Source organism: Micropterus salmoides, unplaced genomic scaffold, assembly GCF_014851395.1.
Source record: "Micropterus salmoides isolate LMB-PRFRI ecotype aquatic unplaced genomic scaffold, ASM1485139v1 Ms_hic_scaffold_7, whole genome shotgun sequence".
NCBI lineage: Eukaryota > Metazoa > Chordata > Actinopteri > Centrarchiformes > Centrarchidae > Micropterus > Micropterus salmoides.
This window is the reverse complement of record NW_024044459.1, coordinates 25975639-26047250: the sequence shown is the minus strand read 5'-3', so window position 1 is coordinate 26047250 and position 71612 is coordinate 25975639. Positions and strand designations below refer to the sequence as shown.

At 40.0% G+C, this 71612-nt stretch overlaps 4 protein-coding genes across 5 annotated transcripts; 2 read left to right on the top strand and 2 right to left on the bottom strand.

Annotated features, from left to right (window-relative positions):
* Positions 1–18915: 18915 nt before the first annotated feature.
* LOC119891907 (urea transporter 2-like) lies at positions 18916–23878 on the top strand. Its single transcript, XM_038703892.1, has 10 exons — positions 18916–19033; positions 19502–19573; positions 19685–19862; positions 20494–20683; positions 21029–21157; positions 21520–21712; positions 21995–22142; positions 22419–22553; positions 22731–22780; positions 22872–23878. The coding sequence occupies exons 1-10, from the start codon at positions 18983–18985 to the stop codon at positions 23256–23258; spliced, it is 1533 nt and encodes a 510-aa protein (XP_038559820.1). The 5' UTR covers positions 18916–18982; the 3' UTR covers positions 23259–23878.
* A 711-nt stretch (positions 23879–24589) lies between these two features.
* Positions 24590–28024, top strand: LOC119891909 (urea transporter 2-like). Its single transcript, XM_038703893.1, has 7 exons — positions 24590–25178; positions 25524–25652; positions 26015–26207; positions 26490–26637; positions 26914–27048; positions 27226–27275; positions 27367–28024. Exons 1-7 carry the CDS (start codon positions 25045–25047, stop codon positions 27751–27753), a joined length of 1176 nt encoding a protein of 391 aa, XP_038559821.1. The 5' UTR covers positions 24590–25044; the 3' UTR covers positions 27754–28024.
* A 15487-nt stretch (positions 28025–43511) lies between these two features.
* LOC119892233 (leucyl/cystinyl aminopeptidase) lies at positions 43512–61913 on the bottom strand. 2 transcript variants are annotated; one of them, XM_038704403.1, is made up of 22 exons: positions 61465–61911; positions 59001–59095; positions 57991–58193; positions 56909–57020; positions 56491–56748; positions 56138–56328; positions 55765–55903; positions 54043–54177; positions 53823–53943; positions 53569–53720; positions 53364–53477; positions 53125–53256; positions 51561–51695; positions 49617–49777; positions 49448–49536; positions 49158–49341; positions 48893–49049; positions 47665–47849; positions 47319–47480; positions 46357–46497; positions 46160–46241; positions 43512–46003 (listed from the first exon to the last, which is right to left on the bottom strand). In XM_038704403.1, the coding sequence occupies exons 1-22, from the start codon at positions 61490–61492 to the stop codon at positions 45872–45874; spliced, it is 3108 nt and encodes a 1035-aa protein (XP_038560331.1). In that variant the 5' UTR covers positions 61493–61911; the 3' UTR covers positions 43512–45871. The 2 variants fall into 2 exon arrangements, with proteins under 2 accessions (XP_038560331.1, XP_038560330.1); XM_038704402.1 differs by having other exon boundaries at positions 53569–53943; positions 61465–61913.
* A 366-nt stretch (positions 61914–62279) lies between these two features.
* erap2 (endoplasmic reticulum aminopeptidase 2) lies at positions 62280–70787 on the bottom strand. Its single transcript, XM_038704404.1, has 22 exons — positions 70755–70787; positions 70019–70122; positions 69731–69924; positions 69438–69624; positions 68662–68831; positions 68389–68527; positions 68173–68307; positions 67955–68075; positions 67674–67828; positions 67390–67503; positions 67149–67280; positions 66697–66828; positions 65817–65885; positions 65499–65674; positions 65233–65312; positions 64946–65129; positions 64632–64788; positions 64345–64529; positions 64032–64193; positions 63694–63834; positions 63256–63337; positions 62280–62760 (listed from the first exon to the last, which is right to left on the bottom strand). Exons 3-22 carry the CDS (start codon positions 69898–69900, stop codon positions 62614–62616), a joined length of 2838 nt encoding a protein of 945 aa, XP_038560332.1. The 5' UTR covers positions 69901–69924; positions 70019–70122; positions 70755–70787; the 3' UTR covers positions 62280–62613.
* Between the last annotated feature and the right edge of the window lie 825 nt (positions 70788–71612).

The following is a 71612-nucleotide window of genomic DNA, read 5'->3' as shown; positions in this document are numbered from 1 at the left end:
ATACATCATAAAAAAGAAAGTTATATTTACTGACTTCTGTTCTAGTATGTTTGTCAAGTTTTAGAAGTCTTTTGTAGGAGCATCTGTGGCAGTGAATTTGCATCTTGAAAATGTTCAACAAACGTAAAAGAAAAAAACTGTAAATGCCTAAATCTGTTCCTGAAGGGATCTGCTCACAACTATGATGTTTGGATTCATAATATATGCGATGATTTAATATTAATTTATTTTATTTGGCAGCCCATCTATCTGTCTGCCTGACTGTTAATTTAATACATGTCATAATGTTTTTGTGCTTGTGTTTATTGACATAATCAGGCAAAATTTCTGTTGTGTCATTTTAAAATACCACATACAAGTATTTCTGTGTTTTTGCCATTATCGTAATTCATTTGACTGTTGATTTGTTGACAATGTCTAAGTTATAAAATTGTTTACATGGCTGTTAATCTGTCTTTCTCTCCTGCTACACAGCCCTGGTTTGTCCTAGAGTTATGTATCATGTTTCCACTATTAAATGTTTATGATAGCTTGTGTGATGACTATGTGGTTATGATGTGTTGTGCTCTGTATGAGTGTGTGTGTGTTTGTGTGTGTGTAAGCAATTTGTTGTGAGTGACACTCCCCAGTGTCACTTCCCTCGCAGGGAAACTTGCTAATTTACTATCTCTCAAACAGATGCCACATTTTGCATCCAACATTCACATAAACACAAACACATCACCACCAAACCCGTTCGCATCTGCCCATATGTGCTTAAATCAGTTGTCAGTGAATCTTTGTCTCCAAGAGTCGACATCTCCAACTGAGTTTCAACTCCACTGCTCACAGTAGAATCTCAATAAAAGCATTTAACACGCTTTAAGTTGTTTATCAGGTCATATAGGAAATGTTTTCTATTTATATACATGTTCTAAACTGAGATCCTACTGTTATTACTGAATAGTCATTTACTTTGTAAGGCAGCCTGTCAGTGTGGTCCCCTGTCTTCTGCACTCTAGTGGTAGCTGCTGTAATACCTTAAAGGGCTCTGCTGCAGAGGTACATAAAAAATATGGATAGACACACATTTATATTTAAGTTATACATTTTCTGTCACTAGAGCTCGGAGAAATCATTGGAAGTAACAGGTCATTATTTCAATCACAAAATGGATTTTTTTACGTTTTTTTCCATAAGCTAACATACATTGTCAGAAACTACCAAGATCTCATGTTTATGGTGCACTACTGACTTGAAGTCAATTTGTGTGTGTGTGTGTGTGTGTGTGTGTGTGTGTCATGAAGAGTTGGTTTGGCTGAGTGCCATGCAGCTGGAAGCCATCATAGAAGCAATTACTTTCTGTCTTTTGCTCTCCTTTGCTTTCCTTCTTTCTTCCCTTCTCTCTCTCTGTCGTTCTCATCCTCTCTCTCTTCTGCTTTTTTTTCTCTGCCTGTCTGATTTTAATTCTGCAGGCCTGTCTCTTGTGAGCCAAGAGTTAGCTTTAACCCCTTAATTTTTCCTTCACTCACATCTTCCTTGCACCAATTGATCACTCATCACCACCAAACATACTTCCACGACCTTTCCCTGATCATCTCCAATCCCTTCTTTCATCCGAGCTACTTCACCCTCCTCATCGTTTTCTTTTTCACATAGTGACTTCTCCTCATCTTGCTTAGCAACCCGGGTTATTGATTCAGATGTGAAATGTTTGTAAGCCTGCATGTCCTGCCAACACTGCGTATGGACCAATTTACAGTAACATGTTTGAGCTGCAACTCATTTCATGAATGAAGGGCGGCATGAGTGTAAACACTGATTACAGATCGTGTACTAAATGAATGTGTCACCAGAAAGAGAGAGAGAGGGAGATGCAGTGAAGGGTAGAGGAAGTGGGAGAGTTAACAGTGTAAACAAATGAGGAGTGTAATGAGGATAAAGCACCGCTGTGAACAAGTGAGTCTTTGTCTTCACACATACCTACTCTCTCTTGCCTCTTTTGCTGTCTCACACACACACACACACACACACACACGTGCACAAATGGCTGTATCATGTTTGGGTTTCTCAAAAGTGCAGTTTATTGAATGTTAAAGAAGTGAAACAGAATCTAGCACTTCATTCAGACTGAGTGAGTGAAACACTTAATGAATTTTTTCAAGTGGCAATGCCAAATGTGAGTTTTTTTTTAATATTCTCTTCCTGGCCATCACTTTCGCAAAATGAAAAGGAGAAAAAAAGTGGTCTGTGTAGAGCAGAATAGCTGGTGAAAAGACAAAATCTTTTAAAATTTTATCCCATCACCTCATGTCTAAAAGCGAATTAATGCAACCACGCAATTTCTTATCAGTACAGAAGTACACATTGCTTAAAAGCCTGCTTTTAATGCAATGAAACCATTAACTACTGGACAGATAAATCCTTGAACAGTTTGATGGCTAAATGTTTAATCTTCCGCTTTTCTGTGTAATTTAGAAGTGACATATTAAGTAGCTGTGTAGATTGTGAGTGACTTACTAACTGGTAGTTATCTTGATGACTTCTGACATACTGTATTATAATAATTAAAGATAAATAATGGTTTATATGTTGATGATTGGGGTTTACTTCAGACATGTTAGAATTGTCCCTGCCACATGTTTGTTGAATTATCTTGAAATATTTAATTTGGTGATACAGGTATTTTACAGCATAACAGCTACAGTCTAACTGTTTGTTCTATTGAAAAAGAAATAAGGTGTAACAAAGTGCAGCAGACATCTATCCTCTACATTGTGTTTTAAGAAATTGGGTACACGACAAATTCTGATGAGGAAAAGGAGTCCATATATTTGAATTTTTTTGGCCTTTTATGTCTACTTTCACAAAGTGCAGAAATGCATAGAACATGTAGATGTCTTTACACACTCCCAGAACATGAAGTTAAAGAGTAACCTACCAGGTTGAAAAGCAGTACTTCTCTTCCGTCTCTGGTTGAAAGTTTCAAATCTGTTGGTGAGTAACAGCACTTATCAGTGTGAGGTTATTTAAATCCTCATAAATTTTTGTTTATACAAATTAAAAATGTGTTAAACAAACATTAAGAGGCTGATCATTCTTTTTTGTTTCAATCAAAACACCCCTGTAATGGCTCAGAGCCTTTTTAATACAGAAAGTCGCAAATGAAAGTGACAGCACATTAACAGAAGACAAAGAAAACAAATCAGACAGCCATCATACAAAGAACTGTGCTGAAAGAGGCCACTATTTCTGAAAAAGGGGCAAATAATAACAATACACACACACACACAGATGGAGATGTGGCTGGGCGTTGGGCCAGATGCTCCAAGAGAAGGAAACTCACATTCTTGTGATGGGGAGTCATCAAGTATCAGGTTCCATAGACTCTGGCAGAGGCTGGAGAGCTGCCTCACCACCCACTACCATACACACACACACACACACACACACTGAAACAAACACATGCATACGGGCATGCTTTGTAGCTCCATACTTTTTGTGTGTGTGAATGAGGGGGGGTAGTCTGCATGAAAACACTGCATTGCTGACTCTTCTAATCTTGTCTGACCTGTTTCTGTAGAAGTTAGGTCAGAAGTGTCTGATCCTGCGTCCAGCTTGGTCAGATCAGTTTTATTTTGCGAGAGTTTGCATATCATGTATGAGAAAGAAAAAAAAAAGTATACTGCCTTAAGATGAATGGATCTAGATGGTTTGATCCAACCTGATGTCTACAGCTCAAATGATCATGCAGGAGAGGAGGGAAGTAAAGATACAGTTGATATGTAATTTCTTATAGTTACACTAGAGGTCCCTGTCAACCTACTCTTCTCATGCCCTCTGACGCTAAAGTAGATAGATGTTAACCAGATTAATGCTCTGATTTTCTAGAATGTCTTTGTAGCCTTTTTTTTTATTTTAGGTTTAATTTGTAATAAAGTATCTGTAATCAAAATGTTTGCATAAAATTACTAGTTGTATACAAGCAGTGACATGATTACGTAACAATGACAGGACTCAAGCAACTACAACAACATCACTTCATCACAGTAGCTTGACAGGGTGTAAATCAGTTATTAACTGGTCAGCCAAGCAGGAACAGAAAGACTGGTGCAATGAAGCAGTAAAACCTGAAGGTTTAAATGCTTTGTAAAAAGTAGAACCATTCAGTGAAATCATTGCTGGTGGAAAACGTGATGAACATAGACATGCCATGAGCTAAGCTGTTGCAAGAGCACTTTAGCCTCCATCTAATTTTTAAGACACCTTTAGAGAAAACTGAAAGAGCTGACTGTTTAAAGAGCATTAACACCTAGCCACATTTGCATGAAGTGACAGAAGTAGCACTTGTGTGGTTGGTGTTTGCATGTTCAAAAATGCAAACACATACAAACACACAACACAAGACAGATCTGTTTAAAAGAAGTGCATGTCCATCTACATACAGATGGGTGACAAAAGCAACATGAAGTGTCTAAAGCTGATGATACATGGGACAACATTTTGAGCAATGTTGCTCGGCAATGTTCCTAGTGGCAAGTCCGACTATGTTTTAAACGGATAGCTGCGGTGCGGGGTGGGTGGCGGAGTAGTGGGGGAAGGGGATTACGGTAGTAATCTTTACTCATTACCACTGATGGCAACATTGCTCTGCAGGATTGCTCTAAAAGTTGCTCTGTGTATCATCAGCTTTAATATGGAGTCAGGCCACCACAAGTCTCCAGAACAGCTTGAGTGCTCCTGGCTGTGGAACTCTATTGGAGAGATAAACACCATTCCTCCACAAGATATCCCCTCTTGTATATACAGAACAGCAACTGCTTATTAGTCAGGTCATCTCACTGAGATCAAGACATCTTTTGCAGGAGAGACCTGAGTATAGCTGAAAAAAGTAAGAAAAACAAACACAGCCACACATAACTAAAGGACAAACAGCATCAGAGATGCGTCCAGAACAGCTTGAGTGATTTGGTCTTATGGAGATGGTAGTGAAGTGCATTGTCCCACAACAAAATCTTCCATAGGCGTGATCTGGTGACTGTAAAGACAGCAGCATTTTATTCACATAATTTTCATACTCACCAAATCATTCTGTGAGCTCTGATGCACAGAAGAATCTGCATTTGATGTTTTCATCCACTCTTTTGTTCAGGTGTTTCCTTTAATTTGTCCCCCATCTATATATCCAGGTGGACTAACATATGAAACCACAATATTTGATTCGTCTTCTTTTAGTCTAAATAGTGTTTATTTAGCTGCACTGCCAGTGTTAAATAAGACAATATATAACAAAAATGAATAAGCAATGCTACTGCTACTTAAACAAAACTCCATTATTTGAATAAATAATTACCTAACTCAAAAGAGGGCAGGAGAGGTGTAGTGGCGCAGCAAATCAGAGCCAACAAAATATCTTTATACAAACATATCTGATGAAACATACCAACTGCATACCAGGAACACTACTGAACAATCTGAAAATATCTGATGTGAGCTGTTTGGACATGTATACTTCAACGGAACTGTTTGTTCATCATTCCTCTGTTAAGAGAGTCTAAAATACCACCATATTTTTCTTTTTCAGGCTACTCCTCTTCCTCCTTCAGCGATCACTAGATGTCTAGATTTCATCAGCAATGTAACTACACTGTAATTATGTTTAACGACTAAATAAGTACCAAAGGAACAAACATGCCCCTCTGCTCTCACATTATCCAAGTGTGTTCCCATGTGTGTGTGTCTGCTGTTTTTGATGATGTGATTATGCTAATTTAGTGCAACAGAATAAACAATATTTACAAATCCTTTAGCCACCCAGAGAAACTGAAATACAGTGGTGGAAAGTAACTAAATTTATTGACACATGTTACTGTACTTAAATACAATTTTACTGCCACGGCTGTGGTTTATAGCACAAGTTGCTCATGACGCCTGTGACGTGTGTGTGAATGACTAGAGGATAAATATTTGCTTTTCTGTGTTTCTCACGCTGAAACAGTGATGACACACCAATCACTCATGGCAGGACAACATCATTACACTGACATCTGAGTGTTAAATGATTAACTCTGACCTCTCCCAACATCACTGTTGTCTAAAACTGAGCATGGGCTGATGTGCAGGTGTCATTCTTGACATACAGAACATATCACTCTACGTGCTGCACTGCATCACTCCTTGTGTATGCAGCAAGGTGAATAAATCATACAGGAGATGTCAGCAAGGAATGCTTTGAGTCCAAATGTGAGTGTATTTATAAAATGGTCAAATAAATGTACGTCTATGACTGCCTATCATTCTTCAAAGGGTCCTTGTAATTAAACTCTCTAAATTCTTTCTAACTGTAATGTTGGCTGCAGGAGCTCTAGCCCCTGATGCCACACCCGCAGTCTGAGCATGACAACTCCGAGAAGGACAGGAAGGAGAAGGACCCCATGCAGCCTGGACGCAAAGCCCTGCAGAGTGCAGGATCCTGCTTCCTCAAGGGAGTCTCCTACTACTGGAGTGTTTGGAAAATATATGGAAAGTAGCTCAACACTTAACAATTGTTTACATTGAAAAAATATATTGAAGAAAATATTATCATGATCTGCCACACAAAGGCAGTACATACTAGAAATTACATAATTATAAAATAGCAGGATATTATAAATAACTTGATGATGATACTCACTCTACCCTTGGGCAATAGAAACAGAATCACTACACCACTCTTTCAGTTCAATTCAGTTTTATTTATATAGCCCAATTCAAAGTTATCTCATTGCACTTTCACATAGAGTAGGTCCAGACTGTATTTTTTTTTATATTATTCTTCTTTATGGAAAACACAGATTTTAGTATGTATAACAGTGGCGAGTTGGTTGTATATTGAAGCTCTGTATATCAGTTACTCCACCAGTTCAATGACAATATTTGCAAAGGAAAAAAAGAAAGAATTTAAATAACAAGCAAGTACTATGTGTCCTGTCAAGATATGTATACATACAAACCATTATGTGCCACTGACAAACTCATGACAGGAACTTGACACTGTGACCTTAAGGCAAACCAAGTTATAGAGAGTTTAACAGATTAACAATAAGCAACATGTTACAAGTGAAGATACTGTATGTTATTTAGTTTCAGTAGATTAACGTATGATCCCTTGTTGCCCATATGAGAAATTGCTTCTGTGATATTGCACAATGAAATTGTGACACAAATGTCTTTTTTATCCCCAGGCTCCACTTCACACTGTCTTCTGAAAGTTGTGAACAGTGTCAAATTAATTTGACTTTATTTGAGCAACTGCTCTGGGTTATTTTATCTTGCCCATGGCTGTAAAACTGTGAGCCTGAGAAGCCTAAAACCTGTAGCTTCACAACTTTGAGCTGTCCCATCCACCAGCCAAGTCATGCTCCGATGATGGCCCACTTGGGAAGGGTCCAATTGCAGTAGTGAGTTCCATTCTATGAAGTAGGTTATGGTTTGTCTGGGACTGGTGAATGCTGCAGCACCAGAACCTTAACTCAGTCAGGAGATTGTTGCTGCAAATGCAGGAGAGTCCAGAGGTAACTGCAGTTCAGGGGAAGCCAGAGTTCGTTGCATTTCAGGAGAGTCAGGGGTTACTAGAGTAGTAACATGGGAAACAGGAGACTGCCGTGCCATCGACTGGACATAAGAAGCAGGACTGGGGGTACCTCTGTGGTACCGGACAACATTATCTCTGGGGTGCTAGCCAGCATAGCCTCAGGATTGCTGAATCTCTGGTGAGCTGGATAGCAATGTCTCTAAAGATCCAGGCAACAAGACAAAGTCTGTGGGTTACTGGACAGCTGATTAGCAGTGTAACTGGTAAGCAAAATTTCAGAAGCACCCACCAGCTTAATCTCAGGGGTGCCCGCCAGCTGAGTCTCTGCATTTCTCGGCAGCTCTGTGAAACAGGGCAGTACCATCTCAGCGATCCCGGGCAGCTTTATCTCTGTGACATTAAACAAGGCAGTGAGACCTCCGCATCTCTTGACGGCAGCGAGGACAAGAAGCTGGGCGGTAATGAAGAGAAAGAGCAGGGCAGCAATGAGGATGAAGAGCTGGTCAGCGATGACACACAACAATGGTCAAAGCCATGCTTCCTTCTGAAGGGCCGTGATGAAAGTGGCTCTGAGGCAAGATCTGGCAGGAAACTGGCTGGTCCAGAACTATTGGACAGGCTAGATGGCTGAAAGCAGTCAGTCTGTGGGCTCTATGCCTCCAAAGCACACTCCAACAAAAATGAAAGCAGAGAGCTAGATGTCCAGGTGTCTCTACTTTGATGAGGACCTGTTTCTGTGGGGAACAGACTCACAGGACTTATTGGCTGAAGTGCACGCTGTTTGCTTGACAGCCAGGAAGCAGGCTTGTTGTTAGCAGGCCAGGAATCAGGCTGGAGAGTAGCTGAAGAGCAGGTTGAGGGTTGGCAAGTCACAAGCTAAGCTCAACATGAGAGACTTGAGTTCTGAATGGCAAGCATTGTTTTTTCATATGGCCCACGTTGTGCAAGAGTTCAGAAACACATGGGGCTTCCTACAACCAAGGCCTGGTGTTTAGTGTCTCTTTTAAAGACATCTTATAGCCATCAGCTTAAATAGAATATGCAAGGTACACACAACACCAGAAACTTTGCATGGCAGGCCTCAACATCTCCAAATCCTCAAAAGAAAAATGGGTGTCTGCTGTGTCCATTTTATTTTTTGGTAGCCATCTGGGAAGAGTTATGAAGTTACTGCTGCTGCGCCATTAGACTGCAGAGACTTTTAAACTCAAATTCATCCTCAGTACATTGCTCCATTAAATATTGTTTATTTCTGTTTACCATTTCATGATTGCTTTTGTATTACTGTCTGCCAGAGATGCTCACAAGTCTTTGAGCTGGAGTCCAAGTCAAGTCTCAAGTCTCTCGTGGTTATTACGAATGTTGTATCACCTGCTGCGTTCAATCCAGGATTCTAATAAAACTGCATGGCTATAAGGAATTCTGAGAGCACAACCATGTAATGTGCAATGCAATTAACGACAGCTTATTAAATACTGTAAGTCAATAAAACTGTGACGTTGCATAATCAACAATAAATCTGTCTGTTTTTAACTTACAGAGCACAACCATGTAGCCTAATGTACAATGCGTCTACAATTAATGACAGCTTATAAACTACTGTAAGTCAACAAACCCTGTTGAGTTTGAAACCCAGTGTAAAGTTAACAAAATAATACTGTAAAGTTACATGGTCAATAAAGCTGTAACATGTTTTTAACTTACAGAGCACAACCATGTAATGTGCAATGCAGTTAATGACTAGTTATAAACTACTGTAAGTCAACACACCCTGCAGACTCTCAAAACAATAAACTGTAACCAGTTTTTAACTTACAGAGCACAACCTGTGCAATGCAGTTAATGACAGCTTATAAACTACTGTAAGTCAACACATCCTCCTGACTCTCAAATCAATAAACTGCAACCTGTTTTTCACAGAGCACAACTATAATGTGCAATGCAATCAATGACTACTTAAACTACTGTAAGTCAACAATCCACCAGACTCTCAAACCAGTGTAATGTTAGTCTATAACTAAATAATCTATAACTGTATCCATAATCTATAACTGTAAGGTTAGGCTACATGATCAACAATAAACCTGTAACTTCTTTCCAGCCAACGGCAATAATTAACGTGATGGCAGCCAGCGGACGTAATCGACCACCACAAGTTTGCCATGTAAACAAACGCTCATTCATCTTTTCATAATGAACGACAGTCGGAATTAACCTCCCGTAGCTCGTAGCTGAAGCAAGAACCAAGCTAAAGTTAGATGACCAATGCTGGGCTAAACATGTTCACTCACCACATATTTACTATTCAGCACTTCTTTGTTTGGGTCTTGCTGTATGAAGTTTTAAAGCCAAAGTTTATGATAAATGGCACAGCAGCTGCCGCCGTTTGTTGTCCTCTCTCACGTGCGGCCGCGCGCAGCAGATGTTACGTAGGCAGGTTATAGGTAACGGAGGGAGGGAATAACGGCAAGCTCATCAGACGTGTCAAACATTGTTCACGACGTGTAAACATTGTTCACAACTCGAGTCTCAAGTCGAGTCTGAAGTCTTTTGAGGACGAGTCTCAAGTCGAGTCTGAAGTCACTATGTGTGCGACCTAAGTCGCACTGGAGCCCGAGTCTCTAACTCGAGTCCCCATCTCTGCTGCCTGCGTAGCAGAAGGGAGTTAATATCTTAATTTCACTTTACAACCTACCTACCTTCTACCTTCTTAACCAAGTGCTTGAAACACTCTTGCACTGCTGGTGTAGACATGTAGACATTTTTCCTAGAGCTTAGCAAGTTTGCTAACATTAGCTAGCAGCTTTGAGGGAGTTGCACACAGTCTGTGATGCCCATTAGCTGCCAACATAGGTGTCATTTACACTGGTTTGTCCCCAGTAGCTTTCTATAGGAATGTTAGATAACAACTAAAAATGCTTTGAGAACGGTTTATTTGCACAATAAGAAAACATCCAATGCAATATACAGTTTCTTTCAATTGCTAACCTGCGTTAGTCAAAACTGAAGTCACATTGTCAAAACTCTTCACACAGTCAGCTCAACAGAAGTGTATGTGGACCAAACTGTGAATAATTTTTCATTGCTTTCACACAAAATGCATTCAATGACCCCTTTCTCCAAAATTCATGAACTCTTTTCTCATTACTACTTCACCACCTGCAAAACACTGTTTATCACAGCACATTTTACAAATGCTAACACACTGTGTCCAAAACTGTTAAAAACACATTCAAAACAGATTGATGGTAAATGTACTGCATTTCTGCAGTGACCAGATTGAAATAATAAAATCTTACAACACAACACAAACACAGCTGATAACAAATTCAGGTGAAAGCCTACCCAGGTGTCCTGTGTTTAGTCTTGTTACCACACAGACAAAAGGGGACAGCTTCAGATGGCAGTAGTTTCAAAACATGGATCAAGGAAGACAGGTCGATGGGAAAAGAAGAGTGGCAAGGAGAAGGATTTGTGGAAGACAAAGGAGAGGAAAACCAGGGCCACAATTATTGACCATGTTGTAAACCATGGTCTCTCTTTGAGAGAGGCTGGTTTAAGGATGCAACCAAATCTGCAGCGTTCAACAGTTGCATCAATAGTACGGATTTTCCGGCAACACAACAAGTGAATGTGCATCTTTCATGATAATTGAACTACATATTACGGTACAAATCAGTATGTTTACATTTATACATGTACTGACATCTTACAGTAAAATTTATTGATTGTTTTGTGTTTTACTACAGGATACAAAGGTTGCCTCCCACAGGAGGGAGAGGTAGAATATTGTCAGATGTGCAAGAAATTGCCATTGTTGAAATGGTAATTGCCAGCAATGCAATAAAACTGCGGAAAATTCAGGACAGAGTGCTAGCAGACAATATCACTTTTGGAAATGTGAATTCGGTCAGCACAACGACAATTGCCAGAGTCCTGGAGAAACATAAAATAAGGATGAAGCAGTTGTACACTGTACCATTCGAGAGAAACTGAATGTGTGAAAGAACTCCGTTATCAATATGTCCAGGTAAGATGTTTGTTCAATAATCAATCAGGGAACATACACAGTGATGCATAATGTGAAGTCCTTTAAAACTGTTGATTTACTGTATTTTAGAGAGTAATGGCGCTGGAAGCCAGGGAAACTGCACATATATTCATCTTTGTGGATGAAGCTGGATTCAACCTGGCAAAAACATGCCGCAGGTGAAGGAATGTGATTGGACAGAGAGCAACCGTGGATGTCCCAGGGCAGAGAGGAGCTAACATCATGATGTGTGCAGCACTGTCCAATGATGGCTTGCTGTTACACAAACCACTCACTGGGCCCTACAATACGGAGAGGCTCATGTCTTTCCTAGATGACCTGCATAATCGCCTTGCTCTAGCGGAGGAGAGAGGAGCAAGAAACTCCCTTATCTTTGTTGATGTGTGGGATAATGTGGCATTCCACCACTCTGCTGCAGTTACAGACTGGTTCACTGCACATCCCAGGATGTCAGTACTGTTCCTGCCTCCATACTCCCCCTTCCTAAACCCCATGTAGGAGTTTTTCTCTGCATGGAGGTGGAAGGTGTATGACCACCATCCACATGACCAGATGACCTTACTGCATGCCATGAATGCAGGGTGTGGAGACACTTCTCCTGAAGACTGCCAGGGTTGGATTAGACATTCCAGAAGATACTTTCCAGGATGCATCGCCAGGGAAGACATAAGATGTGATGCTGATGAGAACTTGTGGCCAAATGCAGCAGAGAGGGAGGACTAGCACCCTCAAGTACTGTACATTATGAGTTTTTGAGGTGTTTCTTATTTGTATTACTGTTTGCAGCCCTGGAATTCCAGAAATTTGTGGGGCGGGGGGTTTGTTTCAACTTACAGTATAATTTTTCACAGTTTACAATACTATCCACAGATATAGAACAAATAAAGGATATTGAAGCAAATTGCTGTATTTCTGAGGCATTCTTGTTACATATACTAGTACTGTGAAAGTGAAAATATGTTATTGTTGTATAATGAAAACCTAATTTATTCACTCACGCTTCAAAGATAAAAGTTCTTCGTTTATGTAATGCTCCCTGTTTTTAGTGTTTTGTAGGGCATTGTGTTATAAGTGAGACTGTATGCTTTCTAAATGAGAATTGTTGCCAGTATTTTGGTTGAATGAGTCTATTTTGAGACTTGTATGTGTTTTGGTGCTTTGAGTGACTTTTGGAGGTCAGATTAACTGTTTGGCCAAGATGCATGTTGGTAAAGCAGACTGTGTGAAGAGTTTTGAAAAAGTGCTGAAAAAGAGTTGCAGTTCATTACTGCATTATATTCTGTTCTATTTTTATATTTATAAATTGTCACCTGCGAGCTGATGTTTTGTTTTGTTTCCCTTTATATAAATATCAAATAATATAAATAATAATTCCGCCATAAACTGGAGCAGAAAATGTCTCCAGAATGCAGAATCCCCCATATATTTCAGCATTTCATGTTTCTTCAAAATATTGTTAAAAATCTTTTCATCTTGTTCTTGTGACCCAAGTGTATCATCGCGCCTCAAATTTGAGCCCTTATGTCCCCACCACTTTTCAGACTTTCTGCCAGGGTCAAGCTTTCCAACAGGTTAGCAAGTTAGATTGTCAGTGTTCATTTAGTTATGCTATAGCATGATACCTACATGAGAGGGGGCCCGGAGGAGAGAGGTCTGAGAGGGGCCCTGAGGAGATTTGCAGATTTGCATTACACTACGCACACTTTCATGGTCCAAACAATGGTTTAAAGAGGGTTGTTTGAATGATCACTTAAGCATCACAACATTGTTTTGGTCAAAACGAATATGTGCAGCGCTGGTAAATTTGTCTCCCAAATAAATTGATCTCATTGTATCTCACACAGCCTCCCTTGTCTCTCTGCTGAGACAGATCTCAGAATTTAGGAAGCTTCATGCAAAAAATGTGTAAATCTCAGACTCCTACTGCAGAGGAAAGTGAGCTTAGCTGTACCAAGGGGGTATATCCACATAAGCAAAGCCAAGTGATCTGGAGGTATTTGGGGATGGAAGTCCACCTGGAGTCTGCTGACTGACAACAGGCCAGAGAGTTGAGATCTGAGAACAACGTACAGCGAAGAGCAAGGCACTGCTCTGGTTAAGAGAACCATTAAACCAGGTTCTGTAGCATCTTCTTACACACCATTATTAAACATTTAACTGTGACCTCATGTCCAAGATGACAACTGAATGAGATTCTATAGCTACAATTCACACATTTGATTTAATTTTGGCAGAATTGGAGAATATACAGTTTATTCAACAGAGGTTTGTGCAGGGGAGTTAGGGGTTGAGGAAGTGCCCCCTTCCAGGTCCAGGGCTGAGGAAAACACAGGGAGGCTGCTGGCAGACTGGGGACAGGGGAATAGCCAGGCTGCAGGCGGAACAGAGAGTTTTCTGGCTGGCAGCTTGCTGAGGCTCGACAGAGGTTTTCTAAGGTAGAGGGAGAAGCAGGTTAGACCAATGCAAAAACAATTCTTCGAAAAGCAAAAACAGCTTTCTAGGTTGGCTGGAGCTGACACGACATAGGCCTACACATGATTACTCAACAATCCAGCAGAGACTGAACGTCTGAGTCTCCCTCTTAAAGCCGTGGTTGATTGTGGAACACAGTTCAGGTGGGCTGATGAAGATGAGTCTCAGGTGTGAGCAGAGCCCACAGCAGACACGCCCCCAAGCTCCCAGACTGGAGAGAGAGCCAAGCAGAGACAAAAACACAACAAGCTCCCAACACGCACTCCAGACATACAGGTGCTGGTCATATAATTAGAATATCATCAAAAAGTTGATTTATTTCAGTATTTCCATTCAAAAAGTGAAACTTGGATATTATATTCATTCATTACACACAGACGGATATATTTCAAATGTTTATTTCATTTAATTGTGATGATTAAAACTGACAACTAATTTGCTAGTTTGCTGGCCAATTAATAACAGTGATACCATGGTCCTTAAACCAGGTACTGGTAGCTTTGGCACTGTGTGCAGGTGCCAAGTCCTGTTGGAAAATGAAATCTGCATCTCCATAAAGTTGGTCAGCAGCAGGAAGCATGAAGTACTCTAAAACTTCCTGGTAGACGGCTGCGTTGACCTTGGACCTCAGAAAACACAGTGGACCAACACCAGCAGATGACATGGCACCCCAAACCATCACTGACTGTGGAAACTTTACACTGGACTTCAAGCAACGTGGCCTCTGCCTCTCCTCTCTTCCTCCAGACTCTGGGACCTTGATTTCCAAAGGACATGCAAGATTTACTTTCATCAGAGACCACTCAGCAGCAGTCCAGTCCTTTTTGTCTTTGCGAGACGCTTCTGACGCTGTGTCTTGTACAAGAGTGGCTTGACACAAGGAATGCAACAGCTGAAACCCATGTCTTGCGTACGTCTGTGCGTGGTGGTTCTTGAAGCACTGACTCCAGCTGCAGTCCACTCTTTGTGAATCTCCCCCACATTTTTGAATGGGTTTTGTTTCACAATCCTCTCCAGGGTGCGGTTATCCCTGTTGCTTGTACACTTTTTTCTAGCACATCTTTTCCTTCCCTTCGCCTCTCTATTAATGTGCTTGGAAACAGAGCTTTGTGAACAGCCAGCCTCTTTAGCAATGACCTTTTGTGTCTTGCCCTCCTTGTGCAACGTGTCAATGGTTGTCTTTTGGACAGCTGTCAAGTCAGCAGTCTTCCCCATGATTGTGTAGCCTACAGAACTAGACTTAGAGACCATTTAAAAGCCTTTGCAGGTGTTTTGAGTTAATTAGCTGATTAGAGTGTGGCACCAGGTGTCTTCAATATTGAACCTTTTCACAATATTCTAATTTTCTGAGATACTGATTTGGGGGTTTTCATTAGTTGTCAGTTATAATCATCAAACTTATAAGGAATGAACACTTGAAATATATGTCTGTGTGGAATGAATGTATAGATTATACAAGTTTCACTTTTTGAATGGAATTACTGAAATAAATCAACTTTTTGATGATAATCTAATTATATGACCAGCACCTGTACGTCACTCACAACACTCACACCAAGCTGACAGCCGGGGCCTTGTGACGAATTTGACACATTATTTTATGATTTGATGTGTGAAACGATATCTACTACAACAAGAAGTGCTTGTAAGTATTAAACATGTTTTCTTTGGATTCACTGTCACTTGCTGAAGTGAACCACATTTCTAGTAAAGAAAAAACTGTGATGGAGGACAGCCAACAGAGCGACATTGTGGTAAATGCAGTAGCAAGCACTACAGATCTCAAATTATCAGATTATTGAACACATGAAATCCCACACATTTCTTTGTTGGTGATTTAGCAAAGGCCAGTTTTAAAATTTTACGTTCACCGCGTGGCTGGCCAGTTCTGTTCTGCATTCCATTACAGTGCACTGGAGCTGGCAGAGCCTTACTGACTGAAATGGCTCTCCATAGTCTGCCTGTACTCTGGGACTAGAAAGACATAACCTCTCTTCTTACTTAGGTAACTGACCAAAGGACGATCACATGACCTGTTTTGACTCTACATCTTGGAAGCAAACCAAATGCCTAGTGCTTATTGTCGTGTTGCTTGATGTGTCTGTTGCTTTTATATCAAACTGGATTTTCATTTGTGTGCTACTGCTGTTATGATGATAAGATGTGATGCATGCTAACAGATTGACCCCATTTCCAAAGGAAAAGGCTGCTGCTGCTGGCTTATTCCTTGTTGTTTTATGTTATTGTTTAACCCCTTTTTCAAAACACGGTCCAAAGGTTTGCCAATGCGCTCTCCTCCACAGAGACCACATGGGCAAAAGGGGGGAGCTGAATGCAAAACTAAGTAGCTCGGTGTCAGAGATGGAAGGTAATGTAAACAACAACTCTGTGTGTGAGGTGTGTTATCAGACAGCCTGTAAGATCAAGGTTGAAACTCGTTTAGAGAGGATGTGACTGATTTTACAGGCACAGAGCAGAGTGTCACCCAATATAAACAAAACAACTACAGTTCAAATTGAAATCTCATGTTTTAATTTGTTTTCCCTACAGTGACAGGAATAATATGATCCTTTGATGGATTGAACTAACACCATTAAATGAAATACTGTCTTGTTATTGAACGTTGGTTTTCCCTCTGCTAAACAGGACTGACACTGACTGAAATTTCTTCCTGCTTTATTTAGCATTCCTAGCCTGGTGCTGTAAAACTGTAACTATATAACTAACAAAATATTGCGGTGAAGCAAGATTCTGGCTTTCCCACATGGCCCTCACCCTCTACACACCCTGAAGCCAGAGGATCATCAAGGACCACAAGAGGAAGGACTGGAAGGAGAGGCGTTATCAGGGACCTTTCCAAGTGCTATTGAACACCGGAAAAGCAGTAAAGTTCACAAGAAAGGCTACTTGGGTCCACGCCAGCCATTGTAAGCCTATCCCAGAGCCCTTTTTTTGGGGCCTTAGTTCACATTCCCATCAACTATTTGAGGCCCACAGGAAACTAGGACGTGCTGAGGACATGCCAAGAGGTAAAATAGTCTGCTTGTTGTTTAAGGTAAAGCAAAGTCACTCCAATGTGGTTGAGGTCATCAAAATTGAAACAAGAGAGCTCACGTCAATTACTGTGAGAGGGTCCCAGAAGCATTTGATGATTTTTTACTACTGTAACACAGCAGTGCTATAGATAGACAACGAAGGTTGCCTTGGAGTCACACTGCCCTCACCCACATGGGATAATGACGGGACACAGACCCCTAGGCATCCTCTGCCCTGGAAATCTCTCTTGCTTGTTATTGAAATTATTACTAATTATTATTATTATTAGTATCAAATGATAACACTTTCTTCTGATGTTTTTTGTAATGCTGTATATACTTAAGTGATCAACGAATGATCAAAAGGGAGGATCCATATAGTAGGCTACTTTACATAAGTGACGTGACAGAAGTCAATAACGCTTTGTAAGTTAAAACTCAAAATAACGTTTTCTTGGTTACACGTGGGACTCGAATACCTTTCTCCCGAGCGTAAGCCCAGGGTTTGACCCATCAAACCATCCCATCGTACCTACTTACGCGGACTTTCTGATCTATTATAATACGTCACCTGACTTCCTCCTTTTCTACCTTTCTACAGCCACTAGAGGTTGCTGCCACAGTAAATATGGGTCGTAATTATGTACTGCACTAACGACCTATATTGTTGTTTTTTTCTGGTAAGGACAGTCTCATTTTTAGGGGCTTTCTACCGGTATTTTTGATTGGACAGATGAAGAGACGTGGGATGTGGGAGAGAAATAAAGTGTATGACATGGAGCAAAGGGCCGTGGGCTGGACTAGCGTAACTGATTGTTAGAAATTACTACAAAGGTCATTCTTAGTAAAGACTGTAAAAATTGTTCCTTTTTATTTAAAAACAGAGGGCTCACCAAGAATGGTAGGGGCATACTAAAGGGGTGGAATCAACGACTATACAAACAGGCCACAGCACTGGTGCTGTTTGCTGCATGAGATGAAAACCACTTGGAGGAGGTGAGGGCTCGCCTCTGCAGAAGACACAAACATGGTCTGAGTCTTACTTTTCAAGACACACAAACAATCTTTATTCAAAATATTCAACTAAACTACAAAAATGCATGTTCAGTCAAGAAGCCCCTTTGAACCATGGTACCCAAGGCAGCCACACCCCTGCCCCCCACTCGCTCTGCTACAGGCTTCTGGGTCTGATAACATCACTGGTCATGTACTAGGAACATGTGCCAATCAGTTAGTGGATATTACTGACATTACTGACTGTCATACCACCAGACTTCAGAGCAGCTTCTTCACTAAGACTGTGAGACTCCTCAATAAATCCTCGGCACTGCATTTTTACTGCACTTTTATTTCTATGACTTATTATTTACCCACCCATCTGTCTCCTGCTAGCCTGAATCTGTTCTTAATTAACTTGCCTGGTAAAATAAAAGTATTGGAAAAAAATCAAATACAGTTTTTCTAAATAACGTTTGTTTTGTGAGTAGCATAAAAGGAATTACAACTTAATCTTGTTATACAACCTTGTGCTGTAAAATGACAAATCTACCTTGTACCTCATGCAACTCCAGCTACAAAAGGCTTCATACAGCTTTTTTGACATATGCAGTCGTATTATTATTATTGATGTGTAATATCAAGTTCCTTAAGTTACTCCTTAAGCACTAATTCCAGTGAGGTTCAAGGCCAGACATTTGCCCGTCAGTAGATTATGAGATTTGGGTGTGGTAAAGATTATCACTGCACGGTGCCAGTTCTTCCTGTAGAGACTGAGCAGAGGAACAGAAGAGGTGGGGTTTTCTGTGTGGTCTGGTGCTATAAAAGCCTTTAGTGGAAGTCTGTGTAATACAGCTTGAGAGCAGCTGCTAACCTATGCAACCTGTTCCTATTCTGAGATACATGCCTGGACCACACTACATAAAGGTAGGATCATTTGTACCTGTTTGTTAAAGTCCTTGAAGTCCAGCAGGACAGTAAATGTGGCTAAAATTTAATGAATGTGCCTGTCTGATCGTTTTAACTTAATATTTAAAGATTATAGGTATACGGTTAGGGTGGGTATATTAGTCCTTTATCTGAGAGCATTGATTTTGATTGATGATTAATTAAAATTAAATCAACTCAAATCATTGACCATAGTGGTGCAAGATATTGTACTGAAGTGATGATTTGTATAAATAATTATTCATATTAAAAGGCTGCCAGTGGTTTAAACTTCTCTGCTCTGTAATACATAGAACCACAATTACAATACAAATAATATTTCAGAATCAGAAACAGAAATACTTTCTTTAATACTTAATACTTAATTGTAAGTATTTTTTCTTACTTATAATAAGTGTTGAAGACTTATTATGTGCTGCTGTGTTATGCCTTATTCTCTTCTTTCAGGATATTCAGAAGAATATCAGCTGTTCCACTTCTGCTGCACTGTCCACCACCCTTCCTGCCAGAACCTTCCCTGTGAGTCAGGGTTCACAGTTTAGATGTACAGTATAAGTTAGATGCTGTGTTCATTTTTACATGCTTCAAATAGTCCTTGTAATTAATTTCTAACTGTAATGCTGGCTGCAGGAGCTCCAGCCCCTGATGGCGCACCCACAGTCTGAGCATAACAACTCTCAGGAGGACAGAAAGGAGAAGGACCCCATGCAGCCTGGACGCAAAGCCCTGCAGAGGGCCAGAGCCTGCTTCCTCAAGGGAGTCTCTTACTTCTCCGGAGACATGAAAGTGTTTGGAAAATGGATGGAAAGTAGGTCAACGCTAATTGTTTTCACGTCAAAAAATGCTACCATGACCCACACAAAGGCAGTACACTATATAATAGAAATGACATGATTATAAAATTACAGAATATAAAATTACAAAAGATAATAATAATAATGATACTTTTACCTTTGGGCAAAATATACGGAATCCCTACACCACTCTTCATGGAAAAGCTCTTGAAGTTGGAACAGCTTTTAGTATGTACACCTGCAAAGTGAATGTTGATATGCAGAGTGAGCTGCATATCAACAATCTGTATGTCAGTTACTCCACCCTCAGTTCAATGACACAGTTATTATTTGGAGAGGCAAACAAGAAGAAAAGAATAGAAAGAAGAAAACAACAATTCAAATAATTAGCTAATACTGCATGACCTGTAAGACATGTACAAATGTGTCACTGACAAACTCATGGCAGGAACTTGACACTGCCCTTCAGGCAAACCATGTTTTAGATAGTTTAACAGACCAACAATGAGCAGCATGTTCCCTGTCAAGATATGTTACTTTTCTAAAAAGCAGAATAACTTATGATCCCTTGTTGTCCACATGAGATTTGGCATCTGTGACCTTGGACGATAAAATTGTGACGCATTGTCTCTTTCCAACCTCCAGAACAGTTTTTCCTGCTGCAGTTGCTGGACTGGATTTTGCGTGGAGCAGCTCAGGTGATGTTTGTCAACAACCCTCTAAGTGGCCTCATTATTTTTGCTGGCCTCATCCTGCAGAACTACTGGTGGGCTCTCAACGGCTTTGTGGGCACCCTCTTTGCCACAATTTCTGCCCTTATTCTACAACAGAACAGGTTTGAACAAACTGATGCTAAAGAAAATAACAAATTAAACTGTAATTAGATGTTAAAGCATAGAGAAAGTTGGATTTTACAGTGTGGATACCATACCTCATTGACACTGTGGCTTCATTCACACTTACACTTAATCAAGATCCCCAAAGTATTTTAGAATTAGCTATCAATAACAAGAACAGTAGGCTAACATAACTGAGTGTGTTCAGTGTGTTGACATGAAACACAGCGCAAAAATGTAAACATAACTAGATAATAATTTCCTTGTGGCAGAAGAATGTGAAATGGTTATGTAAGAAAACGTTACACTGTAAACATTCATTCATTCAAATAACTTTACTTCAGAGGTGCAGTAGCTGCAGGGCTATATGGTTACAATGGCATCCTGGTGGGACTGCTGATGGCTGTGTTCTCCAAAGCAGGAGACTGGTACTGGTGGCTCCTGCTACCCAACATCTTCATGTCCATGATGTGGTAAGCAGCTAGATTGACTAAAGGTTGAATAATACCATAGAAGGGTATTTACGATATGTGAGGTAGATGTAAGGAAGTTAATTAACAAAACCATAACATGTAAAATGTCAAAACATTATAAGCTTATTGTAGCATGACCAATGTCATGACGTTCAAGGCTTACTGGTTTCAGTTTTGCATTTCTATTTGAAGACTATTTATTTATAACAATATTATATTAATAATATGAGTAGGAAATGTGCAGAAGCCTCTATGAAGGTGATTGAGATATATGTACACATTTGAATATATATACTTAATAATTGTGTGAGTTAAATGTGGATTAAATCTAATACTGGTGATGTTGTCTCCTTGTCTTTCAGCCCGATTGTGTCCAGTGCTTTGGCATCTATAAACAGCCGCTGGGATTTGCCAGTGTTTACTCTGCCCTTTAACATCCTGGTGTGTCTCCACATGGTCGCCACCGGCCACTACAACCAATACTTCCCCCAAGTCCTCATTCAGCCTCTCTCAGAGACGCCCAACATCACCTGGGCTGAAGTCAGTGTAACCAAGGTCAGTGTCTGCTGACATTTCAACATTATGTAATTTAGACCAGCCAGATTCCTCAGCCTTTTCATTGTCAGAAAATATCACCTGATCTCTGGCTTCTAGCCCAGTACTAACATTATTAAGTAACTTGTTTTCTGCAAGGTAGTGGTTCAAAACTTTCTGTAGGAGAAATATGTATATAATATGTATATCAAGCTAGCTTAAATGGGAGTGACACAGAGAAGGATTGTTAGGTTTAAATAATGCTTTGAATTATGTTTAACCTTTCTGTTTGTACCTCTTTAGCTGTTCATGTCAGTGCCTGTGGGGATAGGCCAGGTCTACGGCTGTGACAACCCTTGGACAGGAGGAATCTTCATTATCTCACTCTTCATCTCCTCCCCTATCACCTGCGCTCATGCCATCCTGGGATCAGCCGCGGGCATGGTTTCTGGTGAGAGGGCCAGACAATACCTCAGCAGGCAGCAGATATAGGAAGGGTGGACAATAGTGACAACTAATGTAAAAGTCATTCTGTCTCACCTCACTGAACAGCACAATTTATGTTTGCTTCCTTGCATGCTTACAGAATTCAAGAAACAAAATCAATATGTTCCAGCTCCAAGATGACACCAAAAATATCAGTTTAAGGTGCAAATTAACCAGGCGATAAACTAAATTTAAAATTCATTTGGCATTTCCTTGATGGCTGTGTTTTTACATTGTGCAGGCCTGGCTCTGGCAGCTCCTTTTGGAAACATTTACGCTGGCCTCTGGGGATACAACTGTGTGTTGGCCTGCATTGCCATCGGCGGAATGTTTTACGCTCTCACCTGGCAGGTGCACCTGCTTGCCATCACATGCGGTGAGTGGACAAACACGAAGATAAAACCACTATCGGGAAATGCATCTAATCCAGACATGATGATCAGGTTACATGTAACAAAGTGCAACAGAGGCAGAGAGTGGCAAGATATTTGTAATCTTTGATCACCGCATGCACGTAAATGTCATCATGTATCTCTCTTCTCCTCCTATGCAGCTTTTTTCTGTGCATACCTCGGCTCAGCCATCAGCAATATCATGTCCAGGGTAATTACACATTTTCTCTAACTTTTCTATTATTTATTATTATTTCTAAGTTACTGACTGGCAATATACTGTATCTTTCATCATTCTTCAGTTTGGTCTTCCAGCCTGCACCTGGCCCTTCTGTCTCTCTGCCCTGACTTTCCTCCTCTTAACAACGGGGACCAATAAGATTTTCAAACTGCCACTGGCCAAAGTCACCTACCCTGAGAAAAACCTGTGCTTCTTCTGGAAGCTGAAGAAGCAGGAAAAAATGGAGAAGGCTGAGAACGAGAAGAAAGACAGCAAAGAGCTGCAGAAAGCCATAGAAGAAGAAGTAATACTAAACGAGAAAGAGCAACTGAGACTAGAGCAAATGAGGCTTGAAAGAATGGAAGAAGCGAGGGTAGCAAGTGAGGCATCAGAGGATGAAAATGACGAGACACACGTCAAAGACCATGCACCTGGGGTAGAACAACAGGGTACTGAAGAGTATGTTTAATACTATATTTCTGCAGAAAGAGAGAGAGATGGATTATGAATTGGCAGAATAGATATCTAATGTTAGAAAGAAAAATTTGAGACTGATCCTAAAAAAAGTACAGGCTCAGTGACCACAAACAATTGAAAAAGGAAGACACAAAGAAACATGGAAACCAAAAGTGGTGGTCACTGGCTGAGACAGAGTTGCAACTATTCCTACAACGTAAAACATTCAGTGAAATAAGGAATATTTACATAAACAAGTTTAACTCTGTAATCTCTTTCAAAATTCCAAAGAGCTTAATGAGACCTTAAAAATACTCATAGGAGAAAGAGACAGGGCATGTGTTGCCCTGGAATTAGTTATTGCTCATATTACCGGTATTGTGTGCTGTCCAAATGTTTAGACAAATTATATTTTGGTGCTTTGTCAACATTTTTTTAAACCTTCGTGCAAATTAAGCCTTTTGAATTTAATTAAACTGAGAAAGAGAGACGATACTCAAGTGGCACTTAAATGTATGAATAATGTAAATAAGTGTATCTGTAAATATTCTTTTTGAGTGTTTGTATATATTACATGTAGCTCTTATTTGTTCTGTAAAACAGAACAGAAATAAATTATTTTCTAATAATCAACCTTGTCCATGTTAGTTGATTCAATATTGTCTGAAAGTACTAAAGTGAAGTTGAACATGAAATAACCTGTGAATTAAGTTATTCTTCTTGCCCGAGAAACACATATTATATCATTTACATAGTTATAAGGCATTTGTCCAAAATGCATACAAGATTAGCAATACAGAGGATGATATGTTCTGCAGACAATATACATTAAACTTGTATTATACACTCACCTAAAGGATTATTAGGAACACCTGTTCAATTTCTCATTAATGCAATTATCTAATCAACCAATCACATGGCAGTTGCTTCAATGCATTTAGGGGTGTGGTCCTGGTCAAGACAATCTCCTGAACTCCAAACTGAATGTCAGAATGGGAAAGAAAGGTGATTTAAGCAATTTTGAACGTGGCAGGGTTGTTGGTGCCAGACGGGCCGGTCTGAGTATTTCACAATCTGCTCAGATACTGGGATTTTCACGCACAACCATTTCTAAGGTTTACAAAGAATGGTGTGAAAAGGGAAAAACATCCAGTATGTAGCAGTCCTGTGGGCGAAAATGCCTTGTTGATGCTAGAGGTCAGAGGAGAATGGGCCGACTGATTCAAGCTGATAGAAGAGCAACTTTGACTGAAATAACCACTCGTTATAACCGAGGAATGCAGCAAAGCATTTGTGAAGCCACAACACGCACAACCTTGAGGCGGATGGGCTACAACAGCAGAAGACCCCACTGGGTACCACTCATCTCCACTACAAATAGGAAAAAGAGGCTACAATGGATGATGCAGTGGATGACACAGTTATTATTTGGAGAGGCAAACAAGAAGAAAAGAATAGAAAGAAGAAAACAACAATTCAAATAATTAGCTAATACTGCATGACCTGTAAGACATGTACAAATGTGTCACTGACAAACTCGTGGCAGGAACTTGACACTGCCCTTCAGGCAAACCATGATTTAGATAGTTTAACAGACCAACAATGAGCAGCATGTTCCCTGTCAAGATATGTTACTTTTCTAAAAAGCAGAATAACTTATGATCCCTTGTTGTCCACATGAGATTTGGCATCTGTGACCTTGGACGATAGAATTGTGACGCACTGTCTCTTTCCAACCTCCAGAACAGTTTTTCCTGCTGCAGTTGCTGGACTGGATTTTGCGTGGAGCAGCTCAGGTGATGTTTGTCAACAACCCTCTAAGTGGCCTCATTATTTTTGCTGGCCTCATCCTGCAGAACTACTGGTGGGCTCTCAACGGCTTTGTGGGCACCCTCTTTGCCACAATTTCTGCCCTTATTCTACAACAGAACAGGTTTGAACAAACTGATGCTAAAGAAAATAACAAATTAAACTGTAATTAGATGTTAAAGCATAGAGAAAGTTGGATTTTACAGTGTGGATACCATACCTCATTGACACTGTGGCTTCATTCACACTTACACTTAATCAAGATCCCCAAAGTATTTTAGAATTAGCTATCAATAACAAGAACAGTAGGCTAACATAACTGAGTGTGTTCAGTGTGTTGACATGAAACACAGCGCAAAAATGTAAACATAACTAGATAATAATTTCCTTGTGGCAGAAGAATGTGAAATGGTTATGTAAGAAAACGTTACACTGTAAACATTCATTCATTCAAATAACTTTACTTCAGAGGTGCAGTAGCTGCAGGGCTATATGGTTACAATGGCATCCTGGTGGGACTGCTGATGGCTGTGTTCTCCAAAGCAGGAGACTGGTACTGGTGGCTCCTGCTACCCAACATCTTCATGTCCATGATGTGGTAAGCAGCTAGATTGACTAAAGGTTGAATAATACCATAGAAGGGTATTTACGATATGTGAGGTAGATGTAAGGAAGTTAATTAACAAAACCATAACATGTAAAATGTCAAAACATTATAAGCTTATTGTAGCATGACCAATGTCATGACGTTCAAGGCTTACTGGTTTCAGTTTTGCATTTCTATTTGAAGACTATTTATTTATAACAATATTATATTAATAATATGAGTAGGAAATGTGCAGAAGCCTCTATGAAGGTGATTGAGATATATGTACACATTTGAATATATATACTTAATAATTGTGTGAGTTAAATGTGGATTAAATCTAATACTGGTGATGTTGTCTCCTTGTCTTTCAGCCCGATTGTGTCCAGTGCTTTGGCATCTATAAACAGCCGCTGGGATTTGCCAGTGTTTACTCTGCCCTTTAACATCCTGGTGTGTCTCCACATGGTCGCCACCGGCCACTACAACCAATACTTCCCCCAAGTCCTCATTCAGCCTCTCTCAGAGACGCCCAACATCACCTGGGCTGAAGTCAGTGTAACCAAGGTCAGTGTCTGCTGACATTTCAACATTATGTAATTTAGACCAGCCAGATTCCTCAGCCTTTTCATTGTCAGAAAATATCACCTGATCTCTGGCTTCTAGCCCAGTACTAACATTATTAAGTAACTTGTTTTCTGCAAGGTAGTGGTTCAAAACTTTCTGTAGGAGAAATATGTATATAATATGTATATCAAGCTAGCTTAAAGGGGAGTGACACAGAGAAGGATTGTTAGGTTTAAATAATGCTTTGAATTATGTTTAACCTTTCTGTTTGTACCTCTTTAGCTGTTCATGTCAGTGCCTGTGGGGATAGGCCAGGTCTACGGCTGTGACAACCCTTGGACAGGAGGAATCTTCATTATCTCACTCTTCATCTCCTCCCCTATCACCTGCGCTCATGCCATCCTGGGATCAGCCGTGGGCATGGTTTCTGGTGAGAGGGCAAGACAATACCTCAGCAGGCAGCAGATATAGGAAGGGTGGACAATAGTGACAACTAATGTAAAAGTCATTCTGTCTCACCTCACTGAACAGCACAATTTATGTTTGCTTCCTTGCATGCTTACAGAATTCAAGAAACAAAATCAATATGTTCCAGCTCCAAGATGACACCAAAAATATCAGTTTAAGGTGCAAATTAACCAGGCGATAAACTAAATTTAAAATTCATTTGGCATTTCCTTGATGGCTGTGTTTTTACATTGTGCAGGCCTGGCTCTGGCAGCTCCTTTTGGAAACATTTACGCTGGCCTCTGGGGATACAACTGTGTGTTGGCCTGCATTGCCATCGGCGGAATGTTTTACGCTCTCACCTGGCAGGTGCACCTGCTTGCCATCACATGCGGTGAGTGGACAAACACGAAGATAAAACCACTATCGGGAAATGCATCTAATCCAGACATGATGATCAGGTTACATGTAACAAAGTGCAACAGTGGCAGAGAATGGCAAGATATTTGTAATCTTTGATCACCGCATGCACGTAAATGTCATCATGTATCTCTCTTCTCCTCCTATGCAGCTTTTTTCTGTGCATACCACGGCTCAGCCATCAGCAATATCATGTCCAGGGTAATTACACATTTTCTCTAACTTTTCTATTATTTATTATTATTTCTAAGTTACTGACTGGCAATATACTGTATCTTTCATCATTCTTCAGTTTGGTCTTCCAGCCTGCACCTGGCCCTTCTGTCTCTCTGCCCTGACTTTCCTCCTCTTAACAACGGGGACCAATAAGATTTTCAAACTGCCACTGGCCAAAGTCACCTACCCTGAGAAAAACCTGTGCTTCTTCTGGAAGCTGAAGAAGCAGGAAAAAATGGAGAAGGCTGAGAACGAGAAGAAAGACAGCAAAGAGCTGCAGAAAGCCATAGAAGAAGAAGTAATACTAAACGAGAAAGAGCAACTGAGACTAGAGCAAATGAGGCTTGAAAGAATGGAAGAAGCGAGGGTAGCAAGTGAGGCATCAGAGGATGAAAATGACGAGACACACGTCAAAGACCATGCACCTGGGGTAGAACAACAGGGTACTGAAGAGTATGTTTAATACTATATTTCTGCAGAAAGAGAGAGAGATGGATTATGAATTGGCAGAATAGATATCTACTGTCAGAAAGAAAAATTTGAGACTGATCCTAAAAAAAGTACAGGCTCAGTGACCACAAACAATTGAAAAAGGAAGACACAAAGAAACATGGAAACCAAAAGTGGTGGTCACTGGCTGAGACAGAGTTGCAACTATTCCTACAACGTAAAACATTCAGTGAATAATAAACAAGTTTAACTCTGTAATCTCTTTCAAAATTCCAAAGAGCTTAATGAGACCTTAAAAAATACTCATAGGAGAAAGAGACAGGGCATGTGTTGCCCTGGAATTAGTTATTGCTCATATTACCGGTATTGTGTGCTGTCCAAATGTTTAGACAAATTATATTTTGGTGCTTTGTCAACATTTTTTTAAACCTTCGTGCAAATTATTTAAATTTAATTAAACTGAGAAAGAGAGACGATACTCAAGTGGCACTTAAATGTATGAATAATGTAAATAAGTGTATCTGTAAATATTCTTTTTGAGTGTTTGTATATATTACATGTAGCTCTTATTTGTTCTGTAAAACAGAACAGAAATAAATTATTTTCTAATAATCAACCTTGTCCATGTTAGTTGATTCAGTATTGTCTGAAAGTACTAAAGTGAAGTTGAACATGAAATAACCTGTGAATTAAGTTATTCTTCTTGCCCGAGAAACACATATTATATCATTTACATAGTTATAAGGCATTTGTCCAAAATGCATACAAGATTAGCAATACAGAGGATGATATGTTCTGCAGACAATATACATTAAACTTGTATTATATATTGCTTTTATTATAGTTATATTTATAGTTATAGTGTAATTGAGAGGCTCATTGAGAGCACACCCTAATTGCAGCACCAACAAATTGTATAACAAATAGGCCGACATGAGGGAAAACATCAATTCAAAGAAAAAAACACATGCATTGACACTTCTCTAAGTCAGGCAAAAGAGATTTAAATTTATCCAAAGGGATTAGCTTGCCTAATTTTACAATCTTCAACTGATTGTTCCACTTCTGTGGAGCATTGTATTTGTATTTAATAGAGAAACCTCGAGTTTCGTAATCTCTTACATAACTTTAGTTACGTAACTAACCTACTTATTTTAACCCTGATGATGATATTTTCCTGAACCTAACCCAGTAGTTTTGTTGCCTAAACCTACCCAAACTGCGACTGTTTCACACAAAGATTATGGGTTTTACGTTATTCCTGAGTTTTAAATCGAACCAAGCATTGCATATTTATTCTTGCTAACTTTACAGAGGAGCCCTTAACGTGCACAAACTACACTAAAGGTAAAAGAGTACAGTCTGTGGTCTTGACTAAGGTTCATTATGTGACCAGTTGGTAGTGAGAATGTGTTGGCAGAGCCTGTTTTTGGCATATACCATTATATTTTAGAAAGAACAAATGGTCAAAGCCAATATTCTAAAATCAAATCCAGTAAAACTGCAAAACGCTGAAAATTATTTAAAAAAAATAAAATACACTTATCTTACTATGACAGTGTATTCTTTGTATTGCTTTGTCTTAAGCTAGTAAGAAGCCTTCATCCACTACAGTAAGTACTGATTGGTTTGCAACAACTTGTTTGATGTTAAAGAACCATTTATCACCAGATAGGTTTAGATGGCTTTTAAAAGGAGATTAGTCATATGAATTCGGGCTGAGGCTACAAATGTGGGGAGCGCAATCGTCTGAGGAGCACATCCAGACTTGACTGCATAAGGGGATCCCTGGTGTTTTCTGTTCCCCACAAGTGGTGGCACAACGACTGGGTTTGAATTAATAAGATAGGTTAGCGTTGTAGATGATATTAGAGGGTACTGTAGGGTTGGAGAAGTTCAGTTTTGGGTTAGCTCTGCCCTGCCTTGTTATTGTGACCATAGTTTCAGCTAATCAAATAAATGCCAGCCTGCAATGTGATAGTATATGTTGATTTTCCTTATTTAAACCTGTTGGTGACTGCCACCTTTTTCAAGGAAAAAAGCCTAAAATAACATACCTAAAATAAATCAGTAATAACTCCTCAACCATTTGGCCTAGATGCATAATTCTCATTTGAAAGGTCAGAAGCTAAGGAATATAAATCCATTGTAAATTCACATATTTAAAAAAAAAAAAGAGATATTTTTGTCCTCGCTTGGTAAAAAAGCTATATCTTTAATGCAATAAACCATCAAAACCATCATCAAATAGATTATAATGCAACTGAATGTTTTAATACACCTGGAATGCAATTGTTTTTAAATATACCAGGCGAATGTCTATATTTTGGCAACATTCACTGTTTAAATGTTGACTTTTATTGGGAGTAATCTTTAAAACACTATACTATACTAAACAACCATGTTCCAAATGACGTAAAGTTAGGGGGTGTATCAATCATCACAGATTGAGCAGACCTTTCATTTGATACCCTATATGTTTATGTAGCTACTACAGGTACTACCAGACTGTGGAAACCCAAAGCAGCACTTCTCCTCCTCTGCATAAAAAGGTGAAGGAATGCAGCCACAGCTCCCAGGTATTGCGCAATAATCAAGATGGCGCCTGGTGATGTTTTCAGTAACAAATCAGCTGATTTTTGGGCTGATGGTGAAAACGGCAAAAGTAAGTCAGCGGTTGTAATTGTATATGTATATTGGCACGTTTGCTGTTACTTTTATCCAGCTTATTAGTCATTCATTTTGGTGATTTGAGTGATGTGAGTGATACAGCTGATCTCAGGGAGAGAATAGCTTTGGTTTGAGAGGTTGGACATGAGGATGTGTTGTGATTAGAGATAACTGAATGCTTATAACTGCAGCCATGTACAGTGCTCACAGAGCGATTTAGGTTGTGATACAAGCTCATTTAGATGCTTGGTGTTTGATGGGTGTTTGGTGTGGATCAGAGGTGTCTAGCATGGATAGGGTGATGTAATACTAGTTTTAGACATGAATTTCTCATTTGCATTTTACACAAAAATCGCATGCTACCCCCGGTACAGGGGACGTCAGGACTCAACTTGTTGGTGTAGCGCGGTAAGGATTAGTGACTGTATGGTGCAAAAAAAAAAAAACTAACTTGAGCTGAGAAAATCAAACGCACAGACCTTGTGCATTGATAAGTTAAGCATATAAGTTAATAACATCCGTTTGATTCAGCCAAATACATCTGTAAATTTCACCTTCCAAACGTGCATTGGCATGTTCCAGTGATCCCAGTAGTGCACAGGAGATCTGTGCACACATTAATCTCTCTGGTCTGGTGCTGCGGTTAGTGGTGCACAGTGTGCCTGCAGTATTCCATTGCTTAGTGATGAAGCTTGTGGGTTGCTGGTTTGGGTGGTTGTGCAGTTTACTACACTGTAAAACATTATAGACCCATTTAGTCATGTCAACTTACCTCTTCTTTTTAACTCAAATAGCTCTGACAAGTTTTAAATTTTGAACGTATGAGTTTTAGAAAGTTAAACTTGCATTAAAGAGGTGGTATTATGCTTTTTGGCTTTTTCCCTCTCCTTTATTGAGTTATATATACTTTTTGTGCATGTTACAGGTTTACAATTGAAAAAGCCCTAAGTCCAGCCCAAAGGGAGTTCCCATTCTGAGTAATGTTGGAATGTTTTAACTTAAAAAAGAGAAAGCTGTGTGGATCCCTGGGGTTTGTGTCGCATTGAACATTACGTCACAGCAGTTGTGTGTGGCATCGCTATGACGACAAGCTACGTACTATCTCTGGGTACTATCTGCAATGGAAAACGGAGCAGGGCCGAGTAGAGTCGAGTTTATCGATTTGCGCTATGGTAGCATTTTTCGGTTTAGTCCTGATGGTAAGATGTGGAACAATGATGCTGTGTGGTTGTGGACTTGTACCATCTGCTAGGTTACGGTCTCAGTCTGAAGCGGCTTTGATTTGGATCACACTACCTTGTTTCTTACGACCCGCCCTTCTCTGCTTCTGATTGGCTAGTAGTCCTTACCTGGGAACTGTGCATGTGCAACTCCCAACAAAGATTTTGTACAAGTAAGATGCATCACTCTGTGGCTCAAGAGCGGAGCGTACAACACAGGGTGAAAAGAGGAACTGCAGCAATGTGCAGTATGAGGAAAAATATGGTGTTTTTTGAAAATTAAACCATGTAAACCTGTTCTGGTACAACCCCTAATTAAGATTTTGAACTGAAAATGAGCATAATACCACCTCTTTAATTCATTGTGTTGACTATTTGAGACTTTTGTCATGTTGACTTAACTAGCGTATGTATGTAAGTTATAATAAAGGCGAGTGTTGCGGGATGGGAGCAAGAGAAAATAAATTGCCTAGGTGCTGCATCTTTTGAGCTTGAGAGAAACATACACACAATCAACAAATTATTAGGGTTGAGAGAGTACTTGGTTGAAACAAGTATCCGGTACAGATACTTTTTACGAGTATAAGTATCATCCGAGTAAAAAGTGTCAATATCTTTTTTTGAAATAAACTATAAATATAGGAAACTATAGGGGAAAAATCAATTACTATTGTTATCAAAAACATTGCTCTGAAGCTCAATTTAGTTGGATTATGTGGCTTTTCACTCAGAAGACGGGCTGTGCGGTTACATAATTATGATCTGGAGGTTGATAAACTTGTCAGTTTCTTTATAAGCAACAGCAGTTACGTGAGATCAGATCTCCTTTCCTTTTGCCTATATGCTTCTGTCCCATCTGCCTTTTCTGTTCTGCCTGTTTCTTTCTCTTGCAGTTTTTCTCGATTGCTTAAACACATTTCTTGAAATTGTGCCTCTTTCTCTCGAAACTCTAAATACAAATACAAAACTTCTCACCCAGTTTTCAGGTCAAAATGAAGCTCTCCACTCAAAACCATTCAATCTTGCTTAAAAACCAAACTTTGCCCTCAGACATAACACCCAAGCCCTCAAAAACACACACACTACAACACAGTCTTAGACACTGGTGAGATAAATTCAAAATGATGCTACAAAAACTGATTATAAGTAATGTTGCTTGTGGTTCTCCCCTTCAGAAACCTTTTCACATGATGAACACAACAAAAGAAACAACAACTGTAAACATTTGCACATTTTTTATTTCTTAGTACTGTCCTGTGCAACACACCAAACAACTAATTATTCTGCCCCAGCATCTTGTCTTTGGTCTAGGACAGGCCAGAGATTCTTCTTCTCCACCTCCTCTTCCTCCTGCCTCTTCCTCGTCCTCCTCCCTCCTCCACTGCCCTACTCCTGCTCTTCCTCCTCCTACTCTTCCTCCACCTCCTCATCTTCCTCCCATCCCATTTCCTCCTTCAACTCTACTGTTCCTCTTCCTTCACCTCTTTCTTCTCTCCATTTTGCTCTTCCTCCTCCTCCTCCTCCTCTCTGGTGTCCTTTACCTCTTCTGGTTCTGATTTGTGTATTATCAGTTATGACTCCTTGTGTTTCCACTTGGGTAGTTGTGTGCTAATTGATCTCAACCTGTGCTGACTGAGTGAACAACATTGAATGTTAGTGTTTTCTCAGTGACCACATGGTGTAGGCAATAAGAAATTAAGGGATTTGTGTGTAGAGTTTAGTTATGGTTTTGAAATCTTCAAAAGCCTGCTTACAGTGTTTAAGCAATTCAAAAAAACTGCAATTTACTCTAAAGGGTTCCTGAGGTGAATTAATAGCGTGGTGTATCGAGGATGTCGGAAATCCACTGAACAAAATTATAACCGCAACACGTTTGTTTGTTTGTTTTTGCCCCCATTCATCATGAGCTGAACTCAAAGATCTAAGACTTTCTCTATGTACACAAAAGGCCTATTTCTCTCAAATATTGTTCACAAATCTGTGTTAGTGAGCACTTCTCCATTGCCGAAATAATCCATCCACCTCACAGGTGTAGCATATCAAGATGCTGATCAGACAGCATGGATCGAATACAGATTTTGACAGATTTGTGAACAATATTTGAGAGAAATAGGCCTTTTGTGTACATAGAGAAAGTCTTAGATTTTTGAGTTCAGCTCATGATGAATGGGTGCAAAAACAAAAGTGTTGTGTTTATAATTTTGTTCAGTGTATTTGACACAAGTACTTTCTGTGTCTTTATATTTCCATTTTAAAGTAATACTGCATATTTATGGTATATATATAATGGCAAATGGGAAACTAAAGCAACATAGTTGTAAGGACAGGCTGGTAGCCTTCAGCATGGAAACCTTGCCCTGATTATGCATTTCAGTGACCTCATATAAACCTGCTCTGACTCTGGTAACATGCTATCAAAAACTTAATGATTACATCTTTGATAATTTAATCTTTCAACTCTGTTTGAAGGGTTAAGATATGTGGGTAGAGTTTATCAAATCCAGCAATTTTTAGCATGCATGTAGGTAAAATCAGCTTTTACCACCATAACATTATGTAACCCTAACCTTTCTAGAAGCTTGCTGGCCCTTCTTCCTCATTCCAAGCATGCGAGATGCAGAAAGATAAGTCGTAACGATCAGACAAAATGTTCTGGCACATGCCAGAAGCTTCAAATTTTTTTTACTGAATTTCATAACTGCAAAATCTTCCATCTGTGACTAAGAGGAACTCATTTCATAATGAGGTGAGTTTATCAGGAAAGCACAGCCCCTATCTGCTGAATGTGTATGATCTTAAGTCATGCTTACATCATGATTTATAGAAGTGTGGCAAGTCTAGCAGCCTTATAGGATCAGTGTATTTCCTCTTGTAAATGCAACTTTCAATCTTTTTTTGTCTCAAGAAGATAAATACTGAATTTGTGATAACAAAGCCTGTTGAGTCTTTCAGACAAAATTATTTCAAAACTTTATGGCGATAACAGCTTGTCCTCTGGGTGCATGTTTGGAGCCAACACAGACCTACGTATGTAGCTTTATCCTGATGTGGCACCTTTTCAACAAATCAATCATATGGCCTCATGCAGCTTCACAAAAAAATCTCTAGCACTGTTTTATTGCATAAGCAGTTTGACCTTAAGTGACTGCTGTTTAAACGGCTTTTGTGGTAGATTGAGTGCTCCTACAGTTTTTCTGGAGCTCTGTCAGTTCTGTCAGCTCTAGCTAGACATATACATACAGTATATTCCCTGAAAAGGACCCTGGACATTCCCATTTTCTTTCCCAAAGCTAAACATATTTGCAGAATCAAGTTCTGGAGCTGTGATCGTGGTGCAACGTGAACAGATTTGCACACTCAGACATAGGATTCACCTTGTTAGGTCCAGTTTCCCCCACCATGAACTTTAAAATGACACAAACAATTAAGTTATATACCAATAAAAATAACTTCATCCCATGCCATGACCACCCAATGCCTTCAAAACAACATCAATTCTTCTAAGTACAGATGCACATAATTTTTGAAGGAAACTCGGCAGGTAGGTTTGCCCAAACATCTTCGAGAAATATTCACAGTTCTTCTGTGGATTTAGGCAGCCCCAGTTGTTTCTCTCCATGTAATCCCAGTCAGGCTGAATGATGTCATAGTTCTTAATGACTGATATAATGATGATTGATATTTAATGACTCGCTGTATGTTTGGGGTTGCTGCAGGGTCCCACTGGTTTCTGCAGCTCTGAGCTTAAGATTAAGATCAACTTTATTGTCCCCTGAGGGAAATTTGTCTTGGGCATCAGTGCCGCATGAGGCTGCAGTAAACACCAGTAACACATATAGACTTTACACTCACATACATCATACAATCCACCATACATTTACATTACATTGCACAAGTATCTATGACCCTGTCCCTGTCAATCATTGATTACAAGGTAAGTAGAACCTGAGTGATATGAAACCTCAGAATTATTATATTCAATTGCACTTGAGCACATAAAGCAGAAAACAGTATGACAGACACGAAAAGTACAACCGCCACAATTCTGTATTAAAAAAGAAAAACTCATATAAGATCTGGTTGATAAAAAAACATTAGTGCAAGCGATCAAACAATATTAAACTATGCTTAAAAATAAATAAATAAAGTGCCGGAAGTTCTTCAAGCCATCTTGTTCCGAGCAGATTGTTTATTTAGGAGTGCTATGGAAGTTGGGATGAAGGACAGCTCATAGCGATTAATTTTACATCTGCTAGCCATAAGGCGTTTCCCTGAAGGTAAAACATCGTATTCAGAGTGCAGAGTATGGGAAGGGTCCTTCAGAATTTTCTGAGCCTGGGAGACTACCATATTTTCAAAGATGGTCTGAAGGGAAGTGTAGTGTTTCTTTCCCATAACCTTCATCGCAGCTTTTATTAGTCTTTCAATTTTTGTTTTGCACTGGATGGTAAGGGTGCCAAACCAGGATGCCATTCCATATCTGATCAGACTTTCCAGCACAGCGTTGTAAAATAGTCATGAAAAAGTCATTACAAAAAAGTCATGATCTTAGTACTCACCCCTACCAGTCTCAGTCTGCGGAGAAAATGCAGTCTTTGGGTCAGTTTGGCACACAAATAGTCGACATGCACATTTCCTTTTAATTGGTTATCTAATTGTATATCCAAGTACTTAAATTAAGTTACTTGCTCAATTTCTCTGTCCCCAATGACAACATTGTCATGGGCTCTCACTTCCCTGGGATCAAATAACGTCTCTTTTGTTTTCAAATTATTCAGAATGAAATGATTCCTCACACACCAATCCTTAAAGAAGTCAATCTCCCTGTAATAAGGACAGTCGCATGCAATAAACTTAAAATAATTGTGTCATCAGAGAATTTTATGTTGGGCTCACTACTTCTACACTCGTTAGTATAAAGTGTGAACAAGAGTAGAGAGCTGACAGCTCCTTGAGGTACCCCTGTACTACAATATTTCATCTTAGAGAGTGTAGCATTTACCTTCACTTGTTGTGACCCTTGTTGTGTCAGCAAGCCTCTGAACGAGCAAATGAGGACCGACAGTATCAAAAGCAGAACTAAAATCAGCAAATAAAACACGTGCATAAGCGTCAGTGCTTCCTTATTAAATGAGATACTGTAATGACTGCATCCACAGTACTACACCCCTCCCTATATGCAAACTGGAAGGGATCGAGACAAGGAGTTACTTCTTGTCTAAGTAGGTTCAGCATTACTCTCTCAAAGCACTTCATAACCTCACATGTAAGTGCAACAGGTCTAAAATCCTTATTTGCTTTAGGACAAGAGATTTTTGGTACTGGGATTATTAAACTTCTTCCAGAGAACTGGAACAGTATGGCTGTCTAATGATAGCTGAAAGATAGGGCACCACACCTCAGACAATACCGATGAGCACATTTTAAGCAAGAAGGCCGGCAAACCATCTGGACCTACAGATTTCTTGTTGCCAACTTTACTAAAGATTGACTGTAACTGCAAAGTGTCAATTTTCTTATAACCTGGAATGGCATTAAAATAATCTAAGACCTCCACCTTCCCTAGAGAAGAGTCGTTCAGTACATCATATCTTAGAAAGAAGTCATTTAAATCATTAGCTCTGACCCCGTCATTCAAAGTGACAAACAAAGTTCATGTTAGTGATGTTTTTCATTGAATTCCACATTTTTTTATTGTCCAAGGAGCAAAAGTTCTGTTCAATGGCCTCGCTGTAATTTTCTCTGGCGTTCCTCAGCATCATGTTTAGTTCCTTTTGTGCTGCAGCCACCCCCAGGCGATCCATGTTTTTGAAAGCCAACTTCTTTTTATTAATACAGGCTTTAACCTCCTTTGTGATATATGGCTTATGGTTAAGGAAATGCAAAACATCCTTTTTGGGGACAACATTATCAACACAGAATTTAATATAGTCATTAATTGTTTCAGTTGCCTCATTTAACTCCAAAGTGTGGAAAATGCTCCAGTCAGTACTGGAGAAACTGCCTCTCAAAGTCCTCAGTCCACTGCAACACTGTCTTATGTTGAGGCTTGCTGGACTAAATAGCAGATCTATATGTGGGTATAAGATGGACAGTCGAGTGGTCAGAGTTGGCGAGAGGAGGAAGCGATTTAGCTTTGTATGCACTTTTGATGAACAGCGACCGTACATTGCTCAAAATAATAGAGGGAAGTAGTGGCTTATTACCCCTGCACCGGAGCCGTTGTCTGACCCCTCCACGCCTGCTAGAGATAGAGCTGATGGCACTATCTGTGCAGTAAGTTTCTTTGGGCAACCACTGGGTCTACGGTTCTCAACGTTGCCCATATATTTTTGCTTCTTCAAAAGAGCTTGAACAGCACATCTGGAAACCCCTGTCTGCCTGGGAGAGACCTTGCTGATGCAGTATAACTAGGGGAGAGCGAGGTGAGTTGAGCCAGTTTTTACTTGATGTGTCTTTAAATTGAGGACATGACAGTAAGGTCTCCAACTAAAATATGTGCATGTATTTTAGGCTGTGGTGCATCCCTGGGAATCAATTTGGATCTAAAAAAATGTTTTCAAAATATGGCTTCCAAAAAAAAGTGGACACTTGGCTCAACTTGACGCATATGAGGGGTCAGTTGAGCCACATGGGGGTCGGGACATCAATGTCATTTCACCATGCAAACTCAAATGCCAGGTCCCAACATTCAATTGCACTTAGATAGTGAAACATTGCAGTTATGTCTCCTAGTTGTTTCATATCAATGTATCACTTTAAAGTCATCCTGTTTATCATCATGTCCCGTGCCACTTGATGAATGGACTTCCCATATGCATACCTCTCCCTCTACTCTGTCCAAACCCACAATAGGAGTTGAAGCCTGTCTGTTTTCCATTTATAGAAGCATGACATGATGGTTTTTGGTCTGAAATGCATAATGTCACATAATTTCGGTGATGCATAAAAATGCTATGTACAATTACCATCAAATAGTTGGCTCAACTTCCCCCAGGTCTTTTGGCTCAAATTACCCCATCCCTGTCATTTTAACAAACATTGTGTCATCCAGCAGTTTAACAGTAATGTCACACTAACAGTATAGCCTCATATTGTAACTGTAATTGTAAACCACTAACACATGCGTAAGATTTTATCAAACCTGTCTATAATTGTTCAGACATTAGAATCAGGACTCCTTGAACATAAAAAATTTTGAAGAGACCAATTTTGTCTATGGTTGCCAAGAAATGGGGTGGCTCAACTTCCCCACAGGCTCAAATCACCCCTCTCTCCCCTACCTTGTGTCTTGTTGCTGTGCTCAAGCTCACCATGGTGTATGACTTTTGACAGTAAACTGTCTTCAACAACCTCACCTTGTTAGTTGAGTTTGGCTATTCCTCACCCAGTTGTATTCCTCCTACACAGCTGTTTCTGTTTCAGGCAGAGAGAGCAGCAGCAAAGACCCCACCCCCAGGGTACAGAACAGAGCAGCATCAATAAATACAGAAATACATTGATTGGTCAGGAATAGCCTAAAAGGAGGAGCTGGGTTGGTGGTGGGCAACAAGCATCTCACAGAGAAAGCAGTATGGGTAGGCAATCTAGAGCAGCGTCAAAAAGGAGCCTTGTATGGCTTTGCAAATGAATTCTTAGAGGGAAATCGGCTGAGCTGTCAGCTGATGTGGGCTTGACTTGACATGGGCTGCTATCAGCTGATGCACTGGGATTGTGAGCTGAGCTTGACTTTATTGCTTGTCTGAACTAACGCTATGCTTGATTTATTTAATCTTACACCTGACAACATGCCTATAAAATCTCTGACTTTGTGCAAGAATAATTGAATGCTGTTTGGAATGCAAAAGGTGATCACACAAATATTGATTTGATTTAGATGTTTCTTCTGTTCACTCACTTTGTATTTTGTTAATTGATAAATAAAATCTATTAACATGTATATTTTTATAAAGTATTCCTACTTTACAGCACTTTTTCCCATACCTGCCTAAATATTTTTCACAGTACTGTATGTTTTTATGAGATGTTGCAAACCAGCTGAAACCCACTGGTGACTAGTGATGCAGCCTTGTGATTTATACCACAGTGATATAGTGATATAGTCAAAAATAGTCATTTAAAGGGGCTATATGTAGTTTTTTAAATGAAATTAATCACAGGGTTGTAACCTCACATAAAAACAATCTACTTGATGGGTTTTTCTGTTACCTCTGACGGCAAGTATGCCTAGTCCTATGTGAAGACTTCAGTTTGGATTTTCTGGGAAATCCAGTGGCTGTTACTGCATGCACACTCCTGAGCCTCTTGCCTACTGATTCTCTGCCGTACACACAGCAACAACACCGCAGCTAACGAGATGGAGTCTGCTAAAAACGACTGGCTCCCAGCTCAACACAGACTGCAACACAAACTTAATCAGAAATACTTTATAGGGGAAAATTCTTTTGTCACAGTTGCACTTGTCAAAGGTAGATAGATAAAGAGTATATAAATATAATAGTATAAATATAAAAAATAAAGACAAATATAAAGGTGTGTGGGTATGTACAATATTTACATTATTAAGAATTATTATGGTGAACCAAAAAGGACGTGAATAAATAGCAGCAGAGAATATTGCACATTAATTATTCACGTATAACATCAATTAATGTAAGGATAAAAACCTGCAGCCGTCCTATTGCACAGGTAAACTAACATTTCTGCAAAGCATGTAAAATATATTGTGATTTTGTTGGCTCAAGTTAGATAACGTTAGCTTGCCGGCTAACCCTGACCAGTTGCTAATGTTATCCGATGTGAAATACTACAGTTGTATGGCTTTCCAGATTACCTCACCAGCTAACACGACCCATATTACTATCCTGTGTGCCACCAATATTATGTCAGTGTTTTAAACATGCAATAAATGATGTAAACCGTAGCCGAAGTGTGGCAACAATCTCATTTATAATATTCAGCCTAGCTCACTAACTGTTTTGTTATCATCCAATACATTTAGCTGTATTCACATTGTTGAGCCTCTGGTGAAAGATACGCAAACAGTTATTGATAAGTAGAATGCGAGCTAACACCTATGTATCACGTTGCTAAATGCTGGTAGTGTAGCATTATCATGCAACGTGCATGGATTAATTAATCCTCAAGCTGATAAAAGATAGCAGTTGCAGTGGGAGTTTTCATGAGTTTCCAGCTTGTCGTGTGAAGCTGACTCACAGTGTGTCTGATTATGCTCGGTCATGAGTTCAATCACGTGTAAGAGCACATACCAGGTTGCAATCTGAAAACCGTACCGCTTGTGGCTGCTGAAAACTACATATAGCCCCTTTAAGTGTCATAGTCAAAAATTATTGAGGGGATTAAGTTATTTTATTGGTACAGAATTGAGTTGTTTTCCATTTTGAAGTTGCTTTTTAGGTCACTACACTTTGACAGTGTGCTGTCTCATCATGAGATGATAATGCATTTCAAATCTAAGTTGGCAAATCTTGCTGAAGATTCAGTATCGTATATTCAACTAGTCACAAATCTACTCACATTTCCTCATTGAAAGACTTTCCCCACAATTCTTTGCATATCAGTGATCAGAATGTGTTTCATCTCACTGACGCTGACCTGGATCACACAGATCAATCTGATACCCAGAGAGCTAAAGATGTTGTGGCAGGTGACCGTGACTGAGATCTACTCTACTGATAGTGACAAGCTGACCTCTCCATTTAACAGGGCTGCATTGTTCAAATGGTTGTTGTGTTTCCAAAAAGGGTTGAGACTGAACAATGATGGATTGATTTTTCATTTGGCTTTTGTTTATGTGTCCAGGCCTTGTGTCACTCAAAAACTGATGCAGGTCGTATGTGGTCTGATGTAATGTGACCTGCTTTCTTAATCTTTCTACTCTTAAATATCTTTTCCTACAATTATGAATGTATACTTCAACTGATCCCCTCGAACCCCCTACATAGCTGCTGTGCTATGTAAAGACTGTAGGAGTTTGCAGGTCACCATTTTACTTACTGACACCTGCGTTCTACTGCTTCTTTTAATACATGATTTTCATCCAACAGCCACAGTTGCTAGTTTTTTAAATATAATTTTAAGGATTTACACCAACAAATGTGACACAAACGACTTGCAAACATGTGGTTGATGTTTTAACATTCACACCGTACCTTTAAAAACTATATATATTATATATAATATTATAATATAGGGTATCTGTACTTTTAAGTACAGGATTTGTGTACTTTGTCCACCACTGTCTTTACCTTGTAAACCACTTACTGCAGGTTAAGTGTGTGTTAAGTAATATTGAACTTTCTTATAAATTTGGGAGAAAACAAAGATTGCAAATACTTGGGACACAGAAATGGTTATGTATCACAGTGTATGTACAGTATGTGATCTATTTGATTTGATCACTCTAAGTCACTCAGAAGGTTGTGATAAGTAAAGATCTACATATCATGCATTAGACAATGCTATATATGATAAATATCACAGATCTCAAATGTCTCATCATGGCTCTGTACTATGCTTCAACACTGTACCTCGGGTACAATGTGCTATGAAACCTAACAAATGAAACTTATGTTGGGAACACGAGAAGATAAAATAGCTGAAACACAACAGTTCCTGCCACCTTTTCTGTTACCAGCAAAGACAATGCATTGGGCCAGTGGTGTCTGTCAGGTCTAATACAGCATACATCTTATTCATTATTCATTATGCTGAGTTTGGATTATTTCTTTTATTACAATACAAAGCCCTCAATTGTCTTTATACCTTGTGCACTTCAGTTAATTGGCCCCGAAAAAAGAATGAGGGTGAAAATACTGGCGCTATGATGTCTTCCAGCTGTGTGGCATTCTGCCAAAACAAGTCTTCAAGGCTCGTTACAGATTTTCTAAAACGCACACAAAATACACACACATAGAAGGAACAGTTTGCTACAGTGAACTGGATTAAAATGCACAAATACCTTTTATAACTAAAGGATTTATTTTCCTTTACGGACTTGACAAAGTAATGGTTTTGACTATGGCTTTAAGTGTTTTTAAATGATTATTCCCCACAACATCTCCAGTCTTTTGATCATTTAAAGTAATTTTCATCCACATCTTAGTAGAAGTAGAATACAATTTCAGTCTCAACTTTTATGCCAAGATGGACAAGATGTTTTTCAAGTACTCTGAAAAAATGGAAATACAGGAAGATTGCTGCAAAAGCTTCAGCACAGCTACAAAATAAACTTTGAAAATCAGCTTTTCTCTAGGTTGCTCTTTGCCTTGTTGTTTGGGACTGACTTCTTCCTCCTCTCAGCTGAACAGCTTCACTGACTGTTGTCCTTCCAGAAGAACCTGACCAATGTTTTTCACACTAATTGCGGCCAACAAGTATTTTCCTACATCCTAATAAATTGGTCTACCTTTAGTAAACTTCCAGAAGTTATTTTATATCCTTCTTGTCCCTCCTATGTAGTTCTCTGACAAAAACCTGTGGAGGTTGCCGTTGACTTCACGGTTAAGTTTCCTTCATCTGTAGGACCACTAGTAGAGAGTGCATGTTAAACTGAAGGATGTCACTTTAATTTACTTCAGCATGGCTGAACAGAAAAAAAGGCCATTTCTAAATCAATGCCAAGGAATTTGGAACCAGCTTAACTTGATTTGGACGGTCATGGTTTGAAAAGTGTTTTTGTCATTATTTCAAAATTATAAGTAAATCTTAGTGACTAAAATCAACCTTGACACAAGTGGTAATTTTGTGTTGATCAGCAATACAGAAAACAAACAGAAGTCCATTTAGATTTAGGTAAAGTCTGGGAGTTGACAACACAGAAGATACTAGTGCCCTCTCATTTCAATGAAGATCCAACATCTTCAGAAAACAACTTTTATTTGTATTTGGTTCACATGAAAAGCAACACAATTTCAAAAGCATCTGCAGCATTTCACTCCAGAGGAAAAAACAAAGACATTCTCATTGGGTTTACTGCAAATGTACTGTGTACTGTAAGTACAACTTTGACTGAACCATGTACCTGAATGACATCAGCAACTCTTGTCTCTGACAGCTTATTGCAACTGACTTCACATAAACCAGAATGTGGGGGGAAAGTCCTAAAGCCTCAATAAAGCTGATTAATTGATCTGATTGATGGAAGCTGGGGAAAAAAAGTGTGATGAACATTTTTATCCAGGACTTAAAAGTATAAGATGTGTATTTAAAAGGTAAATGCCAATTTACACATTATTACAATATATGTGAAACTACGATGGACTGGATGAAACAAATAAATGTCAATACTGTTCATAACCTCCAGACAGATCTAAACTGCACTGAGATCTGACACACTCATTACTACTTGTTTGGAATGCACAGTCCTCTGTACTGTGATCATTTATACTGCTAACCCCCACAGTTAACCTTGGTAGGGCGTAGACAGCCATGCCTTTGGTACACCTGATGTCTCTTTTTGTGTGTATTTCATGTGCACGGCGTCTGATCCCTTCATTGAACCCACCTCTTCTTACACCTAGTTTGATTAGTTAGTAGGAGTTACTAGCAAGAAGCACATGGACCTTTTAAAAGCTTTCCCAGCTATGCATAGTACCAAGTATGTTCACTGGAGCACGTGAACGAGTCAAGAGGTCACACTACCTGGAATTTTTTACGTGGCGCCTTTGTGACACACTTTGTTTTTTTTAGAACTTGAATATCCTGTCGACACGGTCTTTACACAATTGAGAAGCTGCTTCAGAAGAGGATAATTTGACAACCAAAAGCAGAGATGCCATGTGATGGATAAGTAAGCAGTAGCGCTTTAAATAAAGCTCAAGATGAGTGTACAACTGTGTTTAAATAAAATCTTCAAACAAACGTTGGGGAAAAACAGGTTTAGACATTGTCCCAATAAATAGCTAGGCTATTCTTCAATCTCAGCAACATTGGAGTAACTTTAAACCTTCTGCATTTTTATTTGGCTGATGAGCAATAGCTTACTGGACAGATAAGCCATGCCCAATATAGATGTTCCTCTATAAACTTTGTATCTTCAATATGCACATTAGCCCTTAAAACACAAACATTCATCAACAAATGACCTCCCTGGGGTGGTCTAACTCAAAACATACAGTAAAGTCATATTTGACCAAGACTCTTGATCAATTCTATATATACAGTTCCTCTTTACACTCTGTATACATAACACAAAGAAATCTTAAAATGTCAAAAGTCCAGATGTTTCAAACAGTACATCTAAAATCGCAAACACTGAAGGGTTGAGCTTATTTACATTATAATTACAAGTTTACAAGCACACAGGGTTAAAGAATAAGTTTGTGTACAAGGTGTTTCTAAAGAGAGAGAGAGAAAAAAAATGAACATCTGGCTCCAGTGTGCACTGCCTGTTCTCACCTAAGACACATTGGTTGAATTGATTTAAACCTGCACTGTTGTGCAGTACGCCATCTACTGTACACAGTGGGAAGGTTTTTCAGTACATTCAATTGATACCAACACAAGTTTGGTATTTCAAGCTATCGTCAATCAACCAATTTCCAAGCCAAACCATGACTACTATAGTAAATGCTTCAGCACGAGTAACTGGAGTTTAGAATGGCAGACAGCTATTGTTTCTACACAGAACAAGGTTAGTTTAATTCTAAGAATAAATCCACCCCTAAGTACCTGTAATGTCAACTTTTCACCACTGAGGAATCCCTGACAGCTGCATCTATATAATTATATCCGATGGTTTACAGAAAGTCCAGGGCTGATCGACAGTACATAAGTAGACAGTAATGTTGATTCTTCATGCCTGCCCTTTTCAAAGTGGCCAAGTTACACAGCTCATACAGTTAGAGAAGATGGAGCAAAAGGAGTGTGGGAGAAGCATGATTGTCTGCTCAGGCATGAAGTTTAGATGAGAGCTGCAGAGGAGAGGTTTGGTTGACAGCATTAAGTGTGAGGAGTGTGTGTTTGCATCTGACAACTCCCTGTCAGACACACAATCAGAGCCACCCTGAGCTAGCAAATACAACTCCGAGGACTGATCCCAGAAAATCAAACACCTTGTCCACCCAGGTAGAGCACAAGCCCTGGCATTGATTAGTACTCTGGCCTGGATAAAGGGAGTTAGAGAGATGCAGTCCTACAATAGTGCAAACACTGCTGTTTGTCTTGACGACATGCCCCGGTTGTCTGTTAGTGGGGCGTACATTGAATGGAGTGCCTTTATTAGAGCCATTTTCGGAGTTTAGACAGGTTCTTGTCCATCCAGCGCTGGTTCAGCCTGATGGTTTCCAAAGCTTCCTGCACACTCCTCATCTGAGAGCCACGTTCCTTCAGACTGGAGAAGAAACCCTGCACCTGCACAACACACACATTGTGGTGTTGGCCAGATCAGACAACACACTAAAAGCATTCTGTAAACAGGTAACAGCTCCCCACAAACAAGTGCGAAGAGTCTAAAATGCGCTGCAGCATAAATGTATTATGTTAGAAAAAAGAACATTAACAACATACTTGGTCAAGGCGTGCCTGTGTGGAGAACTGGGAGGTGGCAGACTTGATGATTGTCTGGATGGCAAAGGAGCCCACAGGGAACCTACAGCCAAAAACACAAAAGCACATATGTTGTTTCATCTTTTCATTTTTATGAAAAATAATCTTTAAATGTATTCTCAGCGATAACTTATATGATGCTAACAGGGATCACTTACTTCTCTATGAGGCTGTCCCAGTTCTCTTGTATAAAATCCCAGACAAACAAGTAGCCAGTGAAGTATTTACACACAGTGCTGATGACCAAAGGCAACTCCTGTGTCTGGATGATGTCCCCCTGCAGACCCGCCTTTAAAATCCTAGACAGACCATGATAAATATTCTGTACAAATGCTGTTCAGGTAATAAACAACACTACACTCATGTCATTATCGTTACTTCCATACAGCATGAGTTATGACAAGAAAAACATAATCAGAGTAGCCAAGATTAATAGTATTCAGTTGAAATAGTTTTAAACAGGCTATTTAACAGATGTTGATGTACAATACAGTACGATGATGATGATATAACCTAAGTATATGAAATCATAATAAAAATGTCAAATATTGGATATAGGAGGAAATTTCTCTATTATGGGGGGGGGGGGTTGGTGTCTGTGATCTGTGAGTTAACATGGGCAAGTTCAAGAAGCCATGTACCAACAATATATATTTTACATAATGACACATTTTGGTGCTATTTTAGTAGTCAGTATATTAACAGAGCTGAGAAGACTGTACTTATTGCACAATATGATCTGCTACCCGATGGAAAAAGTAGGTTTAGGTTTGCGGTGTTTTATTGCATACAGCTTCTGCCTCAAGTTTATTCCATGTTTGTTTATTTTCAAGTGCAATTTATTAAGACATTGGTCTCAGGATAGGGTTTGGTTGGATTTTGCCTCTCAGTGTACTTGTATTGACCTTAAAAGTCAAACATTGCTGCTCTGTTCCGCATTGGTTACAAGGCATGTTTCACTAAAAGTTATTTTACTTTGAATGAGGGCATTGGATTTTTCTCTTTCAGCTTTTTCAAATGAAATTGATTTGATCAGTTGAATATGTGGTTAATAAATCATCAGTGGGGAAGGAAAGATGGTGATGCTTGATCCTGGCCAGTAGCAAACACAAACACTTACCATACTATATGTTGCGCATCCTGAGTGGATGCTAGGCCCCGTAACATTTTTCGCTTCTCTGCATCATAGGTGACTTTTACGTACATGTCAAGCAAAGTCAACCAATCTTCAGATGACTGAGCAGCCACAGTGAATACAACTTGCTGCAGATCGCCTGGGATCCTACAGAAATATAAAGACGTCAACATATTTTAGGTTACAAGTGCACCAAATTTCAGTTTACTTCCTACTACTCAAATTTCACATTCCCCCAGCGCTGCTACAGATTATTTCTATCTCTTTTCACCCCTCTGTCATTGTGACCCAAAAAAGCAACCCAAAAATAAAACGTTTGTGCTATACGTACCGCGAGGTCCCATTGGAATCGACATACTTTCTGAACATGTCTTTTGCTTGCTGAGTGCAGTTTTCTTCATTCAGACTACAGGCCGTCCCCAGCAGGGCTGCACGCAGCTCCTGTTTAGACACGCTCTTCTCCTCTTCCCATGTTTGTTTGCTTATCAAGGAACCAAACTGATGCAGAATATAATTCTGTCATATGCAAGAAAAAAATCATGGATACATTAATACATAGAAACACAACACTTAAAAAGGTCACAAGAATTATTAACATTATAAATTGACTGACATTTATTTTCAAAGATTTAGGATTAGAGGTGCAATGAATCACAAAACTCATGGATTGGATCATACCGTGGTTTTGAGTCAGTTCATTAAATTATTCATCAGTTTTTGAATCAGCAAAAATAAGTTAGGGTTAAATTCCTTTTAAGATGCACTACTTTGGCTCTGATGTTGCCGCCTCTCTCTGTAGTCTCGCTCAATGTCCTGCTCACTCACTGGAGCTGCTCCAGTGAGTGAGCAGAACTCTGTGTCGAAGGGAAGGCAGCAGATACTACTGAAGCTGCAATAATCTTATGATCTATTTCTATGATGATGAGCATTCCCAGTGTCCCTGCTCCAAAATGCCCCAAGTCAGCCTTCGGGATTTCACTTAGTGGAGGCGAAAGCAACGGCTTTTAAATCAGTTGCCCTCCCCAAACCCTGACACAGCCAATCTCTTCTATCGATTTACAGAATTATTACTTTGAAAAGTAACAGCGTCAGTGAAACTGTTTTTCACACTATGATGGTTAAACTTTGCAATGAATCCGCGATTCACCCTGATGCAACAAGGACTTGTAACTTAATCTCACCAACATTTTAACTTCTTGATAAAAATGTGTAATTTCATGTGGTTTTGTTGAAGATATGAAAATGATTAGTGTGCATTTTATACCTTTAAGCTACTGATCTAAGTATCGCGTAATCTAAGTAAATGTATGTATTTTTGATAGTCTAATTAATTTAAACATTTTATACATGTAGGTTAGGTTTGAGTCAGTGATCAGTAATGGGAAAATAATCGCTTGAGCTATAAACTTAAGGACATTTGAGTCAAGGTTGTGTTTGGTAAGATTTAAGAACTCAAATTGGCATATTTTGGTGTAAGACATGTTAGAATTACTTACTGCCTTTATGTTACTGCTAAACATACTACCTTATCATAACTCCTGATGTGTGTGTGTGTGTACCTTCATGCGGGCCACAAGGCCCTGCTCCTGTCTTTTGTCGAGCAGCCGGTAGATATCATTGAGCTGTAACAAGGCTTCTATCACAGGAGAAGTCTCAGTTTCATTGGACATGTACTTCAACAGATTGAGGACTTGATGAAAGGACACACGTCCCAGTCTGTTGACAACACAGGACAGTGAGGGAGAGGTAAGAAAAATTCGAAAATTCTCCTGATCTTTTTCTGAATACTATTTAAAAAACAACTATTTATGTCATGCACTCTACCTGGAGAGAGCAAAGATGTTGTGAATGAGCGAGGCACGGTCCTCCTGTGTGAGAACACTGACATTGTTGGACAAAGCTTTTACAAGAGCATCCCAGCCCTCGTCTCCGTAGTGGACGATGTAGAAGCCTGTGTTTCTGTAGTTCAGCTTTAGCCACCTTACACTTTCTGGCAGCTTAAGGGTCTCTGAAAACACAAACAAATGCACACACGCGCAAACATGTACCGTTTGACCCAGTACCCGGGACTGTAAGACTTGATGTTGCAGGTTAAAACTTGGTGTGTGTTTTACCTGATTTGGTCTTCAGAGTGAACACCTGTCTGCACTCTGGGGCCAAACTACAGCTGTCATTAACGTACGTCACTGGAATATTCCACAAGCTAAAGAGACAGCAAAATACAGTTAGGGTGGTGTGTTTGTAAGATCTGTGCGTGTCTATGTGTGTGGTAATGTAACTCACCTGGAACTATGTGTGGCATTGTCAGACGTTAACAGGAAGTGCTCCTGGGTAAGGGTCACCTGAGTTCCATTGCGGCTTACAGTGACCAATGGAAAGCCTTTCTGTGACGTCCACGAGCTCATCATCTCTGACACATTCTGGTGGTGTGCTGAGACCTCAACCTGAAGACAAGAAGAGAAATCCAGAATCTGAGAAGTCCAATTCCATGTTCACTGTTTTTTTTTTATATATTAGGATAATTGTAGGAGTTGTCTGAAATCTTGCAGCTATATTCTGTAGATCTGTGGTAACAAATTTCTATAATCCAAACCCAAAGGGGAAATGATCAGAGGCAAAAAACAATCGGGATTAGGTTTACACAACTCACATGTTCAATCTAGATGATGTATTTTTGATACTTACATACAATAATAAAGTTATATTTCTATTTATTTACAATCTTTTTTCAAACGTGTCTCATTGAAACTGAAAATTCACTCTGGGGACAAAAAAGGAGTGTATGTTCCCTCAAAAAGGTCATTAAAATATACGTTTTTACATGCAATATTTTTTGTTGATGTTATAAAGAAGACCTCAATGTATAATAATAGCAACATTTTGTAATGGCCATTTCATTTATTTTAAGTACAATATTTAGAGTCACTTCCTGGGGACATAAAAGTCACCAATAGCCAGGAATGACCCTATTACATCAGTGCGCTACAAATCTTCACTCACACATTATGCACACATGGCAACACTCGCCAATTGGTTCACTTCCTCTCCCCATTCTTCAAATGACATCTACGTGACAGGTGCTGTTATAACAGCAACGTAACTCAGAATCATGAGGTACGTAGGGAGTGTTCGATTGTCCGAGCGGCAGAAAGTAATGGTGACCGCAAGCGGAGGAAAATATTCAGGCAGTAAATGTACGGTGTCGGTTACAGTGTGTAGCTTCTCAAGACCAAGAAAAGTCTGTATGTTGTTTCACCACCTGCTGGAAAAGTGAAGCCGGTTTGCGCTAGCTAACGTCTCTCCTCCTTCAGACTGTGCAGCTGAGCAGGAAAGCTTCTACAGTAGGCTGCGTCTTTTGGCCGCTATGTAACTTAACATTAACTCAATTAAGAGAAAGTAGGCTAACTGGTAGCTGTATGTTATTACTACCTACTTGTCCAATGTTGAGAACATGTACTGTACAGACTGGTTCATCCTAAATTATTGAGTCTGAAAAAGTGGTTGTTAGGAAAAGAAAGGACGGAGGTGACTGTAGAGGAGCTGAGGTTAATAAAGCTAATTACTGATGCAAACTAGTCCTTTTAAGCTAATGAGGAGACATTTCTTTTAGGATTTTAATGTGCAAATAAAATGCACCTCAGAAGGGAGGAGGTTTCTCATGTTGCCTATTTCTTTATATTAATGTCTATAGATAAATGTCAAAAGCTGTAAAATGAAGACACAAAAGGCAAACATAAACAATCCTATATGTAATGATTCTGAGGTCATATTATCAAGGTTTTAGGGGGTGATGCCCAAAACACGCTGTGCCATAAATGTAAAATCACTGTGGAGAGCCTCATAACCAACCAAATTACTTTCCCCAAATCTAATGGTTTACTTCCGCCCCAGTAGACTGATCACTGGGTGTTGTGTATTTATTATCTGCTCTAACTTTTCCAACTATTTGTTCAGAGATATGGTGAAAATAATGGCCCAATATAATATGAAATTATATATTTTTCATTGGAAAACATGAAATTTTCTTGACCATGACTACCACGACCACCACCAAAACATTCATCTAAAGCTCACATAAAACTGCTGAGACATGTTGTGTTGGGGTTTTATATTCAGACATACTATGCATACATATCCATCCTAGGGGAAACACTGCGTAGTACCACAAAAAAAAAAGGCACACACACACACATACACACACACATACACACACACACACGCGCGCACCTGTGTAAGGCTGTTCCAGAGGTCGTTGGTGTCTGTGTTTAATCCACTGAACTGTTTTAGGTATTGAATGATACCCTTTCTGAACTGTTGGTCGCCTGGCAGAGAGGTGTTCAGCATCAGGAGAATGGATGCACCCTGAAAGACAGAGGCACAAAGCATCTGTGATCAGACCCAGAACAGTAAAACTAACCAGGCTTATAACAGAGTGTGAGGGTCTGTGGAGATAATACAGCTTCTTCCCGTCTGCAGCTAGCCTCATTAACAAGGCCCGGGTCCCCCACTGAAACTACCCCCTTGCAAATGATACAAATGTCTCTGCATCTAAATACTGTTTCATCTCGTGTCGGCCACAGACCTGGCACGTTGCGCATATTTGTTGTTGATTGTTGATCTTTGTTGTTGTATATTTTTATGTTGTCAGTTTATATACACTGCTCAAAAAAATAAAGGGAACACTTAAACACAATGTAACTCCATGTCAATCACACTCCTGTGAAATCAAACTGTCCACTTAGGAAGCAACACTGATTGACAATCAATTTCACATGCTGTTGTGCAAATGGAATAGACAACAGATGGAAATTATAGGCAATTAGCAAGACACACCCAATAAAGGAGTGGTTCTCAGTTCCTATGCTTCCTGGCTGATTATTTGGTCACTTTTGAATGCTGGCGGTGCTTTCACTCTAGTGGTAGCATGAGACGGAGTCTACAACCCACACAATTGGCTCAGGTAGTGCAGCTCATCCAGGATGGCACATCAATGCGAGCTCTGGCAAGAAGGTTTGCTGTGTCTGTCAGCGTAGTGTCCAGAGCATGGAGGCACTACCAGGAGACAGGCCAGTACATCAGGAGACGTGGAGGAGGCTGTAGGAGGGCAACAACCCAGCAGCAGGACCGCTACCTCCGTCTTTGTGCAAGGAGGAGCACTTCCAGAGCCCTGCAAAATGACCTCCAGCAGGCCACAAATGTGCATGTGTCTGCTCAAACGGTCAGAAACAGACTCCATGAGGGTGGTATGAGGGCCCGACGTCCACAGGTGAGGGTTGTGCTTACAGTCCAACACCATGCAGGACGTTTGGCATTTGACAGAGAACACCAAGATGAGCAAATTTGCCACTGGCGCCCTGTGCTCTTCACAGATGAAAGTAGATTCACACTGAGCATGTGACAGACAAAGGAGTATTTAATGAGATTATTTCATTCATTCAGATCTAGGATATGTTATTTTAGTGTTCCCTTTATTTTTTTGAGCAGTGTATTTGTATGTACACAATATTCTCTTCCGTTGCGTTACTTCAGCACAGACCCAGAATAATGCACATGTATATATCTGCAATGTTGTTCTTCTTTTTCATATTTATATATTTCTTTTATTTTTGTCAACTGTATGTTTGTCTACGTGTAGCACCTTATCACCACAGCAAATTCCTTGTATGTGTAAAACACTACTTTTTACTGAGAGGCAATAAAGCTCCTTCTGATTAACAGCTGGATATGAAAGTTGAGTGAATCAATGCATTGCATCTAATTATCTAAGTATGTGTTGTATATAAAAGTGTACCTTTTCATAGGAGACCGAGTCAAACATCTCTTCCACCTGTTCCGGCGTATTAACCTCCGTCGACACAGCGTGGGAGGAGTTTAGTGCATCTTTGTCCAAGGCTCTGAACCTCACTGCCAGGAACAAATTACCCTGCAAACAAACACCGGAATTACTGCTAAGGCACATAGTGAAGCACACAAAATTGTTCTGCATCAAATTAAATGGAGGATTCATTTGAGCTGGATGTGTGAACTTACAGTGTCCAGCTGGGGCAACACTGTTTGCAGTGACATGTACTGCATGTAAGTGGCAAAGCCTTCATTTAGCCACAGGTCATTCCACCAGCTCATGGTTACCAGGTTTCCAAACCACTGCAAACACGACATCAGAAGCATCAGGACCTGACTGTAGCATATTTACTGTCTCTGTCCCTTTCACAAACACACAGGCAAATACAACTACCTGATGAGCGAGCTCATGCGCTATGACTGAGGCAACTACTTGTTTTTCCAAAGGAGAGGACTGTTTTCCCACCAGCAGGCTGGTCTCTCTGAAAGTTATGAGTCCCCAGTTCTCCATGGCTCCTGCCAGGAAGTCCGGGATGGCTACCAAGTCTGTCAAAGAGCGAGGGAGAACATTGGGGAATGTAAAAAAGAGAAGTGAAAGAACAATCAAAGGAAGATAAAAATAATATGCAAGTGCCTGTGTGTACTCACCTAGTTTTTTGAGGGGGTAGTTAATTTCAAAGAAGTTATTGTAGAACTCCAGCAGTTTGGAGGCTGTGGCCAGAGCATAGTCAGTGTGCTCCTTCTTTTCTGGCACACAATACACAGACACCTAAAACACACAGACCCAGATATATATAAATAAATAAAGACAATTTATCAGCAACAACACAAGAGCCTGAACTAAGAGTCATATCTGTGCCAGACCTACCACGGTTTCAGAAACATTTTTGCTGATAGGGGTGAAGTCAGCGACGATGAAGGCCACCAGGTAGGTGCTCATGTTGACACTGGTCTTCTCAAACTCATCTAGCATGAGGCCATTGTCAAGTGGTGTGGTTTTAGCCTGAAACACATAGTACAAGGAAATAAACTCCAAAATCACAAATCCACTTTGGCATCTTCTCAGACTGCTGTGAAATACAGCACTGCAAGCTAAAAACTATACATGCTGTTAGCTTAATTGTGCCCATGCTGAGAGCTTATAAGTCACAGTGGGGACAGGAATGACTCACAAATTCCTTGAAAAAGACATAGTGAGTGACTATATGAAAATGATTCAATTTTTATTTAATGACCATTTGCATTTTTTATGTTCAAAAAGAATATTCAACAGTTTAGTTTGTACTTAAAAAATAAATTCTGTCACACTAATAAAACCAACTGTAATTAAAAATTACAATCTCTGTAAATGCTAAAGTGGAAAAATGATGCCAATCAATCACATGATATACATTTACTCATTTCGCACAGACTTTTATCCAAAGTGACTTACATATGAGAGACAACATACAAGCATCAGTAAAGTGAGAAATCTACGAGCAACAAAAAGTACTAGTAATAGCTATTAATACATACGCCATCAATGGGATAGTAAATACCTAGGGGAAGCAATAAAAGTTAACAAATAGTGCAATCAAGACAAGCAAATTGTAAGGAGATAGAAGAAGAAGACTAAGTGCATAGGCGTGTACACCCAAGACTGCATTCCCTGACAACATCACCATCATCAGCCGGATTTCAAACAACGATGAGATTTCATATCGGGAGGAAACTGGTAACTGGAACAACCTACTGCTCAATGTCAGCAAAACTAATGAGCTGATCACTGATTACAGGAAAAAGGAGATAAAGACACACACTCCTGTCTACATCAGTAGAGCTGAGGTGGAGCAGGTGAATAGTTTCAGGTTCCTCAGAAACGACTATATTTCTTGAGGAAGATTAAGAAGGCCAAATTCCCACGCCAAGTTCTTTTACAGAGGAGCAATGGAAAGCATCCTGACTAGAAACATCACAAACTGTCATGGGATGTGCACAGCCCAGGACCGGAGGGCTCTGCAGCGGGTGATTAAAACAGTAGATCATTGGTGGAACAAGGGCTGGCCCGAATGTAATTTTTGGAACTTCGAAGATCTGATGGTAATTAAGAGTGAATCGAATGTGTACCCAATGATCGAATATTTGGCTCCAGACCTAATTAGTACCCATCTGCCGAGCATCAGTGATATCGGTGAGGTGAGGTGCCTACACAGAGCCCAAAGAATACTAAAGGACAGTACCCACCCCAGCCTGTTCACCCTGCTGCCTTCTGGGAAGAGATATAGAAGTTTCTGCTGCTGCACTACCAGACTGCAGAGCAGCTTTTCCCCCCCAAAGTATCAGACTCTTAAACTAATTCATCCTCAGCACTGCTCCATTTAATACTGAATATTGTTTATTTCTGTTTACCAGTTTTATAATTGCTTCTGTATTAATATTGTCTGCTATGTAGCAGAAGGGAGTTACAAAGCTCAATTTCATTATATAACCTGTTATATTGTGACAATAAATGTACCTACATACCTACCTAAGTGAGAGGTTACAGGTGTAAATATATTGACGTGTTACCCTACTGTAAAAATAACCAGGAACAGAACTAATGTCACAGTACCTTAGGCATGTTTGAAAGAGTTGTGTAGTTTGGTTTTCTGCTGATTTTAATCAGGAAGGTGGCTTTGAAAGCTGGTTCATCAAAGCAAGGAAAGGCCTTCCTAGCTGACAGTGGCTCAAACTGGGTTGCAGCTAGGACACTGGTGACAAGAGGGAGATGCACATGATCATGCTGCAATAACATATTAGATAAATGCTGTAAAATAAATAAAACAGCCCATTTTTGTTATTATTACAGCACAGTGTCTGGTCATGAGTTGACCAAAAGGTTATGAAGATGATGATCTTGACATGATCCTCTCCATAGGGGCTTAGCTTAAGTCTTTACTCTGCAGCACATCATTCAGCTTACAGCACAGCCAATTAACTGTTACCTTTTGGTTCCATCTTTATTGGTGTATGAACTGTTGTAGAAACCATCATAGGTGTGTGAGAATTTAGCAGAGTAATCCAGAGTCAAAACACAGTACTGGCCAGCCTTCAGCTCCTCAGAGAACTTAACAGCTATCTGCTGACTGGGTTTGTACTCAAGTACAGTCACATTACTGGCGTCCCCATCACCCAGCTGGAAGAGAGAAAGCATTAGTTAACAAGTAAAACATCACAAAAGCAAAAGGTTTTAATCAATTCTTTTGTTCAGGGACAAATGACATACATCTAGTCAGGTAGGCAACTTCATCTAAACTCTCTCATTACACACTGTCATCAGCACTCTTTCCAATCCCACCTTGATGGTAGCTTTGGTAATGTTGAGGTTAGCACTGTGCAGGACAATGCGCTTGGTGTTGTGAAGCACAGACATGGTGATAACAGTGCGGCCGGTGAAATTCATATTGTCGAGGTCAGGGTTGAGGGTGAGGTCATAGTTGAGAGGACGTATGCTGTAAGGCAGCCGGAGCTGTGCCCATGGAAACAGTTCCCCATTTGTAGACACAGGTAAGACTTGCTCTATGGGAACAGTCTTGTTCGGCTTATGACAACCCGTCTGCAGAAGGATGATGAGTTAGGGTTAGCCAGGTAAATGACAGAGAAAAGGGGAATAATCTGACAGAGATATAGATATAATGTGTTGAAAGAGTCATGTATGGCTATCTATAAATTTTCACAAAACCTAACAAAATAGAACTAGTGAATATTTTTCTTACCTTGGTAAAGGTGCATCCAGGTAAGAAGTATAGTACCATGGTCAAAGAGGCCACTATCACCAGGAATAACACACATACAACCATGGTACGAGCAGAGGGTCGTGAACATGACCTGAGACCAAGAAGAGCTAACATTACTTACTTTGACAATTTAATACAGGGTGAAATGGGGACAGCGGCTACGAACATAAAGCTTCTGTTGCTCAGTGGACTAAAACCTTTTGCAATTCTCTTTATCTGCATTATGCAGGAAGTGAAGCTTGACTATATTTTTCTGTGAGACCTGAGCAGGCAGTAAACTGTCATATAAAGAGCCCATGGGATTAGGGGTGGGCCCTAAAATAGTAATATCATGATATTTCAAGGTATTTCTGGGATAATGATATTTTTAACAATCTGAGAAAATACTGAAAAATATTCCTGGTTTAGAACTCATAGGACTTTTGGCTCTCCTCTTACTCAACGTGTACTTCTGGTTTGAGGTGGTGAAATAAGTCTGTGGTAATGCCCCCTTTTGTTGTTACAGTCTGCTTGCACTTCTTACATATTAACGTGGTTTGTTGTACATCTGATCTTTTGTAACCAAACCAAACCACTTCCAACTAACTCCTCCACCGTGGAGCTGGTAGCAATGTTACTTTTGCCTTCAGCCATGCTTGTTGTTGCAATGTGTAACAATATGACATCATTATATCAACATGTTGAAACATTTCACTGATATATCATGAACAAGATGATATAATACCCCCAAACTGTCAGTTTTAATACGTCATTCAGGCAGCCAGTTTTCACTCAAGTCTTCAATTATTATGCAGAAAAGTATACAAAAGCAGCCATTTTCCTCACAAGCAAACAAAAACACTCCCTTGCCTTGATCATTATGTCTGGGAATGTTGCAGGTTTCATGCATGAAAGGGGCTTTATATTTTGATATTCATTCTATGCACTCAATTAAACTACTGAGACAGGAGTGCACAATTATATAAAACATTATTATGTTGCACTGCTCTGAGATAAAAACTCACAGTACAAAAATGTTTTTATGCAAAATGTCCCAAATGATGACCTTTTCAGTGTATTACCTGGGTGGAGCATGTCTAGTGTAAGGAGAAGAGCTGGATCTGTGAGCAGAGCTACGGTTCATGAAGGACATGCCCAGCAGACGGGCTGATGACTCGCAGTCTTCCTCATCCTCGTCCATGTCATTCTCTCCCAGGCCTCTCACAAGCAACCGTGAGCTTCGAGGCTCATACACCACCTCATCTGGGTCAAGAGCAGGAAACGTCTGGAGAGAGCATGTACAGTACACCCTGTTATTCCTCAGTTAAGCACACAATGTTTCCCATTTAATGTTAATAACTGGTCTGCTTTCCCAGGTAAATTAATTAGCACAGGGTGAGATGTCATACGTGAAGGCGGTGAGGAGAGAGTGGGCAGAGACAAGAATAATTTATCATAATCAGGACAGAGAAGGGTCAGTCAACAAAGAACTGGGCCCAGATAACAGTTAATCATAATGATTTGAGTGAGAGACGGTGGTAATGAGAACCGGGGACAAACTTAAAGGGTAATTTCAGTATTTTTAAACCATGTGTCTATTTTCACATATTTTGGGGTCGAAATGACTAGTAGGTACAAAATGTTTTGGAACATGTGCAGTAAATATGTTTAGGCAAACTGTACCCCACTCTCCCTTAAACATCAGTCACGTTCTGAATCTACAGCATAACTTGTATTTTTCTCTTTCATTAATTAATAAAAATTTCATCTTAAACTACACGTTACTAGCAAAGATAACCATGTATATTAGATTGTACTGTATTAGATGGCTTTTCTTTGTTTTAATATCTTTGATATGTGTGGAAAAAATGTGAAAAAAGGACCATGGTTTAAAAATCCCCTTTATGGTCTACCCCTCCTCGAATCTATGGATCTTTATTTATAATGCAACTGATCTGTTCACATTATCAGATTTAAAGATGAAAGCACTTGTGACAGTTATGAACAGTGGATGCAAATATGCATTCTAATATATGCAAATCATTGAGACAGACTGGTCCTTCAAATGAAGGCGTGCATGACATGAGCATACCGGAAATGCAGTGGAGTCTTTGGCCAAATCAACAACATCAGGCTCTTCTTCAAACATGCTGTTCTCAATCATGTTCCTAGGCAGGACAGCTCGCTCTACGACACACAGAGGAAGAGAAATCAGACTTTCTCAAAAGAGGAAGTGAGATAGGGGAGAGAAAGACAGAACAGAATCTAAATGGCCCCACACACACACACGCACACACACACACGCACACACACGCACACACACATGCACACACACACACACATGCACACACATGCACACACACGCACACGCACATGCACACACACACACGCACACACACACACACATGCACACACATGCACACGCACACACACGCACACGCACACCTGTGTAGAAGAGTAGGTTAACAAGCCATTTTTTCCACACAAAGGCTTGTTATTGTCACCTAATATGCAAGCGACATGAATACTTGTTTAACAAAGCACTGACTAAGTTTCTTCAGTTTCCTGTTAGTAAACCTCCTACAGTATTTCCTGGTAAGTTGACCTACATAGAACGGGTTCATCGGGCTGGTGAAACAGCTACTAGTATTACAAAAAGATAGAAACCGCTGTATATCCTTCTCAAAACTAGGAAAACACACAATGAATATTCATCATCTGGCCATGTCATATGCTACTACTGCAGTTGACAAAACCCTGCAGTTCTACAATCTAACCTTCAGCATCATGACAAGAGTTCTGCTTTGTCTTACAAAATCCATGTAATTTGTGGCAGCCAGATTTTCCTCCCCTCAGTAATTCTTGAAACAATCAGAAGCATGTTCAACTTCCTAATTTAATAATAACGAAAGTAGTAAAACGACATGCAATGCAAGCCTCCCATTTTGCCTCACGTTCCATTCATGCTTTTACCGGTTAGAGCATTTTCTTTCTCGGGATTTGAGTGGAAAGCACCGAGAGGCAGTAAACACCTACTGAATACACAGTGTTCATAAAGAAACAATGACACCAAACAAAGGTGAGTGTTTGCTCCCCAAAAAGAAGACAAGAGTCCAGAAATGTAGTTCTTTGTCTGTCCTGTACAGGACCGTATGGGCTGTCACTGTGTCTCTGTCTGGACAACATTGCTGTGTTATGAGTGTCTATTAATAGGCTAAGAACTAAGTAGTAGGTAATGTGTAAAATGTGCAGACGAGGATAGGATTAAAAAAATAAGACCCACCAAAAACATACCACACTTGATTGATAATGATTGTTATAGGTCTACCTCTAACAGCTATGGGGTATTGTTGTGATATTCTGGTGAATGTTATTTCATATAGGCAACATGTCAAATAAGACAGGCAGTTGATGTGCTGGTTATAATCTACACTACAATCAGAAAAACTGCCAAGCAAGTGTGAATAACCAACAGCTCTAGAGCTTCCGTTGAGCTTGTATGGAAATTACTTGCTGACTGCTCACTTCCTGTTGAATGCATCAACCCTACCTTACAGTCATAAAAAAATATAGTTAAATAGATGTGTACTGGTATACATGTTTGAGAAGTGTGCCCATTAATTCAGCCCAGGCAAGAACTGACAACAGACCCACTACTTATAAGCAGAGTAGTAACCAGTCACAATACTGGTATCGGTCAGCCAGTCATTAAACAAAATGGGAAGGAAACATCTGCTAACCTAGTTGTCTCATCATTATCTGATCAAAATGACCTTGTGAAATGTGGGCTTTTACTTAAAAATCACAAAGTCACAACCACCAAGCACACACATATACTCACACAAAAAAAAAAAACAGGAAGTCTAACTGCTGTGATTTGGTGATTGCTCCTTCCAGGTTGAGACCTAACATCGACCTAGGAGACACTAAGAGCTGTTATAGTGTGTGCACAGGACTTTTTGTTTGCTTTAATAAAGCCTTGGGCACCATGTGATGATGGCAAAAGTGTTTGTCTAAGCTATACATGACTTATCAGCTTTCTATACCAAGATAAAACACGGCTATATTATCAAACCCACAGGCTGTAACTGGGCAAACAGGTCTGCTGTGTTAGAGCATACAACTTGGCATACTATGTTTCCGTGTCAAAACAGCCTTTGTTTAAGTTGATAGAAATGTGTTGTTGGCTTTGGTCAGTTCAAATAAAATGTTATACATAAATAAACTAGATTCGCAATCAGCCCATTCTGAGTTGCGCTTATGGGGAAGAGATGGTCATGTGCAGTAAAACGTTATCATCCCTCTGCAGGACCGTCAACAGATTGACACTGAGATTAAGTTCGCTTCTGGGAATCCCTCTACTGTACAAAAGAAACTAGTCACTCGGAAAAATTAAAGAACTTTCATTTAGCTTATTAAAAGTCAAACCAACCCCAATCAACATGTGCCCTCGGGTGAATGTCACTCTCAGTGCTGCTAATATCCTGTTAGTTCCTAGCTGGCCTGCTGTTGTTAGCTTGCTGTTACTGCAACGTCCAACAATCTCCCCTTCTTACCTGTGTTGTTACTGTCAAAGGGATCCATGGCAGGATATCGCAAACAACTCCTCACGTCCAAAACAAAAGGAACCTCTACAGCAGCTCGACAGACGTGATGATTTTTCCTCGCTGGCCACAACCCACCGCAGGCTACCAGACGCTCACAACAAACAGCAGCCTCTCCTACCCTCACTGTACTAACGTTAGCTACGTAGTTGCTAGCTTGGAGCTAGCCAACTTCTGACAATTGTAACTGACTGAAAGACATTCAGATTGCTAACGACGCTAGCTGATTTCCATAACTTTATCGACCATAGCTGTTTTGTTGACTAAAACACGGGTACGGCGGAACTGTCGAAGAAAATCCAACTTCACGCTAAAAACGTGTAAACAGACCTTACTCTAACATGTCGGGTGAACTAACGAACGCACAAACAACACTTTCCTTCCTCCCTGACCAGTTGTTGACAACCTCCCATCACATTATAATACATGCATCCTATTGGCTGTCACTAGCGGGGGTGGCGGTGCCAGACCACAAGACAAGCATATTCTGCTTTACATTTATGCCATGGCGCTCAACCCTAACCCTAGCTCTAATCCTCACCCTGAAATCAGGTCTGAACTCTTAACCCTCAATCAAGCTATACTTGTGAGGACATTTAATAGTTGCACAGTCATTAACTTCAACTCTAATTTATTTATAGCGTTTACCCTAATCCTAAAATAAATAGTTACTATGACGAATACCAAGCACGCACATGCACAAGCATAGACATAATGGTTGCAGGATATGTTTCAGTTAACAAAACACACACAAAGATGCCAAGACGTACAATGAACCCTTTAATTGTCTATTTAAGAATTTATTTACACCGCATTTGTGTGTTGCTTTGGAATGAATTTCTCTCTCTCTCACACACCAAAATTCTTGGTACACACTCATCCTCACAGACACCCTATTTTTTTCCCCCCACACCCAACACTTTTGTCTAACAAATAAGTCCCCTGAAAATAAAAAAAAAGGCTTTTTTTTCAACACAAAATTGTCAACTCTTTGGTGAGGTCAAGCACATTATACTTGGTAAATAAAAACACACATACAAATTCAAGAAAACTTCAAATATCCCTCTGTGGCGTCACCACCTCTCTTGCCTCTGCTGCCTTTCACTTCATTTTCTTGTTCAGCCAGTTTCTCAGAGTCTCCAGGTTCCTCTGAACCCAGCGAACATTTTTCTGTACGTTGTCTAGGGCAACCTGAGTAGCTCTTAGCTGAGACGCATGTTCTTTGATGGACTCAAAAAACATCTGCACCTGGGGGTCAAACAAATACATTTATAGAAACACAATTATGTTTGCAACAAGGTCAGCACACATGTGTTAGAGCTCATGGTTTTAAAGTCTTTTTAGGTCAGTGCGTCACTTTTTACAACTAAAAACAATTTTGTGCCCGCCTTCATATGCAGGTGCAGAACAGTTTAGTTTTCTCAGGCATTGCCATTTTAAACTTTGATTTCATCACTAATTATAATTACTCACTAATATTGCCAAAACCAGTCAATACCAATAGCATATACACTGAACAAAATTAATCACAGATTTTGACAGATTTGTCAACAATATTTGAGAGAAATAGGCATTTTGTGTACATAGAGAAAGTCTTAGATCTTTGAGTTCAGCTCATGATGAATAGGGGCAAAAACAAAAGTGTTGCGGTTATAATTTTGTTCAGTATATGTTGAAATACCGGTACATCTCTGAATTACCTTGTAGAATATAGATTAGTCCAAGACATAAGAGCACATTTACCTCAGTAAATTCCTCTGGAGATGAAAACTGGCCTGTGGTGCCAATAATGATGTTTCTAATACAAAATGAGCCCAACTGGAACCTGCAGAGCATAAAGACAACAGAGAGGACAGTTAGAGACTAATATCTCTTCCTACATATCCACACATTGGTATTCAGGGCTTTCATAGGTGTGGATATCTGTGTTGCTTGTGGTATTTTCAGGTATTTATCAAATCAAAAACCTGTTCCACTTGTTACTGAAAGCCTCTAGAAGCAGATAAAGGAGAAAATTTGTTGGCTTACACAACATTTTTGCATCCAACTCACAACAGCTTGATTTAAGTATATTGGTTTGTATATTTTAAAAAGGAAAGGAAAACTGTATTTTCATGGCATCATATGGTCTGAGTTATAGTGTTATGTCATTCACTTGTGTCTTCATTATGTTGTACTTACTTTTTAACCAGCGTGTCCCAGTTCTTTTTGACAAAGTTCCAGGCAATGTGATGTCCCAGTGGGTTCCTGGCCACCATCAGGATGAGACTGGACAGGTCTTGGGATCGAATCACCTTCCCTTCCAGACCCAGCTCCAGCAGTCTGCAACGCAAACACACACAATTTAACCTTCTCTATTAACAACACATTATCTGCCATCACGGGACGAGCCTCCAGTGAAAGTTGTTTAGCATATTCGATCTAGACTATCTGGCAACAGTACTATGATACAATACCCCATGTTTGCCACACAGTGGCAGCATTAACTGTGTGAAAAATCTAATCAGCAGAAGATGTACCTGTGTAGTTTGTTTGTGTCTCTGGTGCAGGTCAAGGCAAACAGGATTTTGCTTTTTTGTGCTGCAGAGAGGGAGATGTTGTATGTGTGTAAGAGCGAGGTCCAGCCATGGTCATCCTGAGCTCCAACTGAATACACTGTCTCTGCCACGTCAGTGGGCAAGCTGGGGTAAATGCAAGCAGAGACGTGCATATTAGCGACATGATGAATTATCAAATTATATTAGACCGGGAATAGCACCTGTTTATGTGAATCACATTGGCAGGTGTTGACTGATAATGATGTATGTTAAAATATAATTTAGACAGACATACTTGAGTGTACCGTTGGACTGAAGCCAGTCTTTGAAATTCTGATGTGCCTGCTTCAGACAGGGAGGGTCATCAAGGTGGCAAGCCAGTGACAGGATCTCTGACCTCAGCCGTCGCTCTGACACAGAGCCACTGTCGCTCCACGTCTGCTGGTCAATGACAGCACGGAAAAATCGCAGGATGTACATCTGCACCAAAGCACACGTAGAAAAAGTATCTCATGTGAACTCTCAACATTTCTTCCTGACATAGGCATAAATTTGATACTAAATGTACACTCGTCTTCTTACGCCCAGGTTTCTTGTTAAATCAAAGTCATTCCTTTTCTCAATCAACCGGTAAAAGGTCTCCAGATAGCCCAGGCCTTGAAGAAGGGGCACATTGTGTGTCTCCAGTTGCAGGTAACCAATCAGGTCTAAGCCTTTATTGAGCGGCAGATGACCTGCCCTTTAAAGACATACAAGAATATTTCAAAGGTTAGGTGCAGTATCAGGTGGAATGCTGTGTTGCCGTTTTGTTTACCTGTAACTACAGACATGCATAAAAGAGATCTCTTGTTCTCTCACACAGATCTCCAAACACATATACACACACATCTGCTTACGTGACCAGTTGAAAGGCATTGTGTATCAAGTGAGTCCTGTCTTTGTAGCTCAGAGCAGTGTGGTTCTCTGAAAGTAGTTTGGTCATCTCATCCCAACCATCGTCCTCGTAATGAACCACATAATAGCCTGTCATGTCAGTGTTTACTTTCAGCCAGCTGACTTCTTCTCCTATATGTATACTGTCTAAATGAGACAAACAGCAAAAGAGTAAACAGGAAAGTATTATGACAAAGCAAAAATGAAGATCTGTATAAATAATGTTGTCATATTCTCTCTTCCCTGTTACCTGTGTGAGTTGTCATCATGTGTCTGTGGACGGTGTTGGAAGCATCTGTCTTGTATGTCAGAGGGATATGCCAAAGGAAACTATGTAGGAGAAGAAAGTATAATGTTAAAAACCTGAGAGTTACTAAATAATAAATTAAATTCTTGGTGTTAACGGGTGAGTACCTGCAAGAGTAAACCGAGTAGAAGCGAAACGTACAGTGTGAACAGAATACAAAACTAAATTTTTTTTTTTTTTTTTTTTAAACTGTACAAGTGCATGCTCACCCCTGCTGCAATGAGGACCAGAGAGGGTCAGAAGGCAGCACTGTCCTCAGGAACCTGTCCTGTCTAAGCAGCAGACGAGGCCCCTTCCTAGTTACAGTTACCAGAGGAATCCCTTTCTGCAGAGTCCAAGTGTTCATCATGGCTGTCAGGTCCAGGTGTTCCCCTGCAAACAGGTACTGTAGGAGACAATTGGAGATCAATCAATACATGCAATCACACCGTCTCAAGGTCATAAAATAATCTTGTAAAAGCTGTGAAATTTTTAGGAGGACGCCCATAAAGAGGTGTTAGCGAGTTGATGTTTAAATATTTACTCACTGCATTTTTGGAGGCCTGGCTGCTGCTGTAACAGTGTTTTCCTGAGATGAAGTCCTCCTCTGAGCAGGTCTGAAAAACAAAATAGAAGACTTTTTCAACATAAATTTCTATTCATTCATTTTTTGCTTATCAAATTTACTTTACATTGCAAGTGACCATCTGATCTTTCTAACTTTATGAAAGCTTTTGGTTCCAATTCATTTCTGTACAGCAAGAAAATTAACTTGCTAGAGACTGGTAATCCATCACAATGAACGTCATGTCTGCTTTTATTTCTGTCAATGTTTTGTTATCAGTGCATGGCAAGGTGGTGTATTCTTTTAAAATCCTTTAGAATTGCATTACTGGGCATAGATAACATGACTTCAATGGCAATAAAAACAGACAACTCACATAGTTAGACATAGTTCACTTTGATTCATTACCTACTTATAAGTCTCAGCAATGTAATGTACCATAATGAAATGACTCAGAAACAATGACTGTCTGGAACGAGGGAAAACACAAATATCTAATAGACTACAGCATGCAAATATACCAGATTTAATATATGAGTTAAAACAGAAAAATATGAAATGTATGATTTCTGTAAATGGTTGGGTCACTCTCTGTACTTTGTCTGATTCCAAGACTGTAAAAAGGTAAGAGGACAACATATCTCGCCAAGTGTAATCGTCTTGCTACTTCCTGTTTAATTCAAAACCTACAGCTCTCTATTGTGATTCAATAATGAATTTACAGAACCATACAGAAAAAGTTTGGCACATCCAGTGTTTGACAAATACAATTCTGTCAGGCTGCCCCTTTATGTTTTGATTTACATGACTATGACAAAGGGATATACAGTGCATTTCACAATTAATGTAATTTGTGTTTTTACATTGGCAAGACTGTCCCACAGGTCCTGGTTGTGTGCATTTCTGTAGCTGTACTTGCGGAGATATCGAACTATCCCACTCTGGAACACGTCATCTGTCAGAAAGTGTCTCAGCATGTGCAGGAGACATGCTCCCTGGTGGGAGAGAGAGAAAATGGGCCATGACTGGGCATACTGTGGGTTGGTATCAAAGCAGTTTGAATGCTGTTCAAGTCATGAATGTGAAAAATATTAGATTTTCTGTTACAATATCAATATAGAGATCAATAGTTACGCAGTCACAAGTGTGTGTTTAGAGGCTGTTTTCCATCAGTTTCAAACATGACCAGGCCAATCAGAACTTGTAACAGAAATAATGTTTATTTATCTTTGATGTTGATTTCTACAGCTAATAAACTATTGTGTATGTATGTGTAAGCCTCTTTGTGACACATGTACTGGAAGTATAAGCATACTTTGTCATAGGACACTGTATCAAACATCTGTTTGATCTGAGTGGGGTTCTCTGCTGGGCTGGATATGGGACGAGAGGAGTTCAACGAATCATGACCAACTGCTGCAAAACAGGTATGCAGTAGATATTCCTCCTGCAAGATTGTACACAGAACAGCATCATCAGTACTCTCTTCCAAGCCTAATATTAATCTACCACTATTAATCACATAAATTGATTCTCAGATTAAGCAAAGCACATACCACTTTGAGGTCGGGGTAGGTGGCCTCCACTGAAATGTACTCCATATATCTGGCAAATCCTTCATTCAGCCAGATATCGTTCCACCACTCCATTGTCACCAAATTACCAAACCACTGTAGACAAGAATTTCAGAACTCTATATTGTCTAGTTATGTAATGATTTGAGCTATGAGCATCTGGGGGATATATTGCTAGTATAGGTCACAACAATGGGACATGTCAATCCCCAAACACACACACAATCCTGAATGTCATTAGAGTGCAGAAGCAGTGTCACACTCACCTGATGGGCGAGCTCATGGCCAATCACCATAGTAACCCAGAGTTTATCAGAAACGGAGGAAGTGAGGGGATCAAAGAGAAGGCTGGTCTCTCTGTAGGTAGTCAATCCCCAGTTCTCCATCGCACCAGACTGGAAGTCTGGGATAGCTATCAAGTCTGAGAGAGGGAAAACACGGGTCAGGGGACAGAAAGTGAGGGGGTAAAGAGGGGGAATTGACTGACAATATGTGAGTGGGAAAAATGCTGTGTGACTTAGTTACAGAAAAACTGAACAAAGGGTACCTTGTTTGGGTAGAGGATAGTGGATGTTGAAATACTCCTCATAGAAGTCTAGCATTTTGACAGCAACCTCCAGGGCGTAGTGGGTTTGCAGCCACTTCTCAGGGGCGGCATAGATGGAAACCTACAGATACACAACAGTGCATGAAAAAATGTCACTGAGAAAGTCATATTGTTGACAAGAAAAGAAGGAAATTAAAATATCATCAGGGAGACCACACCTGCACCCCAGAAGATGTTGTTGCTGTGACAGATTTGAAGTCACAGATGACAAAAGCTACAAGGTATGTGCTCATCTTTACACTTGCATCAAACTGGTCCTCAAGTAGGCCATCGTTTACCTCAACTGTCTTGACCTGAAATACACAGACAATTTATTGCAACCATTTTTCACACATTTGAACATATGTGATAATTAGTATATATGCAACACTCACCACAGGCATGTTGGACAAAGAAATGTACTCTGGACTCCGCCTTATCCGTACAGAGAAGTTGGCTTTGAAGCTCGGCTCATCGAAACAAGGGAATGCCATCCGAGCACTCGTGGGCTCAAAATGAGTTGAAGCTAAGATTCTGAAAAGAGACATCAGGACATATTTTTTATTGTATTGTATAGTATAGTCAACAAACTATACTGTTGTTGGACCCTCCATGTATGTGTTGGATATTTTACCAAGCCTGCTGTGAATCAATCTTTCCAGTCTTACCTGGTCTCTCCCGCACTGGTTCTGTAGGTGCTCTTAGAGAAGCCATAGAAGCCATCTGCTATTTCAGCCCCAAACTCAATATACAGAAAGTACTTTTGCCCACTGCTGAGCACCCTGGGAGAGAAAATGCCAATCTGCTCATGGGAAGGGTTATGAAGCACCGGAAGAACCTATGAAGAGAAAAGCAGGATATATTCAATTATTTCCAAGTGCTAAGTGAATAAGAAATGAAGATAATGTCACGGTCGTGGTGTGGAGGCAGGTTGGAGGACCCAAACGCAGGACACAGAGCGGAGCAGGTATAGTTCAAAGAAGGGTTTTAATATAACCAAAAGCGAGCACACTTACAGGTGAGTGGCTGAAAAACAGAAATCCAAAAGTACAGGGATACGAGACAAGACAAGACAAGCAAGGCTGGTTACAGGCAGGCAGAGAGTACACACACAACAGACTGGGGGGTAACATGAACAATGACCGGACAAGGACAAGACAGAAACACCAGGTATATATACACAGGGACTAACGAGCAGGGTGACAGACATGAGACTAACGAGGCAGAGAGAGAGAGCAGAGGAAAACAGAGACTTGACATGACAAGCAGACTATATAACAGATACTGGACACTAGACAGGACAGAACCCAAAATGCAACATACTAAGGCAGATACTAAACTCAAAAGTGCACAAAGGATGGCCAACCAGCAGAGCGTGACAGATAAGTTGGGTCCAATGTAAGTAACAATGATAAATAACCTGTAGCTCTGCATTTACAGCTACCTGGTCAGACAGATGAGTGAGGTCCTGGTCCAATATAGTCGCCTTGGAGATCTGCAGACCCTTGCTGTGTAATACAACCCAGTTTGTGTTGTTCTGGACATCAATCTCAATCTGCACTGAGCCAGTGAAAGTGAGACTTGTGAGGTTGGGGTGCAGGAGGAGGTGGTAGTGAAGAGGAATGATGTACCTAAGAGAAATAAATGTATTGTTTTTTTAATCAACAACTCAAAAACAGAGGTCAACCAATTTTCTAGTCAATTTATTGTATGAAACAAAAGTAGTGTGAAGAGTACCTTGGCAGGCGAAGACGGCTCCAAGGGAAGGACAGAGTACCAGTATCCAAAGGAGACTGTTCTCCCTTGGGGTGAGGAGGGCTTGATGCTGGTTGTGAACTGTGGGTGGGCTGACATCCAACCAGAGACACGTGGAATAGAGACAGCGCTAACAGCCTCACCAAGACCATTGTAGAGGAAATTACTTTTAACCACTGATTTGAAGAAAAAAAGCCAAACAGTGTGACAGGCTGACAGCTATTATTGAACTTGGTCACATCCCAAACATGAGCAGCGATGAAGGACCACCTGATGTGGGTGCTGAATGCCTGCCGAGATGATTTGTCCAGGTGTCACACTATCAGAATATGGCTCATGAATCAAAAATGTCTCAGGACCTTTTTTTCTTGAACCTGAAATACATTAGAGTAGGATTAAGCACACGCAACATACAGTACATCTCTTAATGAAACATTTATACCACCTAAATGTCCAATCAAAAATGTTAATAGTCTCACCAATGGAGAACTTCCTGCTCAACAAATTCACTCACATAGCTCACAATGTAGCAAACGTCTTATTTCACCTGTTTCTACCTATGGTAAAGGTGTTGCAAGGTGACAGTTTTGGACCTTGTAAGCGTCCCACATGAATTCTGTTGAGCAGTTAATTCTTACAAACTGAGCTGTGTTTATATTTTAGGGCCTCATCCATGACACAAAAGAAGGAGGCTCAAACATGTGACAGAGGAACCACATGATTTTCCATGCGGACAAAACAAGATGAGGACACAGCTATAACTGTAAGGTGACAACAGCTGCAGGAGTATAACTGCAGTTCAAATCAGGCTGCATACAAAGGCAGCAGTTGTGCTGTGCCATGCTGTTAAGATGAACATTATGTTAGTTACAACAATCCACAAGTTCACCAGTAATGGAACAAATTCTTATTAAGATTGCAGTAAGTAAAGTAACGCGTGTCTTGTATCTGCTTTAGAGACCGTGTTTTAACAGAATCAATTCGCTGCAAATATCAAAAGCTTTACCTCGCTCATTTTGGCTTCATCATCCTTCCTTCATGTCCCTGCTGTTTCACTTTCACTTTTAAGCTCCCGCCCACTGCAGCAATAAGGTCAAAGCTGAAGCAAAAAAACCCACGTGTGTGTGTGTGTGCGCGCAGGTGTTGTCTAATGTGCTGGGTATGTTGATATGATCAGTTTCTTACCTCAGATCTAACAGCCATTGGCAGGTGCTTTTCTCCAGTTGTTTAAATGACTCTTCACTGACTTTCTAATGTCCACATTACTGTACTGTCCTCAGCTTTCTCCCTCTTTATAAAGGCATATAAAGCCTCATTTGTGTGAGAGCTCACACTCTCTCTCTCCCTCTCTCTGTGTGTGCGTGTGTTTGTTTGTATGTGTTGAGGTCGGGGGTGAAGGGAGGGGGGTCCATTGTTAGTATAAGGTCACAACAATGAGACATGTCAATCCCCCACAATGCAGCAGTGCCCCTGGCAAAGCCAAATGGCATGCCCCCATTTCACACACTCACATATACACAAGGTGCACAAACACACGCAAACAAGGCAGTGATCACTGAAGCTACTTTAACTATAGCAGACATGACTGAGCCATCCAGGGGTCTATTTTACCTTCCTATCATTTATTTATGGACTGGTAAGAGATTTTAATTTCTAATGCATGATTATAATTCAGTAGGAAAGAAAATTCCAAATTATTGTTTGGTGAAAATCACAAGTCGAATATATTGACTCTTCAGAGGGACTTTTAGTTTTTTATTTAGAGCCTGACCACCATATTTAAGTTTAATCTGTGGCTCTTGAAAGTTAAGTAAAGTCAAGTTAATATTATTTATATATCACAAAATCCCAAATTTGAGATTTG

What these genes read in the sequence shown, in the direction of transcription:
- LOC119892233 (XM_038704402.1), bottom strand. Translation starts at nt 61,492, where the DNA reads ATGGATCCCTTTGACAGTAACAACACAG. An exon ending in AAAATGTTTCTGAAACCGTG is followed by an intron (nt 53,944 to 54,042) that starts GTAGGTCTGGCA and finishes TGTGTGTTTTAG; the next exon opens with GTGTCTGTGTATTGTGTGCC. An exon ending in CACAGGCACGCCTTGACCAA is followed by an intron (nt 46,004 to 46,159) that starts GTATGTTGTTAA and finishes TGTGTTGTGCAG; the next exon opens with GTGCAGGGTTTCTTCTCCAG.
- LOC119891907 (XM_038703892.1), top strand. Translation starts at nt 18,983, where the DNA reads ATGCAACCTGTTCCTATTCTGAGATACATGCCTGGACCACACTACATA. An exon ending in CTTATTCTACAACAGAACAG is followed by an intron (nt 20,684 to 21,028) that starts GTTTGAACAAAC and finishes ACTTTACTTCAG; the next exon opens with AGGTGCAGTAGCTGCAGGGC. An exon ending in CCTGCTTGCCATCACATGCG is followed by an intron (nt 22,554 to 22,730) that starts GTGAGTGGACAA and finishes CCTCCTATGCAG; the next exon opens with CTTTTTTCTGTGCATACCTC.
- LOC119891909 (XM_038703893.1), top strand. Translation starts at nt 25,045, where the DNA reads ATGTTTGTCAACAACCCTCTAAGTGGCCTCATTATTTTTGCTGGCCTC. An exon ending in ATCTTCATGTCCATGATGTG is followed by an intron (nt 25,653 to 26,014) that starts GTAAGCAGCTAG and finishes CTTGTCTTTCAG; the next exon opens with CCCGATTGTGTCCAGTGCTT. An exon ending in AGCCGTGGGCATGGTTTCTG is followed by an intron (nt 26,638 to 26,913) that starts GTGAGAGGGCAA and finishes TACATTGTGCAG; the next exon opens with GCCTGGCTCTGGCAGCTCCT.
- erap2 (XM_038704404.1), bottom strand. Translation starts at nt 69,900, where the DNA reads ATGGTCTTGGTGAGGCTGTTAGCGCTGTCTCTATTCCACGTGTCTCTG. An exon ending in GCCAGGCCTCCAAAAATGCA is followed by an intron (nt 65,675 to 65,816) that starts GTGAGTAAATAT and finishes TGTCTCCTACAG; the next exon opens with TACCTGTTTGCAGGGGAACA. An exon ending in AATGCCTTTCAACTGGTCAC is followed by an intron (nt 64,789 to 64,945) that starts GTAAGCAGATGT and finishes ATGTCTTTAAAG; the next exon opens with GGCAGGTCATCTGCCGCTCA.